General features: G+C 41.9%; 1 pseudogene and 5 gene segments (V, D, J or C); 4 read left to right on the top strand and 2 right to left on the bottom strand.

The window, feature by feature from the left end:
- The first annotated feature begins 20,046 nt into the window (after nt 1-20,046).
- Nucleotides 20,047-20,595, top strand: LOC122739526. The segment is given in 2 exon segments: nt 20,047-20,098; nt 20,333-20,595. Coding segments are annotated over 2 exon segments (315 nt in total).
- Nucleotides 20,596-32,236: 11,641 nt separating this feature from the next.
- Nucleotides 32,237-32,785, top strand: LOC122742288. The segment is given in 2 exon segments: nt 32,237-32,288; nt 32,523-32,785. Coding segments are annotated over 2 exon segments (315 nt in total).
- Nucleotides 32,786-41,040: 8,255 nt separating this feature from the next.
- On the top strand, nt 41,041-44,097 carry LOC122739525 (annotated as a pseudogene).
- Nucleotides 44,098-44,378: 281 nt separating this feature from the next.
- On the top strand, nt 44,379-45,087 carry LOC122739524. The segment is given in 2 exon segments: nt 44,379-44,456; nt 44,750-45,087. Coding segments are annotated over 2 exon segments (384 nt in total).
- A 7,611-nt stretch (nt 45,088-52,698) lies between these two features.
- LOC122739523 lies at nt 52,699-53,438 on the bottom strand. The segment is given in 2 exon segments: nt 52,699-53,033; nt 53,352-53,438. Coding segments are annotated over 2 exon segments (384 nt in total).
- Nucleotides 53,439-69,641: 16,203 nt separating this feature from the next.
- LOC122739522 lies at nt 69,642-71,079 on the bottom strand. The segment is given in 3 exon segments: nt 69,642-69,719; nt 70,340-70,713; nt 71,031-71,079. Coding segments are annotated over 3 exon segments (501 nt in total).
- Nucleotides 71,080-72,089: the final 1,010 nt, after the last annotated feature.

The following is a 72,089-nucleotide window of genomic DNA, read 5'->3' as shown; positions in this document are numbered from 1 at the left end:
CAAGTTTATCAAACGAAGAAGAGGTCAGTTATTCACCGAACAAAGGATGCATAGTGGCACCTAGTGGTTAAGGGAGGCCTGTCATTGCAGTTGGGGTACCTCAAGGCCAGAGCCTGTCTGAGACAGACAAGGTCAGAAGGCAGAGATTATAGGCCTGCAGCTGTAGCTGGAGCCCAACAAGGCCAGGGTCTGTTTGAGACAGACAAGGTCAGAGGCTACGTGTGATATTCCACATTATTCCCCCGTGGTGATGCTATCACTCATAAGTCAAAAGCATCATCCCTCCCTTGTAGGGGGCATGCCCTGGGGCGTAGCCTCCTAGGTCTCGTAAAGGTTGTTAGGAGTACATAGCAAATAGATGGGCCCTGGTAGAGTTTGCCACAAAGTCCTGAATTAGCTGGGACAGGGCACGGTATACACAGGGACTAAACAGGGCAAGGAGGAGAACAGCTAAGGGGCCCAAGATTGGGGTCAACCATGTTCATATTGAAGAGGAGAAAGCCCCAAGCAGGGGATGGGATTCCAGAGCTCACGCACCTTTTGTTCAACTATCCCTGATTGATTAATGTAATAATAACACTCTTCCCATGGGGACATAATGAACCCCCAGTGTCCATTCAGTTAGCAATTTCATCATGGATCTCAGATGTCCCATGTAGCTGTCCAGTCTCTGGAACCACTTTTCTTGGGGCAGTCTGGAAGATGTTTTGTCTCCAGGGCACCTCTCCAATAGATCCCCTTTTGAGGCCCTACTAAAGTCTCAATAAAATTACAACATGAGTGTACCCCTCACCAGGCATTGGGGGAGTTCCTAGGAGAGTAGGTGACAGTGGCCATCTCTGCTAGGTGTCTCTCACTCTATTCCTTGTCCTAGGGGAATCTCTTGGTGGTACGGAGGCCCAAGGTCCTTACAACTCCCTTTAGGATGAAGGGCACACCCATGTTTTCACAACTCCAAGTCAGCCTTTGTCCCTGGAAAGAATAGGGGACTGGCACAGCTCCCAGATTCAACTTGCTGATGTCTTAGGTCCTTGTTCTCACCGTGTTCCCGTCTCTGGCCTTCGCACTCATGCACCCACTTGCTTACATTAAATTTCTTTACATGGATTTTCTTATATGAAATGAAGGTCCTAGAGCAGGCAAAGTAAAGTCAATGCAAAGGTGATTTCAGTTCATATGTGTGAGAAATGGGTAGTTGTCTCCTCTCAAGGTGGATATAACAGTCAGTCATACTCCCCCTGACCTATTTGTAGGACAAAGGTCTCAGATCCCCTCCTCCCCCTCAGGTTAGCAAGGTCACATGGTTCAAGGAGCCCTGGTCTCAATAAGGTCTGCTCCAGAGTTGTGTCCATATAAGGAAGTATAAGGTCCCCTACTGAGTTATGCCCATACAAGGAAGAGGGGTGGGAATACTGCACTCCGATTAGCTAGTTTTTGCGTGTAGATTGTAACCCCACCAGTGATGAGAAAAAGGGGAGGTGTTAAGGGGTAAAATTCTAGCTAAACTGTCTAAAATATCTAATGAGTGGTCACCAATAAATTATAAGCTTTAGCAAGAGTTAGACTTTTAAGCATTTATTAAGGAGAATAAGAATTTGGTAAAGAGAGAAAAAGGCCTAGATTCCTATCTATTAAAGGGAGAGCACATTTCTAGCTCCCTTCTCCGCCAGAGTCCAGAGGAAAGAGAGTGAGACCGAGCGCCAGTCTCTTCCTTCCTCCTCCCACTAGTCCGCGTCACTTCCTGAAGCCTGGTCTTGCCCTCAAAGACCTTTGCTTCATGGGCAGAACTCTTCTACAGTAAGTATCCAGCAGGTGGCGTCATTCCAATCGTTACAGTCCCCCCTGTTGTTCCTCAAGAAACAAAATGTTTCCTTGACGGAACAGTAAAAACAATATAATAACTATTGCTAACTAATAATATGTGAACAACAATATAGAAAAGGAAGAGAGGAAAGTTTTGTCCAGAGGGGTGATTTTTTTTTTTTGTCCTCATGAACCGATGCTTTGACATTAGTCTTGCAAAGGGAGGGCCTCTGCAGAGAATACACGTTACAGATGGTGTATATTATAACAGAAAGAGAAAAGAGAAAAAAAAAACAACAACAAAACAAAACTGTTCATTTAAAGTCTCTGAAAGTCTTTTCTCAGATGTCCTCTAGGTGTAGTCGTAGAATGGAAGTCTTTTCAGGGGTTGATGTGTGGATGCTGGTAATCAGCCAGGAAATTTCCTACAAAATTGAGCTTAACACAACTTTAAAATAGCTTTGTCAATAATAAAATCAAACAATGAAAGTTCTCAAAAACATGTCTAAGGGAATACAGAATCTTAGTTGTTACACATGAAACATATAATAAAACAAAAATTGAAACATTCTTTAAAATTATAATATTACTATAGTCCCCCCCTTATGGAGGGTAATTGAGAAGACAATTGCTGCAATATTAATTATTAAAAATAATTTTTATCTGTTTCATCACTTTTTGCATCATCTGCCTAATTATCCTCATGCCATTATGAGAAATTTTAAAATCTAATATAATTAGTAACAGATGTCAAGGCCAAATTCAACACTGTTATTTATCATGACACCTGAGATAATTATGGGGGTTACCATAAAAGAACAGAGAAATGATGGGATATGAGCATTCCCACACTTGAGCAATATGTACTGCCCATACAGTATGCCAGGCTTAAAATAGGTGGATGGAATATACGTCCATGCCACCGAACATATTGGAGGAAACTGAGTCAGACTTAATCAGATGCATGGGATTGAGATGGTCCATGGCATCAGGCATATAGGAGGGAGCATAGAAGCCAGGTGTAGAAGTGAGATGGGTGGGATCAATACTTCCAGCCATCTGTACAATATTGTGGGGAAAAAGAAAATAAAATATTAAACCAAGAGAATCCAACCTCAACATTTGTCAAAAGCCGTTCCCTTGGCCATACCTTGACTTCATGCATGTCTCCCCTCATGTGACAGTTCAGTGTCTGCTCTTGCATGTATTCCTCTTGTGATTGGATGGCATCTTGGCCAACTGGCATCTGATAACTCAGAATAAAGGCAATTAATCTCTTAAATGATAAATTCCCATAATCCAAGTCTCATATGGATTTAAAAATTGAGGATAATAAATGATTGCAAAAAATGTGAATACATCTTGACTCAGAATATAATATATAATTATGCAACAATTTCAAATAATACCTTTTTTTTACTTAGCATACAATTACTTTTTTGAAAAATCTGAACATATTTAAATACAAGTTAAAGCACAACACAATCTCAAAGACAACTTTTACAAATGTTCCCCTCTTTTTTTTTTTTTTGGAATATGCTTATCAAAAATAATACTTCTAGAATCAATTTACACTTGCCATGGCAAACAATTTGCTAGGGAAATGCTTTAAAGAGTTTGATCAAATAATCAGTTGAGAAAAAATAACAAAAACAAACAACTCAGAATATGGGAGCACAATACTCTTAGAATTAACATTGTATTATGAAATCAAAACCATCTTGCAATGTTTCAAAATTAGAGAGATGAATAAATAGAAAAAAATACACACGGAACAATAAAAGACAATGAAATTCAAACTAGGGAAATCTAAATGAATATGAACTTAATATTAATAAGAGTATTATAAAATATAAACTTGATCATATGACTATAAAAAGCTTTACAAATATTCTCCTTGTTTTAGAAACTAAGTATAAGTCACAATCTCAAAAGCATGAAAATCTCTATGAAAATAAACCCATACCATTAATTTCAAAATGTATATATAATAGCATAGAAATCCTATGTAACCTCTGAACTGATACTATTACTCTGAGTGAATTCAGAACACTTTTGATTCTGATATCTAAAATCCCCAACACTCATATCAATACCTTGCCCCTTACTTTTACATTTCTGTACAATATATACCCTTCCATGGCAAAAGAAGCAGAGTCTTGAACTATGTTGATGATTGTCATTCTTATACAGCTTAAATTTTTCTTCTTTAACCCCTCTATATTGTCTGTCAGTCTTTTCACCATACAAATGCTTTATAATATTACTAATGAAAGACAAAAGCAGGTTAGCAAAATTATGAACAAAACGGGCATATGTGGAACTTAAAGGGCTTTCTAAGGTTGTCTCAGAAGCACAGCCAGGCTGGGGAAGGGCTGAGCCTGAATCTGCAAATGTAGTTAGAGAAAGTTGAGCATGCGCATCAGATCTCTGGACTTCCCAGGCAGGGGAAGCAATGGGCTTGGCCATGGGAGGAGTAGAGGGTGGGGTCTGTAGAGGAGGGGAGGGACCAGCACAATTTGAATCAGACTTGATTTTGAACTCAGGCCTGGATTCCTCTTCCCCCACTTTGCCTCCAGGTGCTAGGGGATTAAAAGCTTCTAGAGGGTGGGTCATTGCCTCCAGGCATGCAAAATTAAAGCAACAATTACTGTTAGAACTGGGAAAAGCTGCGGGAATCTCTTCAGGTTTCTCTGAAAAAGCATGGTTGGGAGAGGGAGAGATATTTCCTTGTGTGAGTAAGTTGCTGGCTCTTTTAACAAAATAAAAAGAAAAATAGAAAGTCCACAAAAACAAAGCATTAACATGATCTTATCTCCCATTTGTCTGGTTAAACAGACTAAAATCAAAAATAGGGTAATTAGGGAGTTTAAAAGGTCCATTCGAAAAAAATTTAAAGGAAAACACAGCCAGTACGCCAGTACTTAGCAGTTAAAGGGAGAGGGAGGGGAAATTTCTTACCCAACCAGAAGATCAGAAGAAGACTGAGGTTTAGCTTTCCTCTTCATGGTCAGCCATCTGTTAAGGGGTAAAATTCTAGCTAAACTGTCTAAAATATCTAATGAGTGGTCGCCAATAAATTATAAGCTTTAGCAAGAGTTAGACTTTTAAGCATTTATTAAGGAGAATAAGAATTTGGTAAAGAGAGAAAAAGGCCTAGATTCCTATCTATTAAAGGGAGAGCACATTTCTAGCTCCCTTCTCCGCCAGAGTCCAGAGGAAAGAGAGTGAGACCGAGCGCCAGTCTCTTCCTTCCTCCTCCCACTAGCCCGCGTCACTTCCTGACGTCAAAGAAAAGACTCCTGGTCTTGCTCTCAAAGACCTTCCCTTCATGGGCAGAACTCTTCTACAGTAAGTATCCAGCAGGTGGCATCATTCCAATCGTTACAGAGGCTCCATTGGTGTTAGGGACTAGGGTATAAAACAGAGCCTGAGAGCCCCACACTAGGGTGCCTCCTTCTGATGAGAATGAAATAAAGCCTTTGTCACTTCACTGCTGAGTTCCTGAGAATTATTGAGAAGAGGATGGATTTTCCCCTCACAATATGGAAGGTGAGACATGGGTAGCCAGGGAAATCATTCATCTTAGAAGAGGAGGTGCTTGACCTCAGCTTTGAAGAATGCTGGGTATTCTCAGAGTCAAGTGTACTTAGAGTAAATGTCAGGAATGGGCACAGCCTGGGAAAGGCTTGGAGAGTGGGAATGAGACATTGTTTGTGATGGAGAGCAAGACAGCTGTTTAGTTTGGATTGTAGAATAAATGAAGGCACGTACTGTGCAATTATTCTGGAAAGGGAGGCTGAATTAGATGGTAAAGGCTTTAAAGGACAGAGTGGTTTATTTTTTATTCTAAACACAAAAAGAAGCCATTCCAGTTTATTCAGTTGGTCTGTCAGTAAACATTTATTAAACGCCTTCCATGCTCTGGGCACTGGGCAGGTGAGTTCTCTGGTCAGATCTATGCTCCACTCAAATGACCAGAGACCCTCAGGGCTTGACTATCATTTGAAACATAGATACTTTCTCAGGATGGGGGGAGCAGGGTAGGAGGCTGCCCTGTTGTCTATTGGTTCAGAAAAAAATGAAAGTATTTTGTAACTTAACTAATAAGGATGAAGGAATGAGGAAGAGAGAAGGAAGAACTGGGAAGTAGGAATCCTAACTCTGCTGGTACCATTCCAGAAAGAGGTTGAAATGGGGGTAGGGGCTGAGGCTCTAGCAGCCAAACTGATTCTTATCATGGGACCATCCATTCCCACATCCCAGCATCCCTTCACCTAGATCTAGACACCTCAAAGACTTTACAGAACAAAGGAGCTTATTATTATAGATTATTTCATTATTACAAATTATAGATTATTATAGATTATTCTGACTACCCTCCCACAGAGCTCCAGCCCCTTATAAAAATCTGTCCAGGTTATTGAGCCTTGTAACCCAGGACAGCTGCTGCTTCCTCCAGAGCCCCAGAGGTGGAGTAGTTAATAGACTCTAGAGAGGACTGCCCCTAATTTAGCCTAGTGACCAGGGAGATTTGTCCCAGTATGTCCTGGAGTAATAAGTGGGAGTGAGTGGGAGGAAAGAAGAGGGAAAACAAATTTCCCTCCAACCTGCCCTTTCTTGTTAGCTTCACAAACCTCATTCCCCTTCCTGAGCATCTGCTCCCCTCTCCCTTGGTGCCTACCTGGGGGATGCTCAGATGCAGCTCATTTGGGACCATTTAGGGGAAGGATATGAAGGAATCCCAGGGAGGGGCTGGCCTGCCCTTGGAATGCTCTCCTTCAGTCCTACACTGGGGTTGTCCAGGACAAGACCTGGAGCAGTGCTCTGGAGACCCCATTTATTTTTTCCCTCCTCATTTTGAGAATATTGTTTTCTGGAAAATCTAGATTCCTGCCATTGCTTATGTGTTACTTGTTCATCTCCTGAGAGCAAGAACCTCAGCAATGAGTCTAACCATCTTTCTTTCTTTCTTTCTTTCTTTCTTTCTTTCTTTCTTTCTTGCTTGCTTGCTTGCTTGCTTGCTTGCTTGCTTGCTTGCAGGGCAATGAGGGTTAAATGACTTGCCCAGGGTCATACAGCTAGTAAATATCAAGTGTCTGAGTTCGGATTTGAACTCAGGTCCTCCTGAATCCAGGGCCAGTGCTTTATCCACTGCACCACCTAGCTGCTCCTTTCCTTCTTTTTCAAAGGATGTTATTGGCAGAAGGCTGGAAGGAAGGTGACAGAAATATAAGAACTTCTTTGCGGGTTGGGAGGGCAGGATGCTTGAAGCCTCAATGTGTGGTGTCTTTCCATTAGAAGCTAACCTTGGGTAATCTGCTAATTATGTCTTTGTTGTTTCAAGTCCCTCTCCCTATATCAAAACACAGGCTACACAGCTATTCACTGACATCCATGCACCCAAATGTACCCCTCAGTTCTTTTGCCATCCATTCTCCCACTATTCAACCACCAAGGTATTAATCCCCTGTGATGGGTAAAACTAAATATGTGTGGTCACCTTACCTGTCCCCTGTGTGGAGAAAGCTGACTAGGACAACAGTTTAACAGTTTAGGTATGAAACATTTATTAAAATATATTAGAGGTTAATGAAGAGAGAATAAGTATCTGAAAAAATAGGAAAACCTGATCTACTCTCAAGGAGAAATCAGAGTTCCACCTCTCCTCATTCACCCCCTGCTGAGTGAGCATGAGGGGCCCCCTGATACCCCTTTGGGGAGATTCTGATTAGCTCTCCATTGAGCCTTGTTCCCATTCCTCCCATTTAAAAAAAAATAAATGCATCCTGCTCTTTCTCTGAGCCTTGGCCAGTGAGCACTGGGTATTCTGCCCCACAATGATAAAAAATATGATATTTTAGCCTTGATACAGGAAGATGGGAAGCTCCTTCTCCTTTTTGAGGACAGACATTTGTCCCCCAGACTTCACTTTTTCTTTTCTTTTCTTTTTTATTTGTTTGTTTGTTTTTTAACAAAAAATTACTTCAATCTGTATTCAGATACCATCAGTTCTTTCTCTGTAGATGCATTGCTTTTTTCATAAGTCTGATAGCATCCTGCTCAACATTTCTTTTACAGTTACTATTGCTAACTGTATCATCCTCTATCCTATTCCCTTCCCTTGATGTTTACTCTATTTTCTATCTTCTTTCACTCTATCCCTCCTCAAAAGTGTTTTGCTTCTTACTGTTCCCTCCCCCAATCTGCCTTCCTTTCCTTCATTTGTCCCCCCTTATCCCCTTCCTCTCCCACTTTCCCTCAGGACAAGATATATTACTGTACCCACTTGAGTGTATGTTATTTCCTCTTTGAGCCAATTCTGATGAGAGTAAGGCTCACTCACTCCTCTGCTCCTTCCCCATCTTCCTTTCCACTCCATAAGCTTTTTCTTGCTTCTTTTATGCGAGCTACTTTACCTCATTCCACCTCTCCCTTTCCCTTTCTCTCAGTGCATTTCTCTCACCCCTTAATTTTATTTTAAATATGTCAGCATGGGTCAGCTATGTGACACAGTGGACAATGCACCCGCCCTGGATCCAGGAGGACCAGAGCCCAAATCCGGCCCCAGACATGAGCCACCCCACCCTGACTGCCCCACAAAAAATGATAAACAAAAATCTGCTTTACGGATATCATCTCTTCATATTCAATCAGCTTTCTCTTTTTCAAGCTTCCTAACCCCTAGTCTTTCACCCAACATAGAGGGCTCCCATTTGCATTTGTTTTCCCACAGAGCCTATCAGTTAGAAAGCCTTAATAAGGACCCAGAGGTCTAGAGATTCTGCCTTGAGCAGCGTGAAATTCATTGTCCTGTAGATTACTAATCACAGGACCTCACAGTGGGAAAGGATGGCAATGAGCCAGGCCAGACTGGGCAAAGTCAAAATGATGAGTTGGAGTCAAATGAGCTGAGGGCACTGGACTGGAAGCAAGGCCATTCCCAGTTTCTTTGAATTCAGAGTCCTCAGCAGTTTCCACTGGGGTATGAGGGGCACATGACAGCCAAAAGGGTGGTGGTGGTTTGACTTGTCTGGCACTGGCTGCCTCCTGTCTCTCCTTCAGGGTGCCCTGATGCCTCAGGTAGGGGGACTGGCCTGCCTCCTGCATGAATGTTGCTTGGTTGTTGATGTGGATGACTGGCCCCTTCTCCACAGGAGGTGCTTCTTCAAGGATGGACAGCCATGAGTTCTGGGCTAAAAAAAGCAATGAAGGGAGGGCAAGGGTGCTGCCACCACCTGGGCCCCTGTGTCTGTCCTCTTATTGGTATTTCTTTCCATCCAGTTATTGTTTGCAACATTTTGCAGCATGTTTATACTTGTGATGTAGCAATGTATTGCCTTTGGGTCACCTACAATTGTATTGGACCAAATCTCAATTCTAATAACCTGATTGAAATGTATGTAGTGAATTATCTCTTGCTAATTAACAACCTATTTGACTTCCTCTCCTTAGCTTGAGGTTGGATGACCACTTGTAGATGATGCTGAAGAGGGGATTTTCATTCCCTTGTGGATTGGAATCCTTCCCCTTTGTGATTCCTTCCAACTCTGAAATTCTGTAAATACCATGGACTTACCAGTTTGGGGAATATCATTACCAGACATGAAAATATGTAGACTACCCAAATATAACCCTGTTTCAGAAGAAATGTGCTTTTTTGTTTTGTTTTTGAACCCCAGCAATGCTTTTTATTCAATGAGTTAATCCTTTACCTGGAATTTGGAAAGGCATGTACAAATATTGCACACAATCAGAAGGCATGGAAGGGTTGTGTGTCACACTGTTAGAAGGAGTAACATCAGTGACATCTCTTTGGTTAAATGGAGAAGGGGGAGACTTTCTCCTCTTTTCTTCACGCAATGTCTGGTTCTTTCACAGTCCTGAATAGAAAAGAGTGTTTCCTGTCCAGAAAGAGATTCTGAGCCTCAACAGCCAAACCCTTGAGGACACGGAACAGAGACACTCCTGTCTAGTGCTCTTAAGCACAACTTAAAAACAAACACACAAACAAACAGCAATAACAAGAACAACCACAACCACAAAGCCCAGCATATTCCCCAGTGATTTTTACTTGTCTCTTCTCTTGAAACCTCACTTTAACACAGAATGGGAATAACTTAGATGCCTCTGTTTAATCTCTGGTAGCAAATTTACACTTAATCCTGTAAGAAACAGGTAAACTGAGGCAGGACTCCTGGTCTGGTGCAAAATAGGAAGGCCATTTTATTATAATCTTGCAAGACAGGGCACACACTTACTAAGAAGTTGTGCAAAGCATGCTCATGGCAGCAAGCCGTTTATTATGTCCCTAATGCAGAGATTCCCTTCATTTCACCATTGTCTGGATACTGTGGATGCACACTCTTTGTGACACTACTACTTCATATTAACTCCTAAACATGTACCCCCAACCTGACCATATGACTCATGTCTAATTATAATGTTAAGTCTCCACCCAGGGGTGTATTAGATAATATGGAGGAGGCTTATTAAGCAGGAATAGTACAATTTGAGGTTAACTAGGGGACATGAAGGGACTGGTTTGGGTTGTTATGCCAGTTTTCCTGATTCTGGGGAGAAATTGTCCTTGTTGGACAACTGCTGATTGGACGGGTTTTTGCTGTTCTGTTATCTGACTTTTGACAACTGTAACTGCTAGCTCAGCAGGAAAAGGAAGAAAAAGGGTGGGGGAAGAAGCCCATGGGACTTGAAAAATGTGGCCTGCTTAATCTGAGGAGAACACATTTTGCTTATTTCTCTCAATCAGAATCTACTCTTATGTACCTTCTGTTAACCCATATTTACACGCATGTGGGACTCCAGGAAGAAGAGTTCACAAACAGAAGCTTGTATATTTATGAAATTGGAACAAAGGGAGGAGGAGGAGGAGCAATCTATTCCTGAGGGGAGGGTCTTGGCAGGTATGAGGAAAGGACTAATTTCCTCCCCAAGAGGAGGAGTAATCATGAATAAGTAGGGTGTAGAAAGCAGCATTCTTTTTTTCCCTTGGGAACTGCTACACTACGAAGAGGGAAGGGTTTGTTTATTGATAAGGGTCCCAACTGCACAAGCGGTTTCTCAGTTTGATGCAGACCAACTGGTACCTGTCTTGACTCTCAAGGACATATAGGGAGTCCAGCTTGGGGAGCAAATAATAAATTATGTCACCTGGGGAAGGAGAGGGTTTTGTCCTTGACACATTGAGCCCACCCTGCATACTCCGGCTTCAGTGTTTCTGGAAAATTTGGCAACTCCAGAAGACAAGTTCAGGGCACATTAACATTTTCTAATGTTTTCTTAACATTTTCTAATTAGTAACTGTCAAGGGGCCTCAGGGTATTTGGTTCTCCATTGCCTCAATTCCAAAATTCTTTGGAAATGCCTGCATTTAGGAGGTTGATGTGGCCAAAAAAATGAAGGTTTGGGCAATTTTAATTAGGAATAAATCCTAAGATTAAAAGCTCTGTCTTAAAAATGAGAGGGACATATGGATATGATCCTCCACTGAGATGGAAAGTGCCCCCCCCCCTTCGGCCTGGTGATCTGATCTCAAAGTCTTAAAGCCCCTTAAAGCCCCCTATTTCTCTCTCTCTCTCTGTGTTTTTTCTCTAGAGAGAGGCAATAACGGGAAGCTACTATCCCCCTTTCTAAATATAGGCATATCAACTTAAAAATTGCTTCATAGGGTCTGCACCGAGACATTATGTAGATATGATAAGTTTTGCAAAATAACCTATGGCTGAACCCCTGAGGTTGGGGCACTCTGACCCAGGAGAGAGAGTTATCGCTGAACATCCCAGGAGAAAGATTTATTGCTGAACATATAGTATTAACTCAATTACCGCATTTTGCTCAAATTAGATGTCTATAAAAAGTATAAAAACTGCTTGATTTCTAATCCCGGTGTGTCACACCTCCTGGTCGTCCCAGTGAGTGTGGTACACCTTTCTTTCGAAAGAAATAAAATCAATGCTTCGGCCTCCTTTCTCCTCGAGTCTCTATTACAGGGGTCAGTGGGTGTACTTCCCATCCCACTCAAAAATATTTTTAAAAAATCAATCAATCAATTAATTAATTGATTAATTTTTACTCTGAGTAGGTACCCTATTGATTCAAGTTGAGGTTTCCATTCCACTAATCCTCCCCTTCTCCCATTTATTGGCAAAAGTCTTGTTTATCCTATGGCTTTGAAAGTTTTTCACAGCCCAGAGCCTTCTTGCCTTTACAATCTTACACTTCCATCTCTTCTAAGTACTCTATGGTCCCAAGACTCTGGCCTTGCTCTTCCTCAAACAAAACACTCCATCTCTGAGGTCTGGGCCTTTTTCCTGGCTTTTCCCCCATGGGTAGAATGTTTTTCCCTCCCTCACCTCCATCTCTGGATTCCCTGGAGAATTTTAAGACTGAAATAAAAAAGGACTTTCTGCAAGAGGGTTTTTCCTGGTGTAAAGAATTGTTATTTGAGGTTTTTAAGACCCCATCTTTTGGCTAGAATTAAAAAAAAAACACCCCAGCACCCACACTGGCCTCTGGGGCTCCACAAATGGCATGGTGCTCCACCCACTGGTTGTAGCCAGCGCCATGGCACTGGCACCTCATGTCATCACCACTCGCTGACGCCTACATGGGCCTGGCAAAATTATAATGATTGGAAGCCTAGTGAGGGCAGTCATGTGACTGTCAGAGTGGCCAGCCAATTGGCTGGGGGCTGTGTGTGGTCAGCCTGGGGTCTGCTGGGAAGGAGGGAGGAGATTCGCCATTGTAGCTGGAAACTGGAAAGCAACAAGATGATGCTGTATATTCTCAGCTGATTCCTGGGTGGTGGTGTTGTTCAGGTTGTATAATTTCCCTTTCCTCATTTTATTTCCTTTCCCTTGATCCTACTGATCCTGTTTGTGTGGTTTTTAAAAATTTGTTCTTGTTAAATAAATCCTGCTCTGTTTTGAGGGAGGCTGCCGTTCTCCTTCCTTGTCCCAATATTGCGGTGAGCCGCTTAGCTAGCACTCCCCAATTAAAAATTGGTCCCCACACTGGTATTCCCCTTCCTCACCCACTTCCTGGCCTTCCTAATTACTTTCATTTACACTGTTGTCAACCTGAAAAATTATTAGAAGCAATCAACATAACAAAATTAAGGTCTTTAATCTGGGCAGAGGAGTTATAGCTCTGTAATACCACCATAGCAACCAGGAGTACCCACAGGGTGGGGCTGAAAACAGGGTTTATATATGGTACAAACAATAAACAGGGCAAGTAACGAGGCTGCCCTTGGGTGATTGATTATCTTTTCTTTCACCTGTTAAGTTTTTTTTCATAAGCTGGTAACCACAGGCTGGAATTGACGATTTGGTCAGCCCCAGGCGGGGGAAGGAAACTAAAAGTCAGTCAGTTCTCAGTAAATGGTGTTTGTCACTGTAACCACCTTATAAGGCCCTATTTATTTACATGGCATCCATCTCATTAGAATGTCAGCTCCTTGAGGGCTGGGACTGTATTTTAGCATTTCTTTGTATCCCTTTTCCTTTTTAGCTGGCCTGGCACTGGATAAATGAATAAATGCTTCTGGACAACTCATTGACTAACAAATCCCTTCCCCGATTCCCAAACCTGTGAGTGGGATAGGATATAGTGGACTTGAATTAGTTCAGACTCTAAGGCTGGGGTCTGGAAAGTACCCAGCCCCCCAGTCCCTGTTACTACTAGATCATTCTGTCCATAGTCCATCCTGTTGCTAAAACACACCTCCCCGCCTTGTTCTGTGGCCAAGCAGGAGAGCTGTCTCCTGTCAGAGCAAACCCACACTGGTACCACCCCTCCCTTCTTGTATTCCTAAGCCTAGCTCCTGGTACCACCTCTCCCTTCTTTCCCCTTGCCCCCTCCTTACATGGGTGGAGTGATTTCACCTTTTCCCCCTCCCCCTCCCCCAACTCTCAGACCTAGCTGAGCATGCCTTCATACCCTGATCATGAGCTCAACATATGCATCAGGTAGTACAGCTTTGGATGTTAGATTATGAGTCTACCTTGTGCACGAGGGGACTGTCCCCTTGAACTTCCATAAAAACCCAACTCATGAGCTCATTGGTGTGCTCCTTATTCCTTGCATGGGGTTGCCCGTTCTCATGAAAATGAAATAAATCTGTCTCTGCTTGACTTGGTGGTCTCCTTGAATTATTTGGGTAAACTGAGGCATTTGTCCCAAACAGGAATCCTGTAATCTTATGGTACTTCTGTATTTCCTCCATACTTGTTATAACTGAAAGTGTTAAAACTGCTTTGCATTACATCCATTCTTGTCATATTTTTTGCTTTTGGGTTGATTTGTATCATGCCAATGAAACTTACAACACCCTGTAACCAGTGAACAAAAAACCCTTATATACCCTCAGAAAGAGGGAGTCTCTGAGCTCCTTTTGCATTGAGTCTCCACATTGCTACCACAAAAAACTAGATCTGAAAATATTCCTTTATCAAGGAATTACTCACACACATGTTCCAATCAAAATTTAAGTAAAATTTTTTATTATTTGGCACACAGACGTATGGCCAGGAGAAATTCAACTCCTGGAACCAAGGAGAAGGTGATAGTTTTAGAGGAGAGAAGGGAGTGGGAGAGACTTAGAACGGAAAAGTTACAGCTGTTTGGGAAATAATAATAATAATAATAATAGCTATTTGGGGAGTGGGATATGTTAAGGGCTAAAATTCTAGCTAGTCTGTCTAAAATAGCCAATGAGTGGTCGCCAATAAATTATAAGCTTTAGCAAGAGTTAGACTTTTAAGCATTTATTAAGGAGAATAAGAATTTGGTAAAGAGAGAGAGAAAGGCCTATATTCCTATCTATTAAAGGGAGAGCACATTTCTAGCTCCGCTCTCCACCAGAGTCCAGAGGAAAAGAGAGCGAGACTGAGCGCCAGTCTCTTCCTTCCTCCTCCCACTAGTCTGCGTCACTTCCTGACTCCTGGTCTTGCCCTCAAAGACCTTCCCTTCATGGGCAGAACTCCTCTACAGTAAGTATCCAGCAGGTGGCGTTATTCCAATCGTTACAGTCCCCCCTGTTGTTCCTCAAGAAACAAAATGTTTCCTTGACGGAACAGTAAAAACAATATGATAACTATTGCTAACTAATAATATGTGAACAACAATATAGAAAAGGAAGAGAGGAAAGTTTTGTCCAGAGGGGCGATTTTTTTTGTCCTCATGAACCGACGCTTTGACATTAGTCTTGCAAAGGGAGGGCCTCTGCAGAGAATACATGTTACAGATGGTGTATATTATAACAGAAAGAGAAAAAAACCAACAAAAAGAACAAATCAAAACTGTTCATTTAAAGTCTCTGAAAGTCTTTTCTCAGATGTCCTCTAGGTGTAGTCGTGGAATGGAAGTCTTTTCAGGGGTTGATGTGTGGATGCTGGTAATCAGCCAGGAAAATTTCCTACAAAATTGAGCTTAACACAACTTTAAAATAGCTTTGTCAATAATCAAATCAAACAATGAAAGTTCTCAAAAACACGTCTAAGGGAATTCAGAATCTTAGTTGTTACACATGAAACATATAATAAAACAAAAATTGAACCATTCTTTAAAATTATAATATTACTATAGTCCCCCCCTTATGGAGGGTAATTGAGAAGACAATTGCTGCGATATTAATTATTAAAAAAATTTTTTTATCTTTGTTTCATCACTTTTTGCATCATCTGCCTAATTATCCTCATGCCATTATGAGAAATTAAAAAATCTAATATAATTGGTAACAGGTGTCAAGGCCAAATTCAACACTGTATTTATCATGACACCTGAGATAATTATGGGGGTTACCATAAAAGAACAGAGAAATGATGGGATATGAGCATTCCCACACTTGAGCAATATGTACTGCCCATACAGTATGCCAGGCTTAAAATAGGTGGATGGAATATATGTCCATGCCACCGAACATATTGGAAGAAACTGAGTCAGACTTAATCAGATGCATGGGATTGAGATGTCCATGGCATCAGGCATATAGGAGGGAGCATAGAAGCCAGGTGTAGAAGTGAGATGGGTGGGATGAATACTTCCAGCCATCTGTACAATATTGTGGGGAAAAAGAGAATAAAATATTAAACCAAGAGAATCCAACCTCAACATTTGTCAAAAGCCGTTCCCTTGGCCATACCTTGACTTCATGCATGTCTCCCCTCATGTGACAGTTCAGTGTCTGCTCTTGCATGTATTCCTCTTGTGATTGGATGGCATCTTGGCCAACTGGCATCTGATAACTCAGAATAAAGGCAATTAATGTCTTAAATGATAAGTTCCCATAATCCAAGTCTCATATGGATTTAAAATTGAGGATAATAAATGATTGCAAAAAATGTGAATACATCTTGACTCAAAATATAATATATAATTATGCAACAATTTCAAATAATACCCTTTTTTTTACTTAGTATACAATTACTTTTGTGAAAAATCAGAACATACTTAAATACAAGTTAAAGCACAACAGAATCTCAAAGAACTTTTTTTTTTTTGAAAATAGAAAACTTTTACAAATGTTCCCCTCTTTTTTTTTGGGGGGGGGAATATGCTTATCAAAAATAATACTTCTAGAATCAATTTACACTTGCCATGGCAACCAATTTGCCAGGGAAATGCTTTAAAGAGTTTGATCAAATAATCAGTTGAGAAAAAATAACAAAAACAAACAACTCAGAATATGGGAGCACAATACTCCTAGAATTAACATTGTATAATAAAATCAAAACCATCTTGCAATGTTTCAAAATTAGATAGACAAATGAATAGAAGAAAATACACATGGAACAATAAAAGACAATGAAATTCAAACTAAGGAAGTCTAAATGAATGTGAACTTAATATTAATAAGAGTATTATAAAATATAAACTTGATCACATGACTATAAAAAGCTTTTACAAATATTCTCCTTGTTTTAAAAACTAAATATAAAACACAATCTCAAAAGCATGAAAATCTCTATGAAAATAAACCCATACCATTAATTTCAAAATGTATATATAATAGCATAGAAATCCTATGTAACCTCTGAACTGACATTATTACTCTGAGTGAATTCAGAACACTTTTGATTCCGATATCTAAAATCCCCAATACTCATATCAATACCTTGCTGCTTACTTCTACATTTCTGTAAAATATGTACCCTTCCATGGCAAAAGAAGCAGAGTCTTGAACTATGGTGATGATTGTCATTCTTATTCAGCTTAAGTTTTTCTTCTTTAACCCCTCTATATTGTCTGTCAGTCTTTTCACCATACAAATGCTTTATAAGATTACTAATTAAAGACAAAAGCAGGTTAGCAAAATTATGAACAAAACAAGCATATCTGGAATTTAAAGAGTTTTCTAAGATTGTCTCAGAAGCACAGCCAGCCTGGGGAAGGGCTGAGCCTGAAGCTGCAAATGTAGTTAGAAAAAGTTGAGCATGCGCACCAGATCTCTGGACTTCCCAGGCAGGGGAAGCTATGGGCTTGGCCATAGGAGGAGTAGAGGGTGGGGTCTGGAGAGGAGGGGAGGGACCAGAGCAATTTGAATCAGACTGGATTTTGAACTCAGGCCTGGATTCCTCTTCCCCCACTTTGCCTCCAGGTGCTAGGGGATTAAAAGCTTCTAGAGGGTGGGTCATTGCCTCCAGGCATGCAAAATTAGAGCAACAATTAGTGTTAGAACTGGGAAAAGCTGCGGGAATCTCTTCAGGTTTCTCTGAAAAAGCATGGTTGGGAGAGGGAGAGATATTTCCTTGTGTGAGTAAGTTGCTGGCTCTTTTAACAAAAATAAAAAGAAAAATAGAAAATCCACAAAAACAAAGCATTAACATGATCTTATCCCCCATTTGTCTGGTTAAACAGACTAAAATCAAAAATAGGGTAATTAGGGAGTTTAAAAGGTCCATTCGAAAAAATTTAAAGGGAAAACACAGCCAGTGCGCCAGTACTTAGCAGTTTAAAGGGAGAGGGAGGGGAAATTTCTTACCCAACCAGATCAGAAGAAGACTGAGGGTTAGCTTTCCTCTTCGTGGTCAGCCATCTGTTAAGGGCTAAAATTCTAGCTAGTCTGTCTAAAATAGCCAATGAGTGGTCGCCAATAAATTATAAGCTTTAGCAAGAGTTAGACTTTTAAGCATTTATTAAGGAGAATAAGAATTTGGTAAAGAGAGAGAGAAAGGCCTATATTCCTATCTATTAAAGGGAGAGCACATTTCTAGCTCCGCTCTCCACCAGAGTCCAGAGGAAAAGAGAGCGAGACTGAGCGCCAGTCTCTTCCTTCCTCCTCCCACTAGTCTGCGTCACTTCCTGACTCCTGGTCTTGCCCTCAAAGACCTTCCCTTCATGGGCAGAACTCCTCTACAGTAAGTATCCAGCAGGTGGCGTTATTCCAATCGTTACAGTTATATGTAATAGTAAATATGCCACATTTCTAACTTGAGATTATTTTCATTACCTGGTCCTAATCACACAGAAAATATGACTGGCTTCCAACCAAGCTCATACTATAAATTTCAAGGCACCCAGCTTTCTGGGTGTCCATGACATGTCTACTTTGTTATCTATTTGACTAACCACTATTTGGTTAATTAACTACTTTGCTTTTCCAAAGAAAGAATATTCTCTAACTAACCCCAGCAAGTTGATCAATGATATTTCTTGTCAACTGGTAAATTAAGGAAGCAATCAATATAGGAGAAAATAAGTTCTTTAATCAGGGCAGAGGAACTGTAGCTCCCGGTACTGCAAAGCAAGATGCTAGGAATACCCAAAGATGGGAACAGAGGATAGGGTTTATATGGGGTAACAGAACAAAGGGAACTGTAAGACTACCTTTGTGTTAAGTATAGAAGCTAGTTAACTCTAAATAGAAACTACTTAATGTAAATGGACCTTTTTACATAATAACATAAAGTCCAGGGAGTAAGGTGGGGAATCATGGGGGGGGGGGTAGTTTGCTTGGGGGGAGGTCCATAAGTCAATCAAGAGTCTGGAATTGACAAAGATTGGTGAGCCCTAGGTGATTCATTTGTCTGGGAATGTGGAGTGGATGGGGATCAGTCAATTCTCAGTAAATTGCAGTTCAGACCAACTAGACTGCCACTACAACATGATTATGTTTTTTTTATTCTTGGGACAAAATAAACTGATACTATGTTTTTCTTGTCTGTCTCTGATGTGGGTTTTCTTGTAGGGTATTATGTTCTCTGATCTGTTTTTTGATAGGAGGACAGGTTTGGAAATAAATTGTAGGAGATATCATAAAATTAATTTCTTTGATCTGTTTATTTATTTTTGTAGGAGACAGGCAAAGAAAAACTATATTATTTAATTTTTGACAGAGTTAAGGGCAAGACGTCAATAGCTATCAGATCTTTCCTGACTTTAGGTCCTGACCTCTTTCCACAAGGGGAGGAATAAGAGCACTCAGGGCACAGAGCTCTCAGTCCATGGCCTCTCTCTCCCCTGAGCCCTGAGTCCCTTTCCCCCAGTCAGCACCAGAGACCCTGCACCTGAGCAGGCAGCTCAGCAGTTGCTGGAGGAGAGAAGGTAGAGGAGACATCTGAGCCTCCCTGAGCAGCCAGCCTGGGCTGGGGAGGTTTTTGTTAGGGGATGTAGCACTTAACCCTTAATTAAGGGGTAAGGGCAGGAAGTCAATAGCTATCAGATCTTTCATGACTTTAGGTCCTGACCTCTTTCCACAAGGTGATATTGCTTCTCATGCAAGCATACTGGCTTTTTAGAAATATTTTTGTTGTTGTTCAGTCATGTCCAACTCTTCATGACCATATTTTGAACTTTTTTTTGTCAAAGATACTGGAGTGGTTTGCCATTTTCTTCTCAAGCTCATTTTACAAATGAGGAAACTGAGGCAAACATCACAAGTGACTTACCCAGGGTCACACAGTTAAAATGTGCAAGGCCAGATTTGGTCTCTGGAAGATTAGTCCTCTTAGCCCCAGGCTCAGCACTCAATCGACTGCATCTCCTAAGTGCCCCCATAAAACCATAAAATTGAATAAAACTAAGGATCCCAGAAGCAGGGACATCTTCAGAGTACCATGGTCTCAGGACCGTGGCCTGAGCTAGAGTCAGTCACTTCTGCTTCTTGAACCCTTATACCCCAGCTGCTTTGCATAAAGAGAACCCCAAAGGGAGGGTCTGAAGACTCAGGGGCATAAACTAGGGCTGGGGGCAGAGCAGCCACAGGGCAGGAGACACTGCACCATGGAGTCACTGTCCCAGCTTCTCTGTGGGCTCCTGTTGCTCTTGGTCCCAGGTGAGGACAGGGAACAAGACAACAGGAAGATGGGCCATTTTTCATAAGATGAGAGAATTCAAAGGAGCTTAGAGTCTCTGGGGCCATGAGCCAATACAGTGCAAGGGGGAATGTGGATTCCTAGGAGGTCAGTGGGGTTGGCAGGGCCAGGCTGTCTGGGGGTCAAGTATCCCAATGGAAGGAGACTCTGTTCTGTTTATTTCCTGTTGGTTGATCATCATTTCCTGCTTTTAGGTTCCAAGGGGGAAATTGTGCTGAGCCAGTCTCCAGTCTCAGTGTCTGTGACCCCAGGAGAGAGAGTCACCATCAGCTGCAGGGCCAGTCAGAGTCTCAAACACAGTGATGGAAACACTTATCTCAGCTGGGTGCAACAGAAACCTGGGCAGTCTCCTCAGGGCCTCATATACTATGTTTCCACCCTGTACCCAGGAGTCCCTGCCAGGTTCAGTGGCAGTGGGGCTGAGAAGGACTTCACCCTCACAGTCAGCAGTGTGTAGGCTGAAGATGGGGCCTCTTATTACTGTTTTCAAGAATCTTTTTCTCCTCCCACAGTGCTACAGCCCCGAACAAAAACCTCCCCAGCCCAGGCTAGCTGCTCAGGGAGGCTCAGCTGCCTCCTCTACTTTCTCTTATCCAGCAGCTGCTGGGCTGCCTGCTCAGGTGCAGGGTCTCTGGGGCTGACTGAGGGAAAGAGACTTAGGGCTCAGGGGAGAGAGAGGCCATGGACTGAGAGCTCTGTGCCCTGAGTGCTCTTATTCCTCCTCAGCTGAGCTGTGTGTATATTCAAGGAATGAACCAGCGCTCTCAGCCTAGGCCACCCTACTTTATCCTGGGCCTGAGGCACTGTAAAGATTGGAATGACGCCACCTGCTGGATACTTACTGTAGAAGAGTTCTGCCCATGAAGGGAAGGTCTTTGAGGGCAAGACCAGGAGTCAGGAAGTGACACGGGCTAGTGGGAGGAGGAAGGAAGAGACTGGCGCTCAGTCTGGCTCTCTTTCCTGAGGACGCTGGCGGAGAAGGGAGCTAGAAATGTGCTCTCCCTTTAATAGATAGGAATCTAGGCCTTTCTCTCTCTCTTTACCAAATTCTTATTCTCCTTAATAAATGCTTAAAAGTCTAACTCTTGCTAAAGCTTGTAATTGATTGGCGACCACTCATTAGATATTTTAGACAGTTTAGCTAGAATTTTACCCCTTAACAGATGGCTGACCATGAAGAGGAAAGCTGAACCTCACTTCTGATCTTCTGGTTGGGTAAGAAATTTCCCCTATGCTCTCCCTTTAACTGCTAAGTACTGGCGTACTGGCTGTGTTTTCCTTTAAATTTTTTCGAATGGACCTTTTAAACTCCCTAATTATCCTATTTTTGATTTTAGTCTGTTTAACCAGACAAATGGGAGATAAGATCATGTTAATGCTTTGTTTTTGTGGACTTTCTATTTTTCTTTTTATTTTTGTTAAAAGAGCCAGCAACTTACTCACACAAGGAAATATCTCCCCCTCTCCCAACCATGCTTTTTCAGAGAAACCTGAAGAGATTCCCACAGCTTTTCCCAGTTCTAACAGTAATTGTTGCTTTAATTTTGCATGCCTGGAGGCAATGACCCACCCTCTAGAAGCTTTTAATCCCCTAGCTCCTGGAGGCAAAGTGGGGGAAGAGGAATCCAGGCCTGAGTTCAAAATCAAGTCTGATTCAAATTGCGCTGGTCCCTCCCCTCCTCTCCAAACCCCACCCTCTACTCCTCCTATGGCCAAGCCCATTGCTTCCCCTGCCTGGGAAGTCCAGAGATCTGATGCGCATGCTCAACTTTCTGTAACTACATTTGCAGCTTCAGGCTCAGCCCTTCCCCAGCCTGGCTGTGCTTCTGAGACAACCTTAGAAAACCCTTTAAATTCCAGATATGCTCGTTTTGTTCATAATTTTGCTAACCTGCTTTTGTCTTTAATTAGTAATCTTATAAAGCATTTGTATGGTGAAAAGACTGACAGACAATATAGAGGGGTTAAAGAAGAAAAATTTAAGCTGAATAAGAATGACAACCATCAACATAGTTCAAGACTCCGCTTCTTTTGCCATGGAAGGGTATATATTGTACAGAAATGTAGAAGTAAGCAGCAAGGTATTGATATGAGTATTGGGGATTTTAGATATCGGAATCAAAAGTGTTCTAAATTCACTCAGATTATTAATAGTATCAGTTCAGAGGTTACATAGAATTTCTATGCTATTATATATACATTTTGAAATTAATGGTATGGGTTTATTTTCATAGAGATTTTAATGCTTTTGAGATTGTGTCTTATACTTAGTTTCTAAAACAAGGAGAATATTTGTAAAAGCTTTTTATAGTCATGCGATCAAGTTTATATTTTATAATACTCTTATTGATATTAAGTTCATATTCATTTAGATTTCCTTAGTTTGAATTTCACTGTCTTTTATTGTTCCATGTGTATTTTCTTCTATTCATTTGTCTATCTAATTTTGAAACATTGCAAGATGGTTTTGATTTCATAATACAATGTTAATTCTAGGAGTATTGTGCTCCCATATTCTGAGTTGTTTGTTTTTGTTATTTTCTTTCCTCAACTGATTATTTGATCAAACTCTTTAAAGCATTTCCCTGGCAAATTGGTTGCCATGGCAAGTGTAAATTGATTCTAGAAGTATTATTTTTGATAAGCATATTCCAAAAAAAAAAAAGAGGGGAACATTTGTAAAAGTTTTCTTTGAGATTGTGTTGTGCTTTAACTTGTATTTAAATATGTTCAGATTTTTCAAAAAAGTGATTGTATACTAAGTAAAAAAAAAGGGGTATTATTTGAAATTGTTGCATAAATATATATTGTGTCAAGTCAAGATGTATTCACATTTTTTGCAATCATTTATTATCCTCAATTTTTAAATCCATATGAGACTTGGATTATGGGAACTTATCATTTAAGAGATTAATTGCCTTTATTCTGAGTTATCAGATGCCAGTTGGCCAAGATGCCATCCAATCACAAGAGGAATACATGCAAGAGCAGACACTGAACTGTCACATGAGGGGAGACATGCATGAAGTCAAGGTATGGCCGAGGGAACGGCTTTTGACTAATGTTGAGGTTGGATTCTCTTGGTTTAATATTTTATTTTCTTTTTCCCCACAATATTGTACAGATGGCTGGAAGTATTCATCCCACCCATCTCACTTCTACACCTGGCTTCTATGCTCCCTCCTATATGCCTGATGCCATGGACATCTCAATCCCATGCATCTGATTAAGTCTGACTCAGTTTCTTCCAATATATTCGGTGGCATGGACATATATTCCATCCACCTATTTTAAGCCTGGCATACTGTATGGGCAGTACATATTGCTCAAGTGTGGGAATGCTCATATCCCATCATTTCTCTGTTCTTTTATGGTAACCCCCATAATTATCTCAGGTGTCATGATAAATACAGTGTTGAATTTGGCCTTGACACCTGTTACCAATTATATTAGATTTTTTAATTTCTCATAATGGCATGAGGATAATTAGGCAGATGATGCAAAAAGTGATGAAACAAAGATTAAAAATTATTTTTAATAATTAATATCGCAGCAATTGTCTTCTCAATTACCCTCCATAAGGGGGGGACTATAGTAATATTATAATTTTAAAGAATGGTTCAATTTTTGTTTTATTATATGTTTCATGTGTAACAACTAAGATTCTGAATTCCCTTAGACATGTTTTTGAGAACGTTCATTGTTTGATTTGATTATTGACAAAGCTATTTTAAAGTTGTGTTAAGCTCAATTTTGTAGGAAATTTTCCTGGCTGATTACCAGCATCCACACATCAACCCCTGAAAAGACTTCCATTCCATGACTACACCTAGAGGACATCTGAGAAAAGACTTTCAGAGACTTTAAATGAACAGTTTTGATTTGTTGGTTTTTTTCTCTTTCTGTTATAATATACACCATCTGTAACATGTATTCTCTGCAGAGGCCCTCCCTTTGCAAGACTAATGTCAAAGCGTCAGTTCATGAGGACAAAAAATCGCCCCTCTGGACAAAACTTTCCTCTCTTCCTTTTCTATATTGTTGTTCACATATTATTAGTTAGCAATAGTTATTATATTGTTTTTACTGTTCCGTCAAGGAAACATTTTGTTTCTTGAGGAACAACAGGGGGGACTGTAACGATTGGAATGATGCCACCTGCTGGAGACTTACTGTAGAAGAGTTCTGCCCATGAAGGGAAGGTCTTTGAGGGCAAGACCAGGAGTCAGGAAGTGACACGGGCTAGTGGGAGGAGGAAGGAAGAGACTGGCGCTCAGTCTGGCTCTCTTTCCTGAGGACGCTGGCGGAGAAGGGAGCTAGAAATGTGCTCTCCCTTTAATAGATAGGAATCTAGGCCTTTCTCTCTCTCTTTACCAAATTTTTATTCTCCTTAATAAATGCTTAAAAGTCTAACTCTTGCTAAAGCTTGTAATTGATTGGCGACCACTCATTAGATATTTTAGACAGTTTAGCTAGAATTTTAGCCCTTAACAGGCACTCCAATTCTTATTTCATGTGACTCCCCACTGATGGAAAAAAAAAGCCCAAAGCAGAAACCCCTGGCCAGAAGTGCATTCTCTTTTTTTCTTCTCAGCTGGATATCAATCAACCTTAGTTATACTTTAGTGGCAAATTGATTGTTGTTCAATCACTTTTCAGTAATGCCTGACTCTTCATGAGCCCATTTGGGGTGTTCTTACAAACACATTAGAATGGCTTGCCATGGGGCAGCTAGATGGCGCAGTGGTTAAAGCACCGGCCCTGGATTCAGGAGTACCTGAGTTCAAATCCGGCCTCAGACACTTGACACTTACTAGCTGTGTGACTCTGGGCAAGTCACTTAACCCCCATTGCCTAAAAAAAAAAAAAAAAAAAAAAAAAAGAATGGCTTGCCATTTCTTTTTTCAGCTCATTTTCATATGAGGAAACTGAGGCAAACAGGATGAACTGACTTGCCCAGGGTCACACAGCTAAGAAGTGTCTGAGGCTGGATTTGAACTCAGAAAGCTGAGTCTTTTTTTTTAATTAATAAAGTCTTTTATTTTTTCTCCATTACATGTAAAGATAGTTCTCATCTTTTGTTTATACAAGCTTTACAATTTCAGATTTTTCTCCCTCCCTCCCCTCCCTTCCCCCTCCCCTAGGCAGCAGGTAATCTGATATAGGTTTTAGAGAACTAGCTAAGTTTTACTGATAAATTCAGCAACAGTTTAGGCTTTTAAGCATTTATTAAATTATATTAGGGGTTAGGAGAGAGAGAGAGAGAGAGAGAGAGAGAGAGAGAGAGAGAGAGAGAGAGAGAGAGAGAGAGAGAGAGAACGAACACAGGACTCTCAAAGAATGAAAAAACCTAGCTCAGATCTATGCGGGATAGACAGAGAGAAAACTGGCCTTCACCTAGCCGCCCACGTTTCCAAAAAGAGAACATGTGAAGTTCTGACTGTTAGGAGATCTATCTACCCTCCCTGCTTCTTCCACCATACACTTGTTCCCGAATGAAAGAGAGTGATCCTCAGTTGCTTCTCCCAGAAGCCACCTGTGGAACAGGAAGCAGGGCAGTCCCTACACACAGCTCCAAGCTAATTGTCCATCGATTGACATGACTTACAGGAGGTATATGAATAGAGGTAACTTCTGGACGCCAGGCAGCTTCCAGAGGCTAGTCACATGCTTTCTTTTCAGGGGGGTGTCGCCCTGGTTCTCGCAATGTCTTTCTCAGCAGGGGGTGGTACCCTGATTCTCACACTATCAGTCATCCAGTCATTCCGGATGCCAGTTCTGTTAGTGCCCAAGGATGGAGTCCATTCATGTCATTTGCCTTCTTTTACTATCTCCTTACACTTACACATTGTTAGCTAAGGGAAGGAAAAGGAAGGGAAGGGAAGAGAATTAAAGTGTGCTGTAAGAAACAATGAGCAGGAGGAATTCAGAGAAATATGGAAGGACTTACATGAACTGATGCTAACTGAGAGGAGAAGAACCAGGAGAACATTGTACACAGTAACAGCAATATTGTGTGATGAACAATGGGGATAGACTTGGCTCTTCTTAGCATTGCAACAATCCAAAATAGTTTAAAAGAACTCATGATATAAAATGTTCTCAACATCCAGAAAAAAGAACTGTGAATTATGAATGTAGATTGAACCATACTGTTTCTACTTTTGGATGTTTTTTTCCCCTTCTTTTTTGAGGTTTTCCCCTTGTGCTCTGAATCTTCTTTCACAAGATGACTAATGTAGAAATATGTTTAATGTGATTGTACATATACAACCTATATCAGACTGCTTTCTGTCTTGGGGAGGAGGAAGGGAAGGGAAGGTGGGAGAAAAATTTGGAACTAAAAATCCCGTGAAAACAAATGTTGAAAACTATCATTATATGTAACTGGAAAATAATAAAATTCTTTAAAAGAAAAAAAAGTTTATTGACTGAGTGACTGATTAAGAAACATACACTTGGGGCAGCTAGATGGCGCAGTGGATAGAGCACTGGCCTTGGAGTCAGGAGTACCTGAGTTCAAATCCGGTCTCAGACACTTAACACTTACTAGCTGTGTGACCCTGGGCAAGTCACTTAACCCCAATTGCCTCACTAAAAAAAAAAAAAAGAAACATACACTTATCCAAATGCAATTCACTGGTCTCCAACTTCTGATCCAGCTGAAATCTGGTCCCTTGCTCAAGAAAAGGGTCCAACATTTCTTTCTTTAGAAAAATATAAATATGGTGGTTACTAAACAGATTACCTCATGCCCCTTATTTATAATGTCTTCCCTCTGTGGATTACCCCCAATTTATCCTCATAGACTTTGTTTGTCCCTAGCTGTTTATATGTGGCTTAAACATCATAGTGAGAGCTTCAAGAAAGTGGTGACTGTCCTTTATCTTTCTTTGCCCCGACTAGCACCTAGGACAGCGCCTGGTGTCAGGCTTTATGAATGCTTGTTGACTGCCTGACTGAAGCCACTGGAAAAGGAAATGTTCCGAGCCCTACATTGCCAGTATGCTGGAGCAAAAGTAAGTGAGAGTTACATCATTACTTTTGTATATCTGTGATAAGGTTGTACATGTCAGTGAGCAGCCAGCACACAAGACAGTAGTCTTTTTAGACAAACCCAGTTTTCCACCTTCCTTTTCAATGGATTTTTTATCTTCAGACATTCTTTTTTTGGGGGGTAGACATTCATTCTTGATCTTTCCATCCCTCCTGTGCTGCCTAAACACATAGAATTCTTTTTTTTTTTTTGTAAGGCAATTGGGGTTAAGTGACTTGCCCAGGGTCACACAGCTAGTAAGTATTAAGTGTCTGAGGTTGGATTTGAACTCAGGTATTCCTGAATCCAGGGTCAGTGCTCTATCCACTGTGCCACCTAGCTGCCCCATCACATAGAATTCTAGTTAAGGTGGTCCTACCTTTTCTTTCTCTGGATCCATTGCAATGTGTATGTCTGAGGATTATGCCTGAGGGGACTGGGCTGGAGGCAAGGCTATTCCCAATTTCTTTGGTTTCAGAGTCCTCAGCTGTCTGCACTGGGGCTTGAGGGGACATGAGGGTCAATGTGATGTTGGTAGGTTTTTTTTGTTTTTTTTTTGTTTTTTTGATGTTGGTAGTTTGACTTACCTGCCATTTCTTTCCTCCTGTCTCTCTCTCATGGTGCCCTACTGGCTCACCTACTTGTGGATGATGATGTGCCTGATGCTATTGAGTGTGTCCTGGGCATTTTTGTTGATGGTGGTCCTCACATAGGAAGTGGCAGGCTTCCTCTGACCTGCCTACTGCTTCAGCACCACCATGATGCCCTTCCCGTTGTGTAATTTAAAATTCTAAATGTGGATTCTAATCTGTTCCCCCAGTTTTGGGGGAAACTGACTAAAATCACTGATAAAACGAGTTTAGGTTTTTAAGGGTTTATTGGAAAATAGAAAGAAAAAGATTGAGAACAGAATTCCAACAGCCTGGCATTCCTCTTTCCTCAAATTTCCTGTGAAGTCCTCTGCTGCCACCACCACCAAGTCAGGAACCCAAAAGCGCAAGAGCTCTCCGCGTAGGCTCCCTCTCCTCCTTCCTGTCTCCTCCCAGAAAATAGGAGGCTCCTCAAGTTGATTGGCTGGTAGCCTTGATAGATAGCACCCACCAGCAAATGTCATTTCCTGACGCCAAGGAAAAGCCACAATGCCTCTGAGGCATTTCCTCATGGTGGAGCTTTCCCACAGCAAGTCTCCAGTAGGTGGCATCATTCCAATCATTACACCGTCCATTGTCTTCTGGCGGATCAGCCCATTGTAGCAGAAGGAGTTTCAGGCCATGAGGTTGTTGGGCTTGGTGCTTGTTGCACTTGATGAGGAAGCTGGAGAAGTTCCAGAGGGCCATCCACGGCAGATGGGCTGACATGGAGGCAGCGGGGGCTACTCTCATGGCAACTCCCAGAGACAGAAAGCGGGGTATGCTTATGTATAAGGGTCCCAACTTCACAAGCAGTTTCTCAGTCTGGTGCAGATGAGCTGGTGCCTGTTTTGACTCCCAAAGACACACAGGGAATCCAGCTTGGGGTGCAAATAACAAATTATGTCAGCGGTGGGGGGGTGGGGGGTGGTACTTCATCTTTGATACATACAACCCTCCTGCATGCTCCAGCTCCAGTTTTTCTGGAAAATGTGGCGACTCAAGAAGACATTTCCTCTTAACATTTCCTAATTAGATTCTGTTAAGGTGCCTCATAGTCCAGGGTTTTCCATTGCATCAATTCCAAAATTATCTTAGGAAATGTCTGCACTTAGGAGGTTGATGTGGCCAGAAAAGTTAGTGTTTGGGAATTTTAAATTATGAATAAATTCTAATATTAAATTCTCTCTCTTTTAAAAATCTAAGTAGGTACCCTATTGATTCATATTAAGGTTTCCATTCCACCAATCCCCCTGTTCTCTGTCATTGTCAAAAATATTATTTATCTTCTCTTTGGCTTTGGTAATTGGCACAGGGAAAAAGGTGTGTGTGTATGTATGTGTGTGTGTGTGTGTGTGTGTGTGTGTGTGTGTGCGCGCGCGGTGGGGGATCCTTACACCCTCTCACACACAATCCAATTATAATCAAATAGTCTTTTCTTTGTTTGCTTAGGGAAGGTGACCCAGAGGGAAGTTAAACTTCCCTCAAGAGGAGGAGATATCTTAGAGACATCTTGATTTTCCCTCTGAAGAAAAGCAAAAGCTTTTATAGATGATGGATGGTGGAGGGGACAGATGGGGTGATTACCTGACTAGGGAAAGTCTTTTGGAGTGGAAAGTCTTGAATAAGGGGTTGTGATCCAGACTTCTGGAGCTTTGTCCCCTGGTGCCAATCAGGTAGTAGCCATGCCTAATGGGCTCATCTCCCTACTTCTTAGGCATGTCCATCCTTTAGTTTAACTTCCCAAGGAGAGGTATCTCAGACCCATATCAGTAATTTTTCAAAAGTCAGATGCTTCTTGGCTTTGCTCTTTTCTGAGTACTCCATGCTCCCAAGACACTGGCATTGCTCTTCCTCAAACAGAACCCTCCATCTCTCAGTTATGGGTCCTTGACCCATAACTGGTTGTCTCCTTATCTTTGGAGGCCATCACCAGTTTTCCTGATATATACCTTGCCACTGGACCCACATGGCACTAGAGGAGAGAGTGAGGCTGAAAACTTTGTACAGACCTATCTCACTTAATGCCAACTCATTGCAAGTCATGATATCACCTCCCTGCCATATCTGTCTTTGAGAATGAATGACAAACAAGAAGAAGAACAACTCTCATGAGTGGAATGTTCTCCCTCCCTCACCTCCATCTCTTGTCTCTGAAGAATCTTAAGACTGAAGTAAAACTCTACTTTCTACAAGAGGATTCTTTTGGTGTTTTCCTTCCTCATCACCCACTTCCTGCCTTCTTAGTTGCCTTCAAATACACAGTATCTACCTTGTAGATCCCTATGTGTTTACAAGATGTCTTTCACATTAAAATGCCAGCTCTTCTGTGAACTGATCCAACCATTCTGGAGAGCAATTTGGAATTATGCCCAAAGGGCGATAAAGCTGTGCATACCCTTTGACCCAGCAATACCACTTTTGGGTCTTTTTCCCAAAGAGATCATGGAAAGGGGAAAGGGACCCACATGTACAAAAATATTTATAGCTGCTCTTTATGTGGTGGCAAGGAATTGGAAGTTGAGGGGGTTCCCATCAATTGGGGAATGGCTGGACAAGTTGTGGTGTATGAATACAATGGAATACTATTGTGCTGTAAGAAATGATGAGCAGGAGGAGTTCAGAGAAACGTGGAGGGTCTTGCGTGAGCTGATGATGAGTGAGATGAGCAGAACATTGTACACAGTATCTTCAACACTGAGTGTTGATCTACTGTGATGGACTATATTCTTCTCACCAATGCAATGGCACAGAAGAGTTCCAGGGAACTTGTGATGGAAGAGGATCTCCAAATCCAAGAAAAAAAAAAAAGAACTGCGGAGTATAGATGCTTAATGAACCATACTATTTCTTTTGTTTTTGATGCTGTTGTTTTTTTCTATTTTGAGGTTTTTCATAATTGCTCTGATTTTTCTCTTATAACATGACTAATGCAGAAATATGTTTAATGTTATTATGTATATATGTAACCTATATCAGATTACCTGCTGTCTAGGGGAGGGGGGAGGGAAGGGAGGGAGGGAGAAAAATCTGAAATTGTAAAGCTTGTATAAACAAAAGTTGAGAACTATCTTTATATGTAATGGAAAAAAATACTTTATTAATTAAAAAAAAGAGAAAACAAAAACAAAAAAAGAATGCCAGCTCTTTGAGGGCAGGGACTGTAGTTTCACCTTTGTTTGTACCCCTGTGCCTGGTATCTTGCCTGGCACATGATAAGGGCTTAATAAATATTTGTGGAATGTGCATTGACTAACCACATTTCCCTGTTCCAGTCCCTAAACTTGTTTTTGTTCAGCTCGTTCTTTTTTCCTACTCAATTGAAAGACTTTAGGGAAATTCCTAGTAAAACCATCTCATTAAATTTGATCAATTATTCCAGCCTTTGGGCATCTTTTTAGATTCCATCCCAATCCTTCTATAGGTAAGATAAATAATTTCTCTGCATATCTGACCAATAACCAAAGAATAACTGAGGGGAAAAAGGGTAGAATTATCTTAAACATTTCTGAGCTCCTTTCTGGGGCCAGACTCCCACTACCCAGATTCCTTTCCCCTTGGCTGCCCAAATGTCTTCAGTCCAGGATCCCCTAAGTCCTGCCTTCCCTCAGCCAGAGGTTACTACATCTCAATCACTTTTCCCTCCTGCCCCACCCCAGCTTCCATAATGCCATTACTAAAGGATAGCTGGTTCCTTCATGGACAGGAACCAGCAGGAAAATAAAATTGGTTTCCCTAAACTATACCAAAGAATAAAAGAATGGCAGGCTTTACAATATAAGAGGCTCCAAGAAAAACACCAAAAGGATCATTAATTAGTGCAAATTAGGTCATGGGTTGCTTCAGATCTTTAAATGAGATAATTTTGCCTCTTACTCAAGCCCTCTGGCCTTTTTGAGCCATTTTTGTTTGGTCATCTCTGATTCTTCATGTCCCATTTCAGGCTTTCATGTCAAAGACATGGGAGTGGTTTGTCACTTCCTTCTCCAGCTCATGTTACAGATGAGGAAACTGAGGCAAACAGTACAAGTTACTTACCCAGGGTCAAACAACTGGAAAATGTTCAAAGTCAGATTTGAAATCAAGAACATGAGATTTACTATCCCCAGGCTCAACATTCTATCCACTATACCTCCTAACTACTCCATGAAAATATAAAGCAGAATATAACAACAACAACAAAAACACAACAACTGAACATAGGTGTAATTAACAGGAGTGCAGATCACCTAAGGGTCCCAGAAACAAGGGCATCTTCAGGGTACCAAGGTCTCAGGGCCTTCCCCACAGCTGGAGTCAGTTTCTTCTGCTCCTAGAACACCCCATACCCTAAGCTGCTTTGCATAAAGAGATCCCCCAGGGTGGGTCTGCAGACACAGAGACATAAGCTAGGGCTGGGGGCAGAGCAGGCACAGGGCAGGAGACACAGCACCATGGAGTCCCTGTCCCACCTTCTCTGGGGGCTCCTGATGCTCCTAGTCCCAGGTGAGATCATGGGACAACACAATAGGCAGATGGTGCATTTTTCCTAAGATGAGAGAATTCAAAGGAGCTAAGAGTCTCTGGGGCCATGAGTCAACACAGTCCAAGGGGGGATGTAGATTCCTAGGAGGTCAGTGGGGTTGGCAGAGCCAGGCTGTCTGGGGGCCAGGTGTCCAAATGGAAGGAGATTCTGTTCCCTTCATTTCCTGTTGGTTGATCATTAATTCCTGCTTTTAGGTTCCAGGGGGGAAATTGTGCTGAGCCAGTCCCCAGCCTCAGTGTCTGTGACCCCAGGAGAGAGAGTCACCATCAGCTGCAAGGCCAGTCAGAGTCTCAGAGCCCGTGATGGAAACACTTATCTCTACTGGGTGCAACAGAAACCTGGGCAGTCTCCTCGGGGCCTCATTTATGAGGTTTCGAACCTGCACTCAGGAGTCCCTGCCAGGTTCAGTGGCAGTGGGGCTGAGAAGGACTTCACCCTCACAGTCAGCAGTGTGTAGGCTGAAGATGGGGCCTCTTATTACTGTTTTCAAGAATCTTTTTCTCCTCATGAGGAGTGCTACAGTGCTACAGCCCTGAACAAAAACCTTCCCAGTCTAGACAGGCTGCTCAGGGAGGTTCTGCTACCTCCTCTGCTTCCTCTCCTGCAGCAGCTGCTGGGCTGCCTGCTCAGGTGCAGGGTCTCTGGGACTGACCCGGGAAAGGGTCTCAGGGCTCATGGCAAAGGCCATGGACCGACAGCTCTGACCCCGAGTCCTCTTGCTCCTCTTAGATAGACATGAGCTGTATGTATAGTCAATGAAAGAACCAGCACCTCTCAGCCTGGGCCACCCTACTTTATCCTGGGCCTGAAGTACTCTCCCATTCTTGTTTCATTTGACTCCCCTGAGGGAGAAACAAAGCAGAAACCAGTAATCCCTGGCCAAAGTTGCATTCTCTCCTTTATAACTCACTCCGTATCCATTGAAAGTACTGACACTTTGGGGCAGCTAGGTGGTACAGTGGATAGCAAACTGTCCCTGGAGTCAGGAGGACCTGGGTTCAAATCTGGCCTCAGACACTTGACACTAGCTGTGTGATCCCAGGCAACTCACTTAACCCCAATTACTTCACAAAAAAAAAAGAAAAGAAAAGAAAGAAGAAAAAAATACTGATACTTTGACCCAAGAGCTCAAAAAGACCAGGCAGCAGCCTAAGGATATCAATGGGCCAAGCTTAAATTTTGTATCCTGTGCCTATTTTCTCTGATCAATTTAAATCAATTTCTTAATCTGACTTTTTATTTATTCATGCCAGGGGCCAATAAAGAGATCTCTCAAGAGTCTCATCTGCCTGCCCTGCCTCCAACTCCCCTGCTCCCACTTCTAAGGCAGACTTCAATTCCTACAAATGGGATGGGTGGAGGGGACAAGTGATTGGTGCTAGGAGCCTGCCCACTCTCCTCTCCTCATAGAGAGGATGATTGGTTAGAATTATAACTACCCTCCCCACCTTACTTGAGTCCCTTCCAACTAAATGCCAATTCCCCAGAGATCATACAGAGTATATATTAAATGGACCCTTTTATCCAAGCTGATAGTAAACAGAAAACAGAATACTGGTACAGACTTGAATATATCCCACAATACGCGGAGGGAATGAACTTTCCTACTCAGAATGAAATGGCTCCATTGGACTAAGAGAGTGTCCCAAATATCACCAAAGAAGAAATTACTCCAAGTCTCTAGTCTAGGATGCTTGGGATAAAGACACAGTTGAGGGGCAGCTAGGTGGCGCAGTGGATAGAGCACCGGCCCTGGATTCAGGAGGACCTGAGTTCAAATCCAGCCTCAGTCACTTGACACGTACTAGCTGTGTGACCCTGGGCAAGTCACTTAACCCCAATTGCCTCACAAAAAAAAAAAAGAAAAAGAAAAAAAAAAGATACAATTTAAGTCCTGCCTACTCCACATGTTGGCTCCTTCACAGATTCTCTCCCTTCAGAGAATGCTCCATGAAGAGAATTAGGAACTACCTGTCATGTCTGTGGAAGCTGGAAGCCTGAAGACTAAAATCACTCTGCTGCCAACTCCATACGTCATACAGGCATGGAACATTGAGTATGTCAACATATAAATATAGGCATATAACATGTAACAATATAATATAACATATGTGATAATATCTAACCAGTATGTTGAGTGTATCAACATATCAACCCATGAGGAGAGTCTTATGAAACTGTCCTCGAGGACATGTGAGTAATGTTAGAAGCACACATGCTCCTCTACTGACACTGCAAGTGACTCCTGCCTACCTGTTCTCCAGCTAGATTCTTGCAACAACCCGCAAGCCCCACAGATACTCATTGACAAGCAGGCGCCCAAGCCCACCAGTCAGCTCCTTTCCCACCTGTCCTCACACTTCAATCACTAGGCTATTAATCCTATCTGGGGAGATTCCAGTTAATTCTAAATAGGAGACATAACCCCAGCAATACCTCCTGATCACCCTCATCGAGTCCTGGTCAATTAATAAGTGGTGTAAGTGACATAGAGACAGGACCTGAGGTGGGGACCTTGAGACAGGAGGATCTGGAGCCCATTCCCCTCCTCAAGGATGAGATTTATCCCTCAATATTCCCTTCTCTAAGCTTCCTTTTCCCTCTCCTGCATCCTCCCTTTCTGGGCTCCAGGAGCCTCTGTGATCTAATAAGCCTGGCCATTGGATCCCAAAGTGAGATGTGGATCTGGAGAGAGGACTGCCTCACACAGGGCCCATCAGGACCTGTCCTGGGGATTGCTGATGACAGACCCTATTTACAAGGGAAATGAATTGTCCTGGGACTGCCAGACTGGGAAAGGCCATAAAGAGTAGGTAAAGATCAAGGAGCTGAACATGGACAAGAGACCATCTATTGGTCATCTTTGCAATTGGCACCTGCATTGTATCAAGGTCCTCCAGCTGTGATGAAGGGGCTTGAGTAGCTCAGTGAAACCATGAGCTTTACTGTGCAGGGCTATGAACAACAAACAGGCCACAGTGGAGAGTTCTGACAAAAGAAGTATTTCCCCCTGGGGAAGAAAATACAAGCCTCTCCAGAAGCTTTGCCAAGAAAATCTCATGGACAGTTTTAAACTGATGAAAGATATGACACCAGGGGATGAGTCCTTCAGGCTGAAAGGTGTCTAATGTGCTACTAGGGAAGAGTGGAGAACAACTGCAAATAGTTCCAAAAGGAATAAAAGAACTGGGTGAACACCAAAAGGAAGCTCAGCTGTGGATGTATCTGATGATAAGGAAAGTGAGATGCTGTAAAGATCAGTATTGCTTACCAAGGTAAGCTGGAAGTGGCTAAACAGGAGATGGAAAGGTTGATGTTAGTGAACTAAAATAGATGTGAATGGGTGAATTCAGATGATCATAATATATTATCTATTTATCTATCATCTCTTTATAGTTATCTCTATCATCTATCCATATTTATCTCTAACCATCATCTATCTATCTATCTATCTATCTATCTATCTATCTATCTATCTATCTATCTGTATTTCTATCTATCTATCTATCTGTATTTCTATCTATCTATCTATCTATCTATCTATCTATCTATCTATCTATCTATCTATCTATCTGTATTTCTATCTATCTATCTATCTATCTATCTATCTATCTATCTATATTTCTATCTATCTATCTATCTATCTATCTATCTATCTATCTATCTATCTATATTTCTATCTATCTATCTATCTATCTATCTATCTATCTGTATTTCTATCTATCTATCTATCGTGGAGAGGAATCCCTTAGAGGACATGGAGCCACCCTTATGGTCAATAAAAGGGTGAGAAAACCAATACTGGTGTAGAATTCCACTACGGATGACAAAGAGGCCAAAGTTGATCTCTTCTATGAATAGTTATAGCATCTTTTAGAAATAACATTTAAAAAGACATCACATTCATCATAGAGAATTGGAATTCTAAAGTAGGAAAAGAAAAGACTATTGGAGGAACAGGAAATTTGTGTTTGTAGTAAAAAATGAATCAGGTGAGGGTAATACAGTCCTGTCATGAAAACTTGCTGGTCATAGGAAACACTTTCCCTCCCAAAATAACCCAAGGAGGGACTCTACACATGGATATCATCAGATGGTCAATCAGAATGACTATATACTGTGCATGAAGGGTGGAGAAGCTCTATGCAGTCAGTTAAAACAAGACCTGGAGCTGACTATGGCTCAGATCATGAACTTCTTATTGTAAAATTCAGGCTTGAAGAAAGAGGGAAAACTATTAGAAGATATGTTGTTTGACCTTCATTCTTGAAGAGTATGATGATATGTCATGACTTGCAGTGAATTGGACTTAAGTGAGGGAAAACTGTGCAAAGTCACTAACCTCACTTTCTCCTCCAGAGCCATCTGGGTCTAATGGCAAGATATACATCCAGATGATTCAAATGGCCCCAGATAGTTAAGGCAATTGGGTTTAAGTGAATTGCCCAAGGTCACACAGCTAGCAAGTGTCTGAAGTCAAATTTGAACTCAGGATCTCACAATTTCAGGATGTGGCAATTAAAATTATACCAAGTTGCCTTATAATTGTCTCAAGTTTTAGAGAAAATTAGCTGGGGTTCTAATGTATAGTTACTTAGAAATTAGAAGCTACTGCACCAGTTTTTTAGTTCAGTATTTTATTATTTTCCAGTTACATACATATAGGGATAGTTTTCAACATTTGGTTTTATAGCGTTTTCTTTCTTTTTCCTTCTTTCTTTCTTTCTTTCTTTCTTTTTTGCAGGGCAATGAGGGTTAAGTGACTTGCTCAGGGTCACACAGCTAGTAAGTGTCAAGTTTCTGAGGCCGGATTTGAACTCAGGTCCTCCTGATTTCAGGGCTGGTGCTCTATTCACTGAGCCACCTAGTTGCCCATCATAGGGTTTTTAAGTTCCAAATTTTTCTCCCACCCTCTCTTCCCTCCCTCCTCCCTAAGACAGAAAGCAATCTAATATAGGTTATATATGTGCAATCACATTAAACATATTTCTGCAGTATTCATATTGTGAAAGAAGAGTCAGAGCCCAAGTAAAAAACCTCAACAAAGAAGGAAAAAAACCAGCCCCAAATTAGAAACAGTATGGTTCAATCTACATTCATAAACCACAGTTCATTTTTCTGGATGTTGCGAACATTTTCTATCATGAAGTTCTTTGAAATTGTTTTGGACCATTGCATTGCTAAAAAGAGACAAGTCTATCACCATTGTTCATCACACAACGTTTCTGTTACTGTGTACAATGCTCCCCTGGTTCTTCTCTTCTCAGCATCAATTCCCTCCTTCCTTGTCCCTCCCTAAGAAATCCAGCAATTCAATATAAGTCAGTTATGCAGTTATGCAAAACATCTTCTCATTAGTCAAGTTGTGAAAGAAAATAGACAAAATACCTTTAGATAAAGGAGCTAACAAAATTATACTTCGTTTTGTATTCAGATACCATCAGTTCTTTCTCTGTTGATGGTTTGCATTTTTCATACGTCCTTCTGATGTCATCCTGCTCATCATTTCTTTCACAGTTACTATTGCTAACTGTATTACCCTCCATCTTATCCCCTCCCCTTGATGTTTACTCTATTTTCTATCTTCCTTCACCCTATCCCTCCTTGAAAGTGTTTTGCTTTTTACTGCCCCCTCCCCCAATCTGCCCTTCTTTCCTTTGCCTCTTCCCCCATCTCCTTCCCCTCCCACTTTCCCTCAGGGCACAATATATTACTATACCCACTTGAGTGTGCATGTAACTCTCTCTGAGCCAATTCTGATGAGCGTAAGGGTCATTCACTCCCAGCTCCTTCCCCATCTTCCCCTCTACTCCATAAGCGTGGTTTTTTGTTTCTTGTATGTGAGCTACTTTTCCCCGGTCCACCTGTCCCTTTCCCTTTCTTCCAGTGCATTCCTCTTACCCCTTAACCTAATTTTGAAGATATCATCATGGATCAGCTGGGTGACAGAGTGGACAAAGCACCAGCCCTGGACCCAGGAGACCCTGAGACCAAACCTGGCCCCAGACATAAGCCACTCCACCCTGCCTGCCCCACAAAAAATAAGGATAAACAAAAAATAAATGATTTATAGATAATATCCCTTCATATTCAATTCACACCTGTGCCCTCTGTCTAAGTACATTCCTTTCAGCTGACCTAATACTGAGAAAGATCTTATGAGTTAGAAGTATCATCTTCCCATGTAGGAATGCAAATAGTCTAACCTTTTAATATCCCTCGTGAGCACGTGACTGTGTAAGCATCCTGTGGGCCAGAGGAGAGCCTGCCCTTACACATTGCTCAAAGGGAATTGGCTAGCATCATTCAAATCTATTGGTTTACTGGATTTGAGGGTGGTTTGGCACAGTGTGTGCTGATGTCAGAGTAGGAGCCCTTCTAGGGGAAAAAGTCTTCATGTAGGTGTGGTTTTAATCCCTAATCACAGTCCAAGGCCCAACCACATTTCCTTTGAAATTCTTCTGACTCTGGGCTGGCCTTAAGAAAGGTCTGGCCAGGCTCTCTGGGTCTCATAGAAGCCCATTATTTTCACACAAGGACCAGTACTCTATCCACTGTACCACCTAGCTACCCCAGAACAATGAGTATTGTGATGAATGAAAAGTTCAAGAGACATAATTTCTGGGTCATCATGAATCATTTTATTTGTCATGGCTCACAAATACTTAATAACAGGATGGTCATTTGGATTTCTGTGGTAAATAGAGATGAATATTGGTGTTCTCTGTTTAAAAAAAACTTTGAGGGCACCATTGCTCTTCTCATAGTCACACACTATTCAAGTTCCCTGGTCTCACAGCTGGAATCTCCTGCAGCCTTTGGTGGACTGATAGAATGAATCCTTGAGGCCAGGGACAGAAGGCTTCTTGTGCTACAGGATGAAAGAGTGAATCCTATTAGCAAAAGCACCATGGACAGTTCACAGCCTTTATTTGGAATGGAGTTTTGGTGTGCTCAGCAATTCTTGGAATAAGGGTGGCAATGGATGAGAGTTAGACATTGTTTTCTTTGGCAAGGACATCTGTTTTAAGGGAGATGATTGTAGCAATATTCTTCTTTTCTTTTCTTTTTTTTTTTGTGGGGCAATGAGGGTTGTGATTTGCCCAGGGTCACACAGCTAGTAAGTGTCAAGTGCCTGAGGCTGGATTTGAACTCAGGTCCTCCTGAATGCAGGGCTGGTGTCTTATCCACTATGCCACCTAGTTTCCCCCGACTGTAGCAATATTCTAATCAGTTCCATGCAATTCAAAAGCACTTATTGAGTGCCAACTGTATATTTAACACCAAGATAGGTGTCCTAAGAGTCCATTTTATCAGATCAACCCAACTGGACTAAATTGGAGGAATTCCCTCGCTAATTTGCAATGGCTGAGGCAGGTTCTAGGGGAGCCCATGCCCAGAGAGGACCTTAGACTTCCAGCTTGAACCCAGAAAGAGCCTCCAATGCATCCCCACTACTGGTGGGCACAGATCCCTTAGGGGAGGATCTCAAAGCCCCTTCTGGATTCCAATCACTTTTACACTGTTCTTGGACACCCAATAGTATGATAAAAATCTCTAGCTCTAGTTGCTAAAGGCAACTTTAGTTGTGTTTCAGATATGAGGAAGGAGGGTAAATCTAGCTTGAGAATCTGGACAAAACCTTCAGGCCAAGAATGCAGCCAGAGGGGGGGAGAATAGAACCAGGTTCAGAGAAGGCAGATTAAAAACATACAAAGAGGGGGCAGCTAGGTGGCGCAGTGGATAAAGCACCGGCCTATTCAGGAGGACCTGAGTTCAAATCCAGCCTCAGACACTTGACACTTACTAGCTGTGTGACTCTGGGCAAGTCACTTAACCCTCATTTCCCCACAAAACAAATCAAAAAACAAAACCCCCAAAATAAAACCAAAAAACCCCATACAAAAACATACAAAAATTCAGGACCAGACTCCAGCTTCCTGAATCTGTTGGCAGCACTCAGTCCTTTTCCACTAGTGATTTGGAGGTGGAATCTGGTCTGGGTCTGGCCACATGATATCAGTAAAGCTCCTGGAACCCTGGGCTTTCCTGGATCACAGTCCTCCTAACTCTCCTCAGGCAGGACTTTCTCCCCTGACCCTTCAGTTCATGACCCAGGTCTCCGGTCTGCTGCCTCCTAGTCTACCACTCCCCAAAAAGCAGGTCCCCATGTCATCAGAATGTGTGGTCATAACGAACACATCAAATTAAAGAACAATAAGCACCTATTATGTACAAGAAACTGGGGATTCGAGGGCCATAATAGGACAGTTCCTGCCCTTGTGCAATTTAACATTCAATTGGGAGAATTGAACTAGTGTCTAGAGAGGAATTTCAAGAGGGAAAGAAGAGACAAGGGAGGAGCAGCAGAGACCCCAGGGCTGGGAGCTCTCTCCTGGTTATGGGGGATCTAGGCCCGGGGCACAGAGAGAAGCCTCCACTCATTCATACACAACCAGCTCCAACCATTCCTATATCAGACACTAAACATGAGCTTGTCTGTGCTCTTGAGGTCACACACTGAGGACAGACAGAAGGGAGACCCCTCCCACTCCCCCAGAGTCAGGCTCAGCCAAGGTGACTCAGGGTGGCTCACAGGGTCCTGAGAGGAGGCTCAGAGCAGACCTGGGGCTCTTTTGCATATGGAGCCCCAGGGGCCTGCAGGGAGCCCTGCTCAGGGTAGAAAAGCTTCCTCTTTCCTTGCTGCCCCCTCAGGGCTCTGAGTGCTCTCTCTGCAGGTGTCTGAAGGTCAGGATGATCTCCCCATGGCAGCTCCTCTGGCTGCTGGTGCTCTGGGCTCAGGGTAAGACCCAGCAGGGCAGGGAAGGGGTGAGTAGGTCACAGGTTTTCAGGGATTAAATACCTGATGACCCCTGGATCCAGGGGGTGAGGAAGCTTAGGCACAACACAGGCAGGTGGGGGCTGATGAGTATGGCCAGGCCCCTGATTACAAACATTGTGAAGTTTAGGTCCCACGTTGACTGTAAATACAAGTACTTGTCAGTCATTTGTGATTTCAGGTTCTCCACACAATTGTCTTGTCCCTACACTTTGCACATTCTCACATTTTTGTCTACCTCTAATGTTGGTTTCCTAGATTCCCGAGGAACCATTGTGCTGACCCAGTCTCCAGCCTCCTTGTCTGGATCTCCAGGAGAGAGAGTCACCATCAGCTGCAAGGCCAGTCAGAGTGTAACAAATATTCTTGGTACTAGCTTCCTAAATTGGTACCAGTAGAAACCAGGCCAAGCCCCCAGGCTCCTCATCTACAATGCTAACAGCCTGGCATCTGGAGTGCCTGCCCGGTTCAGTGGCAGTGGGTCTGGGACAGATTTCACTCTCACCATCAGCAGCTTGGAGCCTGAGGATGCTGGAGATTATTACTGTCAGCAGTATAATAGTAACACTCTCCCACAGTGCTTCAGGCCTGAACAAAACCCTCCCCAGGCTGTTCAGGGGATTCAGCTCAGAGCAGCAGCTGCTTCCTCTCTGGTCCCCAGGCAGAGCAGCCCCTGCTCTCTGGGCAGGCTCACATCTCGCAGGGCTTCCCCGTTCTGGTCCTACAGGTCCCCTTTTCCTCACAAAGCCTTATCTATCACATGCCCTGTCCCCAGGCAGAGGGAGGCAGCACAGCCCCCTGGGAAACAAAGGGGGAAATCACATGGGGAAATGCTGACACTTCAAGTCCACTCAATGGCTTTGCCTCCACATAAAGGATTTCTCTTGTTGGGAGCACAACTTCATGTTGAGGGGCCTTTGCTCCAGTCCTTTGTAGCCATCATTTGTATGTTTCCATGTTTGTTGCTGTGGTTCAGTTCTGTTTGATTCTTCATGACCCCATTTGGGATTCCTTGGCAGAGATCCTAGGGGGGTTTCCCATTTCCTTATCTGGCTCATTTTACAGATGAGTAAACTGAGGCCAACAAGGCTAAGTCACTTGACCAGGGTCCCATTACATTTGGACTCAGGAACAGGATTCTCCATTCACTGAGCCACCTGACTACCATGATACAGACCAGATTCCTTCTTCTCCATCCCTGGACAGACTGATCCCTTATGGCTGAATTTCTTATGACCTGGGACTGTCCAGGGGCCAAGGTGAATGCCGCCACTCCCCCAGCCACCCCCAATCAGGGACTCATCATTTCTGCATCTGGGAGGATCATATCCTTATTGATTGATTCAGGCCAATGTGTGTCCCTGTGTGGGTTGGAGTGTACCTCCTACCAGGCATTGGGGGACTTCCCAGGAGAGTAGGTGGCAGGGTCACATGCATTCACTGGCGTTTGCTGCTAGATGTCTCTGACTCTATTCTCTGCTTGAAGGAATTTCTTGGTGGTATGAAGGCCCAAGGCCTTGTCCATTCCCTTTAGGACCAAGGGCACACAGATGTGTTTGCTACTACTCCAGGGCTCTGTGGTCAGCCTTTGTCCCTGAAAAGAAGGCACTGGCTTAGCTCCTAGGTTGAGCTCATTGGTGACTCGGGTCCTTGTTCTCACCATGCTCTCTGTCTCTGTCCTTCACACTCATGCACCCAGTTGCTTACATTGGATTTCTTTACATGGATTTCCTTACATGAGATGAAGGTCATAGAGTAGGCATAGTAAAGTCAATGCAAAGGTTGTTTCAGTTCATATGGAAAGTAAGACAGGCAGGGAAATCAGATATCCTAGAAGAGGAGGTACTTGAACTCAGCTTTGAAGAATGCAGGGGATTCTCAGAGTCAGGTATGGGGAGAGGGTACTTCAGGAAAGGGGCACAGCCTGGGAAAAGGCCTGGAGAGTGGAGATGAGACATCGTCTGTGATGGAGAGCTAAGATTTTTATCAGAAACTATTTTCTTCATCACTATCACATTTGGCTTGTGTTCTCCCTGTCCCCAACAGGAAGGAGAATTAGCAAAAAAGGAATTATAAATGGAGCAGCAGGAGCAGAGCAAGGAGATACAGAGGAGGTCTGCATTGAAGGCTACACAATCTTTAGGACTCTCAGGGATCAAGCCTCAGGATGTCTAAAAGAGAGGGAGATTTTAAACAATTAGAAAAAATCACGGACACTCTTGCTACTGAAAAACATACTGATCTGGTGTCTCTAATCAGTGGCATAAATACCTTCTTTTGCCTCCCTATTAAATCTTTATGGAAATGATTTACCTACATATTGAAGTCATACTTGATGAATTTATGAGCATTGAATAGCTTTTCTCAAAAGGTATTTATGATCATATAATTGACTTAAGGAAGCACAAAATACAAGTTCTCATTATTTTTATTCATTGTATTTGACTCTAAAAAAGCATTTGACATGCATAGATCAAAACCACATAAGATTCCTTGAAAGACACAATGAAATAACATAAGCATGGGTAAGAAAGCATTTCTCCCATAAATCTGCAGTGTGCTTTCCCACAAATATACCTAGCATTAGTGGAGAAAGCCTAGCATCCATACATGAGAGCTCACATAGAAGGATGCATGAATATGCGTGCGCGCATGCACACACACACACACACACACACACACGCACACGCACACGCACACATATCATCTGTGGTCCAAGCATCAGGAAGAGGGATTTCTATAAGCAAGTAGGTAGTGGAGGACATCCACATGGGAAGCACATGTGGTCACGGTACATAGAGTGGGGTAATTCACACCCCTGAGGCTATAGGAACACTAACATTTTCTTATGTTACTCATCCCTGTACTCCCACTTTATATCTCCCTGTTCTCATAGTCTCTGCTGGATGATCTTCAGCCAAATGCGTTGACTCTGCTGGGAGAATCACCTCTCCCAGAAGCCCCTCTCCTGGATGCTCTGTTGCTTCCAGTTTCTGACCCAGCTACAATAAAATAGGGAACTTCACAATGCATGGTCCCTCTCCACCAGTGTGTCTGAGCCTGACATCTGCAGTTCTGGGCTGAGGCCTGTCACCTGGTGTTTCTTTTGCATAGGAAAACCCAAGGGACTTTTCACAGCCACTGCTCCAGATATATATATATATATATATATATCATTCTGCATCCATATGTCTCACTCTGAGCTCAGAGCTCTCTGCCTGCAGGTGTTCAGGTGACACAACAATGTCTCTACCACATCTTCTCTGGCTGCTGGGGCTCTGGGCTCAGGGTAAGACAGACCAAGGGGTGGAGAGGTTCCCAGGAGAGTCAGTGTTGTTGTGACCCTTCCTCTAGACGAGATAAGGAATCTTAGCCCAGCACTGTCTCATGGGGGCTCACAGGCACAGCTGGGACCCAGTCTGCAGAAACTATCATGTCTCTGAAACATGCAGAGCAGAGTGTCTCCCTTTTACAGCCAATTGAGCTGATTTGGGGCTTTGTGGGTTTAAAAACATCCATTATTATATAACATGTGGCTGGGACGTCCATATATGTCTGTTTCAATCTATTCTTTCCTTTCAGTTTCCTATGGTGATGTGGTGCTGACACAGTCTCCAGGCTCCCTGTCTGCATCTCCAGGAGACAGAGTCACCATGAGCTGCAAGGCCAGTGAGAGTATCACATATAGTAATGGTGATGACCTCTTATCCTGGTACCAGAAGAAGCCTGGACAAGCCCCCAGGCTCCTGATCTACTGGGCTACCAGGCTGCAATCTGGAGTCCCTGCTTGCTTCAGTGGGAGCAGGTCTGGCACAGATTTCACTCTCACCATCAGTAGTATGGAGGCTGAGGATGCTGCAGTCTATTACTGTCAGCAGGGTCTTAAACTTCCTCATGAGGCCCCCGGGGGCCAGTTATAACCCTGCTGACAGTAATAATCTCCAGCATCCTCAGCCTCCAAGCTGCTGATGGTGAGAGTGAAATCTGTCCCAGACCCACTGCCACTGAACCGGGCAGGCACTCCAGATGCCAGGCTGTTAGCATAATAGATGAGGAGCCTGGGGGCTTGGCCAGGTTTCTGCTGGTACCAGTGAAGGTTGCTAGTACCACTACTATATGTTACACTCACACTGGCCTTGCAGCTGATGGTGACTCTCTCTCCTGGAGACCCAGACAAGGAGGCTGGAGACTGGGTCAGCACAATGGCTCCTTGGGAATCTAGGAAACCAACAAAATAAGAGGAAATCAGAAATGTGTGAATGTCCAAGTCAAAGGGTATAGACAAGAAAATTCTGTGGAGATCCTGAAATCCCAAATGACTGACAAGTAGGTGTATTTACTGTCAATATGGGACATAAATCATCTTTGCCACAGACCTCACAATATAATCTGATCCCTTGCCATGCTCCTCAGCCCCATCTGCCTGTGCTGTGTCTAAGCTTCCTCACCCCCTGGATCCAGGGGTCATCAGGTCTTTAATTCCTGAAAACCTGTGACCTCCTCACCCTTCCCTGCCCTGCTGGGTCTTACCCTGAGCCCAGAGCACCAGCAGCCAGAGGAGCTGCCATGGGGAGATCATCCTGGCCTTCAGACACCTGCAGAAAGAGCAGTCAGAGCCCTGAGGGGGCAGCAAGGAGGGAGGAAGCTTTTCTACCCTGAGGAGGGCTCCCTGCAGGCCCCTGGGGCTCCATATGCAAAAGAGCCCCAGGTCTGCTCTGAGCCTCCTCTCAGGACCCTGTGAGACACACTGAGTCACCCTGGCTGAGCCTGACTGTGGGGGGAGGGGGCGCCTCCTCTCTGTCCTCAGTGTGTGACCTCAAGAGCAAAGACAGGCTCCTGTTTAGTGTCTGATGTGGGAATGGTTGGAGCTGGTTGTGGATGAATGAGGGGAGGCTTCTCTCTGTGCCCCAGGACTAGATCCCCCATAACCAGGAGAGAGCTCCCAGTCCAGGGAGGGGGCAGAGGTGGCAGGAGCTCACAGCTTATAGGCTCTGGAAGTGCCTCACCTGCATCTGCTCATGCACCTGGCCCTCTACCGCCCCCTGCTGTAGAAGGTGTGAATTCCAGGAGGCAGAGAGGAGGGACTGGCTGACATGGACAGATCTTAGCCTGGGCCCTTGAAAAAACCTAGTAGAGCCTCATTCCTGGGTTACTGGATGAGATTGCTGCAGTTGTTCTGAAGCATCATGGAGGAAAATGTTATCTCTCCCCTTGTCCCCATTTTCCCATTACAGACCTGCACTAAAGGTGAGGATCTATGCTATGATCCATCCCATATCCTGGCTGTGACTGTTTCTAGAAATGTGGCTCTAGCCAAATCTGTGCCCAGCGTGAAGCTATGAAAGTGAGGGTGACTGTGAAAAACTACCCTTGCTATTTTAAAATATTTTATTTTTTAAATTACATTAAAATCATTTAACCTTCATTTTTAAAAATTTTTGAGTTCCACATTTTCTGCTTCCCTTTCCTTCTCCCTTATTGAGAAGTCAAGCAATTTGAAACATATTATACATGTGCAGTCAGAGAAAACATTTCTTAGTCATGGTGTGAAAGAAGACAAAGAAAGAAGGAAAGAAAAAGGAAGAAAGGAAGGAAAAAATAGGCTTTGATCTGCATTCAGATACCATTAGTTGAAAAAGCATTTATTAAGCTATGATCAAAACTGAATGCTAAATACTGGGGAGAGAACTGGAAAAGCAGAAATAATACAGGCCCAAAGGTGTTCATATAATGGATAACGCATAAAAATAAATAAATAGAAATAATAAAAAATAATAACAATAACAACAAAAGCTATTATTATTATTTTATAGCTAGCCATTATTTAGGGCCCTCAAGTTTGCAAAATACATGAACATTTTATCTCATCTTACCCTTATAATTTCCCTAAGGAGTATGTGCTATTAGCTAATAGCCCCGACAGGGAGTACTAGTACCATTTTATAGATGAGCAAACAGAGTCAAAGGTGAAGTGACATGGTCAGGATCCCTTACCCTATTTTGGGAAAGACCCATGCCAGTGGCCAAAGATATTTAGGAAAAGACTGTCAGCCTTGGAGTTTGGCCTAAGTATCAGTTCTACTTCTTATGAGCTGTGCGACTTTGATCAAATTACTAAACCTCTTTGAGTTGCCAAGATGATGAAAAAGGAGTTGGCAGAAGATGCTGAACATACCTAACATTGTCCCTCATGCATGACTGAACCAACAGGACGTTAATGTGGATCAGAACTAGTGATGTACTGAAAAAGCATTATTACCTTTAAGTGTTAGATCATCAGAAACTGTTGTGATTTTCCCTCTTCCACAAGGGAGCCAAAGTGATATTCATTAAATCTACACATGTCACTCTCCTACTCAGAAATCCCCACTGCCTTCCTATTCACTCTAGGATAAAACACAAAGTCCCCAAGCTGGCTTCTCACATTCCCCACTGTGTGGCTCCCTCCTCCCTTCCCAGGCTCATGTCATATCACTCAGCTCTGTGTCCTCTCTGTTCTAGTATAACCAGCCTGCTGGCTCTTCCTGCACACAGCCTTCCCTCGTGTATTGCCAGGCCCTGCACAGGGGGCTCCCTCCCTTAGAGGGCCATGCAGGCCCCCCCACCTCTACCAGACAGGATCCCCAGCTGCCTTTGGAGCACAGCTCAGGTTCCTTTCCACTGGGGAGGCCTCTGCTTCTCCTCCCATATATGTCTTCTCTCCCTCTTGAAATTCCTCTCCAGACGCCAGGTGAGGGCAGAGAGTGAGAATCAGGCGGAGATGGATTCCACTTACAAATCACAGCATCACTTCATCACATTTTTACACATGTCAACTGTAAAGAATTCATTGTTGGGGCAGCTAGGTAGTGCAGTGGATAAAGCACTGGCCTTGGATTCAGGAGGACCTAAGTTCAAATCCAGCCTCAGACCCTTGACACTTACTAGCTGTGTGACCCTGGGCAAGTCACTTAACACCAATTGCCTCACCAAAAGAAAAAAAAAGAATTAATTGTTATTTGAGGTTTTTATGACCCCATCTTTTGGCTAGAATTTTAAAAACCCCGGTGGGCCCATTGGCCTGGGGCTTAGGCTCCGAGCCTCCACAATGGCATGGTGCTCCACCCACTGGTTGTAGCTGTGGCCATGGGCTTGGCAAAATTATAATGACTGGAAGCCCAGTGAGGGCAATCATGTGACTGTCAATCAGGGCTGCCAGCCAATTGGCTTGGGGCGGTGTGTGGTCAGCCTGGGGTCTGCTGGGAAGGAGAAGGGAGGAGTTTTACCATTCTAGCTTGAAGCTTGAAATCGACAGGATGCAGCCATGTGTTCTCAGCTGATCCCTGGACAGTGGTGTTATTCAGGTCGTATCATTTCCCTTCTCCCATTTTTTTTCCTTTCCCTTAATTCTGCTGATCCTGCTTGTGTTTTTAAGTTCATTCTTGTTAATAAACCCTGTTCTGTTTTTGAGGGAGGCTGTTGGTCTCCATCCTTGCCCCAATATTGTGGCGAACTGCCTAGCTAACACTCCCCAATTAAAATTTGGCCCGTACACAACTCAAAATCAAGGAGCTCATCATGGTTTCCCAAGAACATCGGGCCAGTAGAAGAGTAGAAATGAATTTTTGTGAAGAATCGCACACAGGTACAGAAAATGCAAGAAAGGATCCCCCTTCCTGGACTGTGGAGATTGTGGGAATGCCTAAGATGTCAATACCAGGGGATAAAGAGGAGACTCATATACACACAACCTCTCAACCACATTCCTAGGGAAGGAAGCTTCTTTTGTTTTTGTTTATCTTTTCAGGATCTAACTGATCATTTAATTCATCCCTGAAGTCCTTTTAGTCCCAGAAATAGAATTTAATAAAAATGAAATGTTTGCTCCAGTTAACATATAAAAATGAAGGCCTGTTCTCCATTACAATCAAATAGCCTGATCATGTCTGAATTAAAGACAAAGGTTGTTTGGCTGTTTAAATGCACTAACCCTTGATAATCCAAGGGCAAATTCAGACTCATCCTTATTTTTTAGCTTTAAAATAATGTTTTATTGGGGCAGCGAGGTGGCTCAGTGGATAGAGCACTGGTCCTCGATTCAAGAGGACCTGAGTCCAAATCCGGCCTCAGATACTTGACACTTACTAGCTGTGTGACCCTGGGCAAGTCATTTAACCCCAATTGACTCACTAATAATAATAATAATAATAATAATAATAATAATAATAATAATAATAATGTTTTATTAATTGCATTTACCTTTAACACTTCAGGAACCTCCCAACTACTACATTGATTCCTTACTTCCTTACAAAAAATAATTGAGCAACAACATTCCATACATTGGATACATCAGAAAAGGCTTAAGTTTTCTCATTTAACAGTCCTCCAACTTTTTAATTGAACTTGAGAAAGGTTTGATTCATTATTTGTTCTTTAGGACCTTCTTTGGTTATTTCACCTACTCTTGGTTTTATTTCCTTTTAAGCATCTTTTTTCATTTATATTGTTGTATTCATATTGCCCTTTAGATTCTATTTATATCACTCAGATTCCATTCACACAAACCTTTCCCTGGTTATCTATATTCCTCATAGTCACCATTTCTTATCATATAATAGTATTCTAATACATTCATATTTGGTTTGTTCAACCTTTCACTTGTTGATAGATGCCCATTTTATTTCCAGTTCTTCACAGTCACAAAAAGCATTATCCTGAATATTTTACTTTCTATTGGACTTGTGTTTATGTCTTTGACTATCTTAGGGTCTATGGTCTACAGAAGGGTTGTTGGGCCACAGGGTATATCATGAATAATTCTCAGTAGACCCTACTAAGCTAGTGTACTTGTTAAAGGAAAACTAATGTTTCTCAATTATAAACAGTTCTTACTCTTGGTTTTAAATATGTGCTTTAGTTCATATTTTTAAGGGTTTCTGTGCTTTTTTAGACCCACCAATATAAGTTTAGAGACACATTTTGTCAGAACTTTTACCCATATCTAGAGAAATAATTCTATTCTTTCTGTTATTTTTGTTGTTAAATTAGCTAATGATTTGATTGTGAGTTCTTCTAGGTCATAATGATTTATAGTCTATATATTTATTGCTTCAGAAACCTTGTGATGATTTTATTTAATATTTTTGCTTTAGTATTCCTAAATGAAATAAGTTTGTAATTCTTTTTTAGTCTCTGTATGGTTTTGATATTAAGAGAATATTCTGTTTTCTAGTATGAGAGATTCGGTAAAATGTCTTCTCTTTTTCTGAGAATTTCTGTAACATAGGCATTAGTTTCTCTTTTAATGCTTGATTTAATTCAGTTGTAAATAAATCTGGTGTACAGCCCTCCTTAGTGCCACCCACCCCCATAACCCATCCTTAATCAAAATTATTCATTTACTACTTCTTCAAGGGTCAAATTGCTTTGGGTGCTCTTGGCTTTCAGCTTCAAGAGAAAACAGTAGAAGAGAGTAATCCCACTTCAAGTTACTGAAGGGGAAAAGAAACTACAGGAAGACATGATTGGAGCAGGCAGTTTTCATCATGTTGCTATTCCCTGTTTGCCAGGCAACTAGGTAACACAATGGATAGAGCACTGTCCCTGAAGTTGGGAGAATTTCAGTTCAAATCCTAGCCCAGACACCCACCAGCTGTGTTACCCAAGTCCACCGAACTTGGCCTCAGAAAGTATCTATGTTTCAATTATAAATAGATGAAAGCTCTAAGTGTCTCTGGTCCTTTGCCTGGAGCATAAATCTAACCATGAAACTCCCCTTCTCAGGACATGGAAGGTACTTAATAAATGCTTACTGACATAATGACTGATTAAATAAAATTGCCTGGGGCAGCTAGGTGGTGCAGTGGATAGAGCACTGGCCTTGGATTCAGGAGGACCTGAGTTCAAATCCGGCCTCAGACCCTTAACACTTACTAGCTGTGTGACCCTGGGCAAGTCACTTAACGCCAATTGCCTCACCAATAAATAAATAAATAAAATTGCCTCTTTTGTCTTTAGGATAAAACACAAAGCACTTGACAGAGTGCTTTGAAGCCTTTACCAGCTAGTTCAACATTCCTTTCCAGATCAGTTACACGGTAGACACCTTTATTTACTCTACAATCCAAATTAAATAGCTGTCTTGCTATCCATCACAAACGATATTTCATCTGCTGTCTCCAGGCCTTTGCCCAGGCTGTGCACCATTCCTGAAATGCCCTCTCCACACACCTGACTCTGAGAATCCCCAGCATTCTTCAAAGCTGAGTTCAAGCACCCCCTCTTCTAGGATGTCTGATTTCCCTGCCTGACCATGTCTCACTTTCCAAATCAACTGAAATTACCCTTGTATAGACTTTACTGTGCCTACTCTATGACCTTCATTTCATGTAATAAAATCCATGCAAAGAAATTAAATATAAGCAACTGAGTGCATGAATGTGAAGGACAGAGTCTGGGAGCATGGTGAGAACAGGGACCCAAGACACTATTGAGCTGAACCTGGGAGCTGAGCCAATGCCCTCTTCTTTTCAGGGACAAAGGCCGACCAGAGAGCCTTTTGGCAGTAGTGAAAGCATCTGTGTGCCCTTCGTCCTAAAGGGAATGGACAGAGCCTTGAACCTTCATACCTCCAAGAGATCTCTTGAGGCAGATAAGAGAGTTGGAGACACCTAGCAGAGATGGCCAGTGATGGGTGTGACCCTGCCATCTATTCTCCTAGGAACTCCCCCAATGCCTGGTAGAAGGTAGCCACCAACACAATCAGGGAGGCAGTAAATACGGATATTGTCCTCCAGATTCAGGATATGAGTCTTTAACTCTGTGGTGGCTGGTGACTGAGGGCATTCACCTTGGCTCTTGGTCAGGTCCAGGTCACGAGAACCCCAGCCCTGTGAGACCAGGGTGTCCAGGGCTGAAGAAAAAGGAATCTAGTCTATATCATGGCAGTCAGGTGGCACAGTGGATGGAGCGCTGGGCCAGGAATTAAAGATTCAAGGTCCTGAGTTCAGATTTAACGTTAGATACTTCCTAGCTATGGGACCCTGGTCATGTCACTTACCCCTGTTGGCCTCAGTTTCATCATCTGTAAAATGAGCTGAATAGGTAAATGGCAAACCGCCCCAGGATCTTTGCCAAGGAAACCCAAATAGGGTCACGAAGTGCCAGATTTGAATGAACAACAACAAACGTGTTTACACCATTGCTATAAAGAACTGCAGCAAAGTCTCAGCAACATGAACTTGTGCTCCCAGCAAGAGAAACGCTTTATGGGGAGACAAAGATTTCAAGTGCATAAGAAATTTCAGAATTTCCCCCTTTGGATTTTCCCCTTTGTTTCCCAGGGGGCTGTGATGCCTCCCCTCTGCCTTGGGGACAGGGCATGTGACAGACAAGGCTTTGTGAGAAAGGAGGGGACCTGTGGGAGCAGAAAAGGGAAGCCCTGAGAGGTGTGAGCCTGCCCAGAGAGCAGGGGCTGCTCTGCCCTGGGGACCAGAGGAAGCAGCTGCTGCTCTGAGCTGAATCCCCTGAACAGCCTGGGGAGGTTTTTGTTAAGGCCTGAAGCACTGTGGGACAGGGTAGCTTATATATTGCTGACAGTAATAATCTGCAGCATCCTCAGGCTCCAAGCTGCTGATGGTGAGAGTGAAATCTGTCCCAGACCCACTGCCACTGAATCGGGCAGGCACTCCAGATACCAGGATGTTAGTACTGTAGATGAAGAGCCTGGGGGCTTGGCCAGGTTTCTGCTGGTACCAATGTAACCTGCTATTACCACTACTATCTATTACACTCTGACTGGCCTTGCAGCTGATGGTGACTCTCTCTCCTGGAGATCCAGACAAGGAGGCTGGAGACTGGGTCAGCACAACAGCTCCTTGGGAATCTAGGAAACCAACAAAATGAGAGGAAATGAGAAATGTGTGAATATGCAAAGTGTAGGAACCAGAAAATTGTTCAGAGACCACTAAAATCCCAAATGATTGACAAGTAGTAGTATTTACTAACAACATGGGACATGAACCACCTTTCCCACAGACCTCACAATATTTGTTATCTGATCCCTGGCCATGCTCCTCAGCCCCCATGTGCTGTGCTGTGCTGTGCCTCAGCTTCTGAGCCCCCTGGATCCAGGGGAAATCAGGTTTGTAATCCCTGAACACCTGTGACCTCCTCACCCCTTCCCTGCCCTGCTGGGTCTTACCCTGAGCCCAGAGCACCAGCAGCCAGAGGAGCTGCCATGGGGAGACCATCCTGGCCTTCAGACACCTGCAGAGAGAGCACTCAGAGCCCTGAGGGGGCAGCAAGGAGGGAGGAAGCTTTTCTACCCTGAGCAGGGCCCCCTGCAGGCCCCTGGGGCTCCATATGCAAAAGAGCCCCAGGTCTGCTCTGAGCCTCCTCTCAGGACCCTGTGATCCACAGGGAGTCACCCTGGCTGCGCCTGACTCTGGGGGAGGGGCCTCCCTCCTCTCTGTCCTCAATGTGTGACCTCAAGGGCAAAGACAAGGTCATGTTTAGTGTTTGATATGGGAATGAATAGAGCAGGTTGTGGATAAATGAGGGGAGGCTTCTCTCTATGCCCCAGGACTAGATCCCCCTAACCAAGAGAGAACTCCCAGCCCTGAGTAGGGGGCAGAGGTGGCAGGAGCTCACAGCTTGTAGGCCCTGGAGGTGCCTCACCTGCCTCAGCTCATGCACCCGCCCCTCTACCACCCCCTGCTGGAGAAGGTTTGAATTCAAGGAAGCAGTGAGGAGTGGCTGGCTGACTGGAGAGATTCTTAGCTCCAGTCCCTGGGAAAAACTTACCAGAACCTCATTCCTGGGTGAATGAGTTTTGTCAATCACTAGATGAGATCACTCTAGTTGTTTTGAGCATCGTGGAGGAAAACCTCACGTTCCTTCTTTATCATTCACATCATTTTCCCATTCCAGATATGCACTAAATTTATGGACCCCTACTATGATTTATCCCTCATCCCAGCTGTGACTGTTTCCCAAAATGTGTATCTCAGCAAATCCATGCCCAATGTGAGGTTGTAAAGGTGAGGGCGAATGGCTCAGAGACTGACACACCGAGACTGGAAAGTATCATTCATTTATGGCTTATTCCTTCTGTCCTGGGGGATTGCAGGAGCCCCCAGTTTGATCCACCCACCTCCAGTCTCTTCTCTGTCATCAGTCAACAGCATTTTGAAAATATTTTATTTTTTATAATTATATTTTAAAACATTTTAACCTTCTTTTTAAAATTTGGTTTCCAAATTTTCTCTTTCTCTCTCCTTCCCCCTCTTTGAGAAAGCACAGAATTTGATATATGTTATCCATGTTCAGGCAGGCAAAACATATTTCCCAGTTAGTTATGTTGTAAAGGAAGACATAGATCTAATGAATGAAATGAAGGCAGGCAGAAAGAATTTTTAAAGTAGACCTTTTCTGTATACAGGCCCCATTATTCGAAAAATCTCTCAATAAGCTATGGAATAAATGGAAAGCTAAGTGCTAGGGAGAGAAATGGAAAAGCAGAAATTTTCCAAATTCAAAATAACATAATGACAATAAAAATATAAGCTATTATTATAAACATAAAGCTAGCATATATCAAGTGCCTTCAAGTTTGCAAAGGACATTAATATTTTATCTCATTTTACCTTTCTAATTGCACTATGAGAGAAGTGCTATTAGCTAATAGCAATGACAGGAGGGTCTATGCCCATTTTACATATGAGAAAACCGAGAAAGGACAAGAATAGGCTTCATCTGAGGAACTGGCACAGCAAGAGGTTAAGGAAGGAGAGAGCAGGGAGTAAGGAAGGGGACCAGCTTCCCTGGAGGGCAGAGAAGGAAGGTTGTGAGTCTGTCTAAAATGGGCAGGGGTTGAGGACTCTGAATCCTCTTCTTTGGCCTCTATACCCCTTTTACCATGGGAGAGCCTCGGGTGCCTGACCATCATAGGAAAACTGAATTACACCCAGTCTTCCCCTAGGGTCAGGGGTTGCTCTGACTTTTGGGCTCTGAAAAAAGTACTTGCTTTCCTGGGCTAAAGGGCTTAAGCATCTGGGGAGGTCCTATCCCCTCCTATATTTTTCCCAGTATCTCATCTGGTTCTTGATCCCATCTCATTGTCTATGAGGAAGAATCTCTCTTCTTCCTTGCCAAAGATAATCTGGCCTTATCCTGCTTGATCTTAACCTCCCTGTGGCATTTAGTACTGGGGATACCTTAAATATAGAGGTTAGACCAGAATCAGAATAGAGACCCAGAAATTGACATGATACCAAACACAAGAAGGGATTCGACTGATTTGTCAATGAAGATTTAGAGCAATGGGTAGAGAAGAGGTGCTTGTATATTTGTTTAACATCTATGTGCACATGAAAAAGCTTCCAAGTTTCTATATACCATCTCTTTTCTTTTCAAGTCCAAAAGATATATCTTCAAGTTCTTTATTGTCAAATGGGATGTTCCTGGCTCATTCATATCTCCCACCTCAAAAATATTCACAATTCTTTTCACAAGAAGTATTGTGTTTTAAAATATTGAACTGTACACAGTCAAAAACCCTTCTAAATTTGGGTTACAATTTAGTATACAAGATAGTTCATGTTACAATTCTGTGTTGCATGTGTGACCACTGATTGTCAGTGAATAAATCCCCTAGTCTTGGCTATTCCTAGCATTATTCATCCCTTATTCTAGGAAAATAGTTTACCCTGAGAGGCATCAAAGCAATGACTGGCCATGTCTCCAGGGGACCTGTCATGAAGCATGGTATCCCTCTCTTAACTGAGTGGTGATGTGCACAAGGTGCAGAGACATACATTTTTGCAAAATGTCCTTGTCTGGATTTGTTTTCTTTGATGAGACATTTGTGTTTTTCTCATTAAAAAAACCTTTTATTTGCATACTTTGTTTTTACATTGCTCATGTTTCAATTTTATTTTATCCCTACTCTGTGGATGTTCCCTTGCAACAAAGTGAAACAATTAAGCTAAACTAAAAACACAATAACCTGGTCTATAAGTGCCTGCAACATTCCCCAGCTGTAACATTTTGGTTGATTTCTGAGAAGAGTGCTTTATAATCCATCTCCAAATTCCCATCATCCTCACAGCCTTACAGTTCTGGGACACTAGAGCAATGATAGATAATATGTGAATAGTATTTAGGGTTTACAAAATGTATGACATGATCATCTCAGGAGAACTGGCAAGGGATGTGTTTCCTTGGCATCTGATAATAGGATACTGAAGTCGGGAAGACTGGAGTTCAAATTCATCTTTAGGCAGTTACTAGCTGTGTGACCATGGGCAAGTCACTTAACTTCTGATTGCCTCAGTTTCCTCAACTATAAAATGATAATAAAAGCACTCACCCTAAAGGGTTGTTGTGAGGGTCAAGTGAGATAATATTTGTAAAGTCCTTGTTACAGTGCCTGGCACCTAGTAGGTACTTAATAAATGCTTTTTTCCTTCTTTCCTATGGAAGTATCAGAGAGTACTCACAGATACAGTTGCTCTCTAAAAATTGCAGATAGGTAGGGTAAAGTGCATTGCTTGCCCCTTGGGTGTTATTAGAGTAGAAAAAAGTGGAGGGAAACATAAATTAGAGGAATGAGGATTAAAATACCTGTCCTGGCCCTTCCTGTCAGTATAAGACTACTGAAGACCATCTATTAGTTGTGCCACTTTTGAATTCATTTTGATGCATTATTTTAAAGTTGTTTAGAGGAGAATTTTGGTAGAGCTCAGCTAAAATACTGCTTTTATTCTACTATGTTGACTCTGCCATAACAAAGAGTTAAAGCTATCTCTGTGTGAGATCATGCTATTCTCTCTCTTTCTTTCTTTTCTTTTTTTTTTTTTGGTGTGGCAATTGGGGTTAAGTGACTTGCCCAGGGTCACATAGCTAGTGTCAAGTGTCTGAGGCCAGATTTGAACTCAGGTCCTCCTGAATCCAGAGCAGGTGCTTTATCCACTGCACCACCTAGCTGCCCCACTCTTCTCTTTTTAACAATATTTTATTTTTTCCATTTACATGTAAAGATAGTTTTAACATTCATTTTTTAAAATTGAGTTCCAAATTTTCCCCCTCTCTCCCTGTCCCCTCCCTAAAACAGTAAGCAATTTGATATAGAATATATATGTGCAATAATATAAAACCTATTTTAACATTAGTTATGTTGTAAAAGAAGAAATGGAGCACAACGTAAAAAACACAAAAAAGAAAGTTAAAATAGCATGTTTCTATCTGCATTCAGGGTCTATAAACTCTTTTTCTGGATGTGGATAGCATTTTCCATCTTGAGTCCTTTGGAATTTTCTTGGATAGTTGTATTGCTAAGAAAATCTAAGTCATTCATAGATGATAATTGCACAATGTTGCTGTTAATGTGTACAATGTTCTCCTGGTTCTGCTCAGTTCAGTTTGCATCAGTTCATTTAAGTCTTTCCATTTCTTATAATACAATAGTCTTCCTTTACATTCAGATACCACAGCTTGTTCAGCCATTTCCCAATTTATGGGCATACCCAAGATCATGCTTTGCGTTTGAAGTCCCCTACATTGCAGGAGCTATGAACAATTTCTGGGACACTCATAGTTAAGGTATATACAGCTAATACTGTATCAAAGGAAGAAGAAAAATGGGAAAGGAAAAGGCAAAATAGAACTGAGAAAGAGCAGTATCATGAAAACTCAGGAGGAAAGAAGAGATGATTGGTCAATAGTGTCAAAGGACACTCATAAAACCTAGATCTGTCTATAGCAGTCTGCTGCACAATGCTCAGCTCATAGGAGATGCTTGACAAATATTCACAGACTGAATAGGCTCAAGAGGCTTCTTTTAGTCCTTAGGATCAAATACAAACTACTCTGTCTTTTAAAGCCTTTCACCAGTGACCTCCAACCTACTTTTTTTTTTTTAACACTTCTTACCCAATACTCACTTTTATGTATTTACAATTCAACCTAGTTGTCTAGCTGGCTCTCCATGACAAATGATATTTCATCTCTAGGATCCATGTGTTTGCTCAGGCTGTGACCCATGCTTAAAATGAATACTCTATACAATCTAACTCTGATCATTACTTTATTTTAATCTGGTCCAAAGATACAAGCTATTTTTCAGATACCATATTCTTAACCACACATTCAATTTTCCACATTTTGTTTGCTTTGGAACCTTTTTCTTCTATTGTCATCACTAATGATAACACCATATATACATATAAAGACTTTGGTTCTTTGCTCCAGACTTCATAATCTCTAATAATGATTTCTAGTTTCCTGATGGAAATATCATTTGTCCTGTTAAACAAAAACCTTTCCCCCACAAAAACATAAGCAGAGTGAATCACAGTTATAAAGACAAGCAACCATTTTTATTCTTTTCAGCAACTGGGTTACATGCAATTGCATGGTAAATCTTAAGAAATTCCAATGAAATGTAGAAGAGAAGAGTATTTAAGGTCTTCAACAAACATTTATTAGTCACCCATTATGTGTTGCACCATGCTAGGCTCTGGTCACTGATGGTTATGGTCAAAATGAAAGTTAGTTGAAAGAGAAAGTAAAGTAAAGGGGCTCAAGAAACATTTGTCTTGGGGTGGGGGAGCCAAGATGGCAGAGGAAAGGCAATAAACTCTCCTGACATAATCACTCCAAATAAACTCCAAATAAATGCCATAAGACAATTCCTGCAGCAGCAGAACCCACAAAAGGTTGGGCTGAGATCATTTTCCAGCCAAAGATAGCTTAGAAGGTCAGCAGGAGGGGGCTACTGTGCCAGGGTGGGAGTGGATCCCAACCCTGTGTTCATGCCAACAGAAATCCAACCCCAGACCCAGGCTGGCCACCCAGATCTGGGCTGAACCAACACAGATACAGCCCCAGGCACGCCATACCAGAGAAATTTACCCCTGGAGCCTTTGAATTTGGCTGCAGCACTGATGTCTTCTGGAACTAAGCTCACAGTCTGTTGAGAGGGTTGAGTGGTTGGCCAGGGATCTCTGCTAGAGCTGAGGTGGAATTTTGTTGTTCTACCCCAGCTGAGAAGCAGGAAGCAATCTTGAGTGGTGGCCCATGTGGGGGAGAGGCACAGGCTCTCCAGCGCTATCAACCACAGCAAAAAAAATCTTGTTGCCTTGTTGAAAAGCAAGTAGTCTTGAGGTTACTTACAGAGAAGAGCACAGACCAGGTAAGTGAATAACCTGCCCCTACTTAAATTGTACCACCTTGGACCCCCTGAAGCTTGGAACAGTGCATTCTGGAATCAGGGCCCCACTTTAAGAAGGAGTTAAAAGTCAAGAAATAGGCTTGCAAAATGAGCAGGCAGAGAAAGATGTGGACCATAGAAAGTTTCTTTAGTAACAAGGAAGATTAAGGTGCATCCTCAGAAAAGGATAGCAACATCAGGGCTCCTACATCCAAAGCTTCCAAGAAAAATTTGAATTGGTCTCAGGCCATAGAGGCGATCAAAAAGGACTTTGAAGATAAAAGTAAGAGAGGTAGAAGAAAAAATGAGAGTGATGCAAAAAAGTCATGAGAAAAAAGTCAACAACTTGAGAAGCCAAAAGGGAAAGCTCTTTGAAGAAAATAATTGCCTAAGAATTAAGATTGAATAAATGGAAGATAGTGAATTTATGAGAAACCAAGACACAATAAAGCAAAACCAAATGCATAAAAATAGAGGGCAATGTGAAATATCTTCTTGGAAAAACAGCTGACCTGGAAAATAGATCCAGGAGAGTTAATTTGAAAATTACTGGACTACCTGAAAACCATGATCAAAAAAAGAGCTTAGACATCATCTTCCAAAAGATTGTCAGGGGAAATTGCCCTGATATTCTAGAAACAGAAGGTAAAATAGAAATTGAAAGAATCTACTGATCACCTCCTGAAAGAGATCCCAAAATGAAAACTTACAGGAATATTATAGCCAAATTCCAGAGATCCCAGGTCAAGGAGAAAATATTGCAAGAAGCCAGAAAGAAACAATTCAAGTATGGTGGAGCCACAGTCAGGATAGCACAAGATCTATCAGCTGCTACATTAAAGGATCAGAGGGCATGGAATATGATGTTCCAGAAGGCAAAGGAGTTTGGATTACAACCAAGCAAAACTGAATATAATCTTTCAGGGGGGAAATGGGACTTCAATGAAAAAGAGGAATTTCAGGTATTCATGATGAAAAGACCTGAACTGAATAGAAAATTTGACTTTCAAATACCAAACCCTAGAGAAGCATAAAAAGGTAAGGGGGGGGGGGCGCAGCTAGGTGGCGCAGTGGATAAGCACCAGCCTTGGATTCAGGAGGACCTGAGTTCAAATCTGGCCTTAGAAACTTGACACTTACCAGCTGTGTGACTCTGGGCAAGTCACTTAACCCTCATTTCCCTGCAAAAAAAAAAAAAAGGTAAACATGAAAAAGAAATCATGAGGGATGTTAAAAGGCTAAATGCTTTACATTCCTACATGGGAAGATGATATGTCTAACTCATAAGAACTTTCTCAGTATTAGGGCAGATGATAGGAATACATTTAGACATGGGGCACAGGTGGAAATTGAGTATGAAGGGATTATACCTGTAAAGCATTTAATTTTTGTTTATCTTTTTTTGTGGGGTGGTCAGGGTTAGGTGGCAGGCCCGGGGTCATGGAGTTGGTGAGTGTCTTCTGTCTGAGGCTGGATTTGGACTTGGGTCTTCCTAGGTCTAAGGTGGGTGCTTTGTCCACTGTGTCACCTAGCTGCCATATGATGACATCTTTAGGGTAAAATTGAAGGGTGAGAGGATTGCACTGGGGGAGGGGGAAGGGGAGAGCTAGAATGGGGTGAGATTTCACATTAAAGAAGCAGGAAAGGACTTATTTAGTGGGGGAAGAGATGGGAGAGGAGTGAAGCAGTGAATGAGCCTTACACTCATTAGAATTGTCTCAAAGACCTTACTCTCATCAGAGTTGTCTCAAGGAAGGAATAACATACACACTCAATTGGGTGGAGTAATCTATCTAACCCTGCAGGAAAGTAGGATGGGAAGAGGATAAGGAGGGAGAGGTGAAAGAAGGGAGGTGAAAGAAGGGAGAGCAGAGCAGGGGAGGGGGAAGTCAGAAGCAAAAAACTTTTGAGGAGGGATAGGATAAAAGATGATAGAAAGTAGAGTAAATATCATGGGGAGAGAATAGGATGGAGGGAAACAGTTAACAATAGTAACTGAAAAAAATTTTGAAACAGAGGCAAGAGTAACATAAGATGATGATGATGATTGATGGATTGATGAGGATTGATTGATGATTAGGACTAATTGAGGATGATGATCGATTGATGATGACCAAGAATATGGTATTTACTTTGCTGGGCTATTGTGAAGAAAATTCTTTGTCAGGTATAAGGTACTATATAAATGTTATCTATTACTGTTGTTGCAATAATCAACCTCATGGGTTTATTATAAGGAAATCTTTCTTTAAAATACTATATGAATATATTTTAGGGGGCAGATAGGTGGTGCAGTGGATAGAGCACCAGCCCTGGATTCAAGAGGACCTGCATTCAAATCTGGCTTCAGACACTTGACACTTACTAGCTGTGTGATTCTGAGCAAGTCACTTAACCCTCATTGATCTGCCCTCCCAAAAAAATTTTTAAAGAAAAAAGATAAAATACTATATAAATGTATTTTACTATAAAAAATGATGAGCAGGATACTATCAGAAAAACCTGGAAAGACCTACATGAACTGATGCAGAGTGAAATGTACTGTGTACAGAATAACAGCAAGATTGTAGGATGGTCTGCAGTGAATGACTTGGTTGTTTTCAGCAATGCAATGATCCAAGATGACTCTGAAGGTCTTATGAAAAACGTAATCCATCTACAGAGAGAGAACTGATGGTATCTGAATATAGATTGAAGCATAAATTTTTGTAAGTTTCCTTTGTGTGTGTGTGTGTGTGTGTGTGTGTGTGTGTGTGTGTGTAAGTTTCTTTATCTGAAGTTTTGTTTTTGTCTGTTTTCTTTCACAACCTGGCTAATGTGGAAATGTTTTGCATGACTGCTTATGTATAGCTTATATTGAATTGCTTGAGTTCTTGGGGAGGAGGGAGGGAGAGATGAAGAGAATGTGGAACACAGAGTTTTTTAAAAATTGGTGTCAAAATTTGTATTTTACATGTAATTTGGGAAAATAAAATTCTAAATATAAAAAAAGAATAAAAAGAAACATTTTTCTGTTACTCAAATTGAGACACAATAAAGTGACCTTTTGAAAAATGGTCAAATATTGATCTTTACAACATCCTAATTTCCTTTGTTTACAGATGCATCTGCAGCTGAGCTTCCTTTTGGCTTTGGCCCAGTGATTTTATTCTTTATGGAGCTACTTTTAGTTGTCTTCTTATCTTTCCCAGTTGCATGCTGGTCATTTCCACCCTGAGGAACTCATCTTCTGATGTGATCTCTTTTATCACTTTAATACTGTCCATGGGATTTTCCTGGCAAAGGTACTGGAGTGGATTATCATTTCCTCCTCTAATACATCACTTTTTATCAGATCTCTCCACTATGACCTCTCCATTGTGTCAAGATAATGGAATGTGGTAGATGAGGAGATCTAGCAGATACTCAGGGGCCCACCTGGAGATTGATCTAAACTGATTGAATTGGGGAAGAGTGACTGACTGCTGACTGGCTTACTAGATTGTAAGCACATCTGGCTGGTACTTAAGAGGATACTTAAGAGGTTATTGTTCTCAGAAGCCAAAAATGTTGAACTTTACATCAAGGCCACCTTCAGATCCAGTGAACCAATGAATTTGAATGATGCTAGTCAAACAGCTTGAAGAACCTCCCATTTCCGGGAGGGGAACATGAAGGAGGAAGCAGACGCTGGTGAGAGAGTTCTTTCCCTTTTGGTGGAAGACATCAGCTTGGTGGCAGGGAACTTCAGATGTGAGAGGTTTAGGAAGGCAATGATTTCCAGGCTATAAGAAATCTGTTCTCAATCTTTCTCTTTCTTTTACTATCTTTCAATAAACCTTAAAGAACCTAAACTCTTTTATCAGTGATTTTAATCAGTTTCCCTCCAAAACTGGGGGGACAGATTAGAACCCACATTTAGAATTTTAAATTACACACAATCTTGGGTAACTTTCCATGCCCAAGCTCATAGTTTCATTGAGTTACTCAAGCTCCTGCCCCATCACAGGGCAGTAATCCAGGAGGGGCCTGATGTAGCACAGGTGCCAATTGCAGATATGACCAATAGATGGCCTTCTGTCCATGTTCAGCTCCTCAGCCTTGACCTGCTCTTTCTGACCTTTCCCAGTCTGGCAGCCCCACAACAATTCATTTTCCTTCTAAACAAGTTCTCTGAATCCCTAGGACAAGTCCTGATGTTCCCTGTGTGAGGCAGTCTTCTCTAGAACCCCACATCTCATTATGGATTTCTAATTGACAGGTGTAATAGATCACAGAGACACCTGGAATCCCAGCATGGAGGATGAAGGAGAGGGAATAGGCAGCTTAGAAAAGAGAAGGTTGAGGGATAAGCTCTGTCATTGAGAAGGGGAATAGGTTTGAGGTACTTCTCTCTCTCTCTCTCTCTCTCTCTCTCTCTCTCTCTCTCTCTCTCTCTCTCTCTCTCTCTGCCTATGCGAAGGGTGGAGTTGGGAGTAAAGTGCTCCTAATCTTCAGGCTTCCAGCTGTGAGACAGATGACAGGTAGTTCCTGATTCTTTGAAGAGAGGACATCTGGGAAGGAGCCAATATGTCAAGGAGGCCACACCTCCATTATCATTTTATCCCAATATCCTACACTAGAAGTTTTGGGAAATTTCCTCTTGGGGCATATCTGAGATGCTCTCTTAATTCAATGGAAATATTCACCCTGAGCAGGTAAGGTCATTCTCTCTGTGTGTTGTCTGGTATATTCTCATCTGCACTATTATTCTGTTTATTGACAGGTTTGATAAAAGGGAATATTTGATATGTCCTATGTATGGTCTCTGTCTAATTCATGGTTTGTGGGAAGGAACTCAAGTCTTAGAGGGATAGGTCCAAAGGTTGGGATAATGGGCCAAGTTTCATGAGATGGCTTTTACTAGGAATTTCCCTTAAGTCCTAGAGCTGTACTAGTACAGGTTTGAGGATTGGGGAAGGGAAATGTGGTTAGTCAATGAGTAGTTTCCAAGCATTTATGTAGCTATTCATATCCTTTGACCATTTCTTAATTGGGCAATGACTTACATTCTTATAAATTTTATTTAGATCCTGATCTATTTTAGAAATGAGGCTTTTATCAGAAACACTGACTATAAAAATTGTTTCCCAGCTTTCTGCTTCCCTTCAAATTTTGGATGCATTGCTTCTGTTTGTACAAGAAAAATTTTAATTTAATGTAATCAAAATCATCCACTTTGCATTTCATAATATTCTCTGTCTCTTGTTTGGTCATAAATTGCTCTCCTCTCCATAGATCTCAAAGGTAAACTATTCCTTCCTCTCCTAATTTACCTATGGTATCACCTTTTATGTCTAAATCATGTATCCATTTTGACCTTATTTTAGTATGAAGTGTAAGATGTTAGTCTATGCCTAGTTTCTGCCATCCTATCTTCCAGTTTTCCCAGCAGTTTTTGTCAAATACTGAGTTCCTATCTCAGAAGCTGGAGTCTTTGGGTTTATCAAACAGTAGATTACTATAGTCATTTACTACTGTGTCTCCTGTGCCCAACCTATTCCATTGATCCTCCACTTTATTTCTTAGCCAGTACCAAAAAGTTCTGATGACTGATGCTTTATAGTAAAGCTTCAGATTTGGTACAGCTAATCCACCTTCCTATGCATTTTTTTCATTATTTCCCTTGATATTCTTGACTTTTTGTTTTCCCAGATGAATTTTATTATTTTTTCTAGCTCTATAAAATAATTTTAGGTAGTCTGATTGGTATGGCACTGAATAAATAAATTAATTTAGGTAGAGATGTCATTTTTATTATATTAGCTAGGCCTATCCATGAGTAATTGATATTTTTCCAATTATTTAGATCTGATTTGATTTGTGTGAAAAGTGTTTTGTAGTTATGTTCATAGAGTTCCTGGGTTTGTATTGGCAAGTAGACTCTCAAGTATTTTATATTGACTAACATTACTTTAAGTGGAATTTCTCTTTCTATCTCTTGCTGCTGGACTTGGTTGGTCATGTATAGAAATGCTGATGATTTATGTGGATTTATTTTATATCCTGCAACTTTGATAAAGTTAATTGTTTCAAGTAATTTTTGAGTTGATTCTCTAGGATTCTCTAAGTATACATCATTCCATCTGCAAAGAGTGATAGTTTTGTTTCTTCCTTGTCTATTCTACTTCCTTTAATTCCTTTTTTTCTTCTCTGATTGCTAAAGCTAACATTTCTAGTACAATATTAAATAATAGGGATGATAATGGACATCCCTGTTTCACCCCTGATCTTATTGGGAATGCCTCTAACTTATCTTCATTACATATAATGCTTGCTGGTGGTTTTAGGTAGATACTGCTTATTATTTTAAGGAAAGCTCCACCTATTCCTATGCTCTCTAGTGTTTTTAGTAGGAATGGGTGCTGTATTTTGTCAAAAGCTTTCTCTACATCTACTGAGATAATCATATGATTTTGGTTAGTTTTCTTATTGATGTGGTTGATTATGTTGATAGTTTTCCTAATGTTGAGCCAGTCCTGCATTCCTGGTACAAATCAAACCTGGTCATAGTGTATTATCCTGGTGATCACTTGCTATAATCTCTTTGCTAATATCTTATTCAAGATTTTTCATCAATATTCACTAGGGAAATTGGTCTATAATTTTCTTTCTCTATTTTGGTTCTGCCTGGTTTGGGTATCACCACCATATTTGTGTCATAAAAGGAATTTGGTAGAATTCCTTCAGCTATTTTTCCAAATAATTTGTATAGTATTGGAATTAATTGTTCTTTAAATGTTTGTTAGAATTCACTTGTAAACCCATCTGACCCTGGAGATTTTTTTCTTAGGGCTTATTAATGGCTTGTGATGTTTAAAATCTAACTGTGATGTCTAAAAAATCTAATGTGTGGTCACCTTAAATTAGAAGCTTTAGCACCAGTTTTGGGGCATTAAGCATTTATTAAAGCATACTAGGTATTAGAAAAAAGAGAACACATGGTTTTAAGAAAAGGCCTATCTAGCCTAGAGTTCCAGCCTGGTCTGGTTCTTCCTCAAGTCCTCCACCACGAGCCTGCTTCAACCACAAACTCCCCTCAAACTGAGTATGGAAGCTTTTTATAGGTCTGGAGCAGAGGCAGTCCTTACACACTGCTTCAAGCTGATTGGTAGGCATCATCCAAGTCCATTGGTGCACTGGACTTGAAGGTGGTCTCTTGCTGATGTCAGTAGTACACCGCCTCTGAGAACAATGTCACTCAGGGCCAGCCAGTGTGGCCTCCATCCAATCACCCATAAGTAGGTACTTAGTCAGTTTCTCATTCTCAACCAATTCACACAATACTAAATCAATCAGGTGGGACCCCTGGGCATCTACAAAATCCCATTATTTTATCACAGGCTTGTTCAATTTCTTTTTCTAAAATGCGCTTATTTAAGGATTTTATTTCCTCTTCAGTTAACCTGGGCAATTTGTATTTTTGTAAATATTGTATTTTGTAAGCATTATCCATTTAATTTAGATTGACAAATTTATTGGCATACAGTTAGGCAAAATAGTTCCTAATTATTGCTTTAATTTCCACTTCATTGGTAATGAAATCACCACTTTCATGTTTTTTAAGTGAGGCAATTGGGGTTAAGTGACTTGCCCAGGGTCACACAGCTAGTAGGTGTTAAGTGTCTGAGGCCGGATTTGAACTCAGGTACTCCTGACTCCAGGGCCGATGCTCTATTCACTACACCACCTAGGTGCCCCCCCTTTCATTTTTGATACTAGTAATTTGGTTTCCTTCTTTCTTTTTTTTATCAAATTGACCAAAGGTTTATCTGTTTTATTGTGGGTTTTTTTTTTCATAAAACCAGCTCTTAGTTTTATTGATAAATTCTATAGTTTTCTTGCTTTTAATTTTATTAATTTATCCTTTGATTTTCAGGATTTCTAATTTAGTATTTAGTTGGGGATTTTTAATTTGTTTGTTTTCTAGCTTTTTTAGTTGCATGCCCAATTCATCGATCTCCTCTTTTTTTTTATTCATGTAAGCATTTAGAGATATAAAATTTCCCCCAAGCACTGCTTTGGCTACATCCCATAGGTTTTGGTATACTGTCTCATTATTATCATTCTCTTGGATGAAGTTATTGATTGTTTCTATGATTTGTTGTGCATACCCTTTGACCCAGCAATACCTTTATTGGGTCTTTTCCCCAAAGAGATCATAAAAAAGGGGAAATAACGGACATGTACAAAAATATTTATAGCTGCTCTTTTTGTGGTGGCAAGGAATTGGAAATTGAGGGGATGCCCATCAATTGGGGAGTAGCTGAACAAGTTGTGGTATATGAATGTAATGGAATTCTTTTGTGCTATAAGAAACGATGAGCAGATGGAGTTCAGAGAAACCTGGAAGGACTTGCATGAACTGATGATGAGTGAGAAGAGCAGGACCAGAAGAACATTATACACCGTATCATCAACATTATGTGTTGATCAACTGTGATAGACTAGATTCTTCTCACCAATCCAATGGAAGAAGAAAGTCCCAAAGGACTCACAATGGAACATGCTCTCCAAATCCAGAAAAAAAAAGAACTGTGGAATCTAGATACAGATTGAACCATACTATTTCCATGTTTTTTTGTTTTTCTTTTTTGAGGTTTTTCCTTTTTTGCCCTGATTCTTCTTTCACAGCATGACTAATGCAGAAATATGTTTAATGTGATTGTACATATATAACATATATCAGATTGCTTGCTGTCTTGGGGAGGGGGAAGGGAGGAAAGGGAAGGAGAAAAATTTGAAACTATAAATCTTATAAAAACAAGTGTTGAAAACTATCTCTACATTTAACTGGAAAATAATAAAATACTTTTATTTTTTAAAAAATTGAAAAAATATCAATTGCTCATGGATAGGCCTAGCTAATATAATAAAAATGACAACTCTTCCTAAATTGATTTATTTATTCAGTGCCATATCAATCAGACTACCTAAAAATTATTTTATAAAGCTAGAAAAAATAATAACAAAATTCATCTGGAAGAATAAAAGGTCAAGAATATCAAGGGAAATAATGAAAAAAAAATGCATAGGAAGGTGGATTAGCTGTACCAAATCTGAAGCTATACTATAAAGTGGCAGTCATCAAAACTATTTGGTGCTGGCTAAGAAATAGAGTGGAGGATCAATGGAATAGGTTGGGCACAGGAGACACAGTAGTAAATGACTATAGTAATCTACTGTTTGATAAACCCAAAGACTCCAGCTTCTGAGATAGGAACTCAGTATTTGACAAAAACTGCTGGGAAAACTGAAAGATAGGATGGCAGAAACTAGGCATAGACCAACATCTTACACTTCATACTAAAATAAGGTCAAAATGGACACATGATTTAACATAAAAGGTGATACCATAGGTAAATTAGGAGAGGAAGGAATAGTTTAACTTTGAGATCTATGGAGAGGAGAGCAACTTATGACCAAACAAGAGATAGAGAATATTATGAAATGCAAAGTGGATTATTTTGATTACATTAAATTAAATTTTTTTTGTACAAACAGAAGCAATGCATCCAAAATTTGAAGGGAAGCAGAAAGCTGGGAAACAATTTTTATAGTCAGTGTTTCTGATAAAGACCTCATTTCTAAAGTATATAGGGAACTAAATCAAATTTATAAGAATGTAAGTCATTGCCCAATTGAGAAATGGTGAAAGAATATGAACAGGAAGTTTTCAGATGAAGAAATCAAAGCTATCTATTGCCATATGAAAAAATGCTCTAAATCACTATTTATTAGAGAAATGCACATTAAAACAACTCTGAGGAACCACCTGACACCTATCAGATTGGCTAATATGACAAAAAAGTAAAATGATAAATGTTGGAGAAGCTGTGCAAAAATTGGAACACTAATGCATTGTTGGTGGAGTTGTGAACTGATCCAACTATTCTGGATGGCAATTTGGAACTATGCCCAAAGGGCTATAAAGCTGTGCATACCCTTTGACCCAGTAATACCACCACTACATCTGTATCCCAAAGAGATCATAGAAAACGTAAAAGGACCCACATGTACAAAAATATTTATAGCAGCTCCCTTTGTGGTGGCAAAGAATTAGAAATTGAGGGAATACCCATCAATTGGGGAATTGTTGAACAAGCTGTGGTATATAATTTTAGTGGAATACTATTGCGCTGTAAGAAATGATGAGCAGGCAGATTTCAAAAAAACCTGGAAAAACTTAGGTGGATTGATGCTGAGTGAAGTGAGCAGAACCATCAGAACATTGTATGCAGTAACAGCAACATTGTGTAATGATCAACTGTGGTAGGCTTGGGTCTTTACAGCAGTGCAAGGATCCAGGACAATTCCAAAGAACTCATGAGGGAAAATGTTCTACACATCAAGCACAAAGAACTGTGGGTTCTGAATGCATATTGAACCAAACTGTTTCTACTTTTTGATTGTTTTATTTTTTTAAGTTTTTCCCTTGTGTTCTGATTCTTCTTTCACAACATGACTAATGCATAAATGTGTTTAATGTGATTGTACATATATAATCTATGTGAGATTGCTTTGTGTCTTGGGGAAGGGGGAGGGAAGGGAGAAAAATTGGGGACTAAAAATATTATGAAAACAAATATTGAAAACTATCTTTACATGTAACTGTATAAAAGAAAGAAACCCAAATGGGGTCACAAACAGTCAGATGCAACTGAACAACAGCAACAAACATGGAAACAAACAAACAAAGAACTGGAGCAAATTCCCCTCCACATGAACTTATGCTCCCAACAGCAGAAACACTTTATGTGGAGTCTAAGCTATCACATAGACTTGAAGTGTCAATATATCCTTTGTTTGCATTTCTGTCTTTGTTTCCCAGGGGGCTGTGCTGCCTCTCTTCTGCCTTGGAGAAAGGGTATGTGATTGACAAGGCTTTGTGAGAAAGGAGGGGACCTGTGGAAGCAGAAAGGGGAAGGCTGGGAGATGTGAGCCTGCTCTGCCCTGGGCACCAGAGAGGAAGCAGCTGCTCCTCTGAGCTGAATCCCCTGAACAGCCAAGAGAGGCCTAAAGCCTTGCTGGCAAGGGTAACCCTCATACTGCTGACAGTAATAATCTCCAGCATCCTCGGGCTCCAAGCTGCTGATGGTAAGGGTGAAATCTGTCCCAGACCCACTGCCACTGAAGCGGGCAGGGACTCCAGATTCCTCATCATAGATGAGGAGCCTGGGGGCTTGGCCAGGTTTCTGCTGGTACCAATTTAACCTCTCATAACCATTACCATCTATTACACTCTGACTGGCCTTGCAGCTGATGGTGACTCTCTCTCCTGGAGATCCAGACAAGGAGGCTGGAGACTGGGTCAGCACAACGACCCCTTGGGAATCTAGGAAACCAACAAAATGAGAGGAAATCAGAAAAGTGTGAATGTGAAAGTCAAAGTGTAGGAACAAGAAAATTCAGGGGAGACCCTGAAATTCCAAATGACTGACAAGAAGTTGTATTTACTGTCAATGTGGGACATAAACCACCTTTCCCACAGACCTCACAATGTTTGTAATCTGGGGCCTGGTCAGGCTCCTCAGCCCCCACCTGTCTGTGTTGTGCCTAAGCTTCCTCACCCCCTGGATCCAGGGGTCATCAGGTATTTAATCCCTGAAAACCTGTGCCCTCCTCACCCCTCCCTGCCCTGCTGGGTCTTACCCTGAGCCCAGAGCACCAGCAGCCAGAGCAGCTGCCATTGGGAGACCATCCTGGCCTTCAGACACCTGCAGAGAGAGCACTCAGAGCCCTGAGGGGGCAGCAAGGAGGGAGGAAGCTTTTCTACCCTGAGCAGGGCTCCCTGCAGGCCCCTGGGGCTCCATATGCAAAAGAGCCCCAGGTCTGCTCTGAGCCTCCTCTCAGGACCCTGTGAGTCACCCTGAGTCACCCTGGCTGAGCCTGACTCTGGGGGAGGGGCCTCCCTCCTCTCTGTCCTCAGTGTGTGACCTCAGGAGCAAAGACAGGCTCCTGTTTACTGTCTGATGTGGGAGTGGTTGGAGCTGGTTGTGGATGAATGAGGGGAGGCTTCTCTCTGTGTCCTCATAACCAGGAGAGAGCTCCCAGCCCTGGGAAGGAGCAAAGATGGCAGGAACTCACAGATTGTAGGCTCTGGGGGTGCCTCACCTGCCTCTGCTCATGCACCTGGCCCTACTGGCCCCTTCTGGAGAAGATGTGAATTCAAAGAGGCAGAGTGGAGGGTATAGCCATGGCTGGACAGAACTCATCCAGGGTCCCTCAGAAAAATGTACATAAATGGCTCCAGTCAGTCACTAGATGAGGTTATCCTGGGGATCCTGAGCATTGAGGAGACAAAGATTATGCCTGCTCTGGTCTCCATTACCCCCTCCCAGACATACATAAAAAGTGAGAAGCCACACACTTGTAGCTATGAGTTCTACCATGCCTGGCCATTTCTCAGCCCATGGATCTGGGTTACTCTGTGTGCCCAATCTGAGGCTGTGAAGGGGAGAGTGATTGGGCCAATGACAGGGACAAGGAAGCTGGAAAATGGGTCACTCACTTCTGCCTAATTCCTTCTCTCTTAGGTGATTGGGATTAGGGGATTGGCAGATAAGATATAATATTAAGAATAAGGCTATTATTAATAATAATAGACAGCATTTAATGTGTATATTATCTCATTTCATCCTTGTTACTGCACTAGGAGGAAGGTTCTATGAGCGAATAGCTCATTCAGGAGACTGAGACAGTCAGTAGTTT

This window comes from Dromiciops gliroides, chromosome 2, assembly GCF_019393635.1.
Source record: "Dromiciops gliroides isolate mDroGli1 chromosome 2, mDroGli1.pri, whole genome shotgun sequence".
NCBI classification, from domain to species: domain Eukaryota; kingdom Metazoa; phylum Chordata; class Mammalia; order Microbiotheria; family Microbiotheriidae; genus Dromiciops; species Dromiciops gliroides.
The sequence above is the reverse complement of the archived record's forward strand: the minus strand, read 5'-3'. Positions and strand labels throughout refer to the sequence as shown.